Source organism: Muscardinus avellanarius (genome assembly GCF_963383645.1).
Source record: "Muscardinus avellanarius genome assembly, chromosome: 2".
NCBI classification, from domain to species: Eukaryota; Metazoa; Chordata; class Mammalia; order Rodentia; family Gliridae; genus Muscardinus; species Muscardinus avellanarius.
The window spans coordinates 202,973,568-203,045,421 of NC_137787.1; the positions used below are offsets into that span (position 1 = coordinate 202,973,568).

General features: G+C 44.1%; 2 protein-coding genes across 2 annotated transcripts; both read left to right on the forward strand.

The window, feature by feature from the left end:
* Window positions 1-7,172: 7,172 nt before the first annotated feature.
* UPF3A (UPF3A regulator of nonsense mediated mRNA decay) lies at window positions 7,173-33,181 on the forward strand (the record flags this gene model as incomplete). Its single annotated transcript, XM_080689510.1, has 9 exons — window positions 7,173-7,358; window positions 7,761-7,867; window positions 16,558-16,664; window positions 19,515-19,613; window positions 19,773-19,883; window positions 26,088-26,143; window positions 26,234-26,389; window positions 31,616-31,770; window positions 32,881-33,181. 9 exons carry the CDS (start codon window positions 7,173-7,175, stop codon window positions 33,179-33,181), a joined length of 1,278 nt encoding a protein of 425 aa, XP_080545636.1.
* A 16,264-nt stretch (window positions 33,182-49,445) lies between these two features.
* CHAMP1 (chromosome alignment maintaining phosphoprotein 1) lies at window positions 49,446-51,878 on the forward strand (the record flags this gene model as incomplete). Its single annotated transcript, XM_080688935.1, has 1 exon — window positions 49,446-51,878. The coding sequence occupies one exon, from the start codon at window positions 49,446-49,448 to the stop codon at window positions 51,876-51,878; it is 2,433 nt and encodes an 810-aa protein (XP_080545061.1).
* Between the last annotated feature and the right edge of the window lie 19,976 nt (window positions 51,879-71,854).

A 71,854-nucleotide genomic window follows, 5' to 3' on the forward strand; every position in this document is an offset into this window, starting at 1 on the left:
TTTTCCCTTTGAGTCAGCCATGTTTTCTAGTTTGTGTGCTTTGTAATTTTGTGTTGAAAAGTATATTTGGGGAATTTTAATGTGGAAAGTCTGGAAATCAGCTTCTTCTCCTGAGGGATTAGTTTTGTCAGGTTATAGTCAACCATTTGTATAGTAGATATTCAAACTGTTTTTGCAAAAGTCTGTATAGCTTGTTGTGTAGTTATTGAATTACTGTTCTGTTGTCTCTGGTCAGCCTGTGATCTGTCAGCAACTTCCTTAATTGTGTGGATATTAAAAAAAAAAAAGTGTCACGTCTCTAAATTTCCTGATACATAATGGCAGGGCATCTGGGTAGGAACAGGCAGCTTCCACATGGGCTCCTCAGGGACCCACCAGATCGACCAAAAGGCACAAAGCCCAAGTCTTCATTGATTTCTACTTCTGGGTGGCTAAAGGATAAAGAGTACTTTCTTAATGACTCATTTGGTGACATCTTGTGTGTGTGTGTGTGTGTGTGTGTGTGTGTGTGTGTGTGTCACTGGGGATTGAACCCAGAGGCATTCTACCTTCGAGCTAAACCCCCAGCCCAGTTTTATTTCTAAGATAGGGATGGCGTTGCTAAGTTGTTGAGGCTGGATTTGAACCTGCAATCATCCTGTCTCAGCCTCCCAAGTACTGGAATTACAAACATGCACCAACACACACAGTTGTGACATCCTTTTAATTGTTGGTAAATGTTACAGGCTCTCGGCCTTTTCATATTTAGTCATTTTTAGGATCTTCAGCACTTTTCTCACTTAAGACTGAAAATGGGATCTATGTGAAATAAGCAGGTGATTATTGGTCACAGTAAGCCATTTTTAATGCGTCATACCTAGACTCCTGTTTTATAGGTGTATCTGAAATCAGCTATGGCAGAACCTATTGAAATGCCCATTGACTGGGGTCATATGAGAAAAGTTCTCACACATTTGGCTAGTGATTTATTCTATAAAAACGTATGTTAGGATTTTTTTTTCTTGTCAAAAACTTTATTTTAAAAAAGTGGTATGAGACAACTTCAAACATTTTTCTACCTCTGCACTGAAATGAGTAAAGAAGTCTTGCTGTGATTCCCAGGTGGTTACCGCACCAGCAACACAGCCCATCTTGTGATCACTTTGACCAGGATGGCTAAATGCTTCACTTGTTGACATCCTTTCTCTCCAGTTCGTTTAGTCCCAACTCAGAGGACATACTGCCCTAATTTTTCTTAATTATAAGAGATTCACACTATAATTAACAAAGTATTGTCTAGAGATGAATTTTCCTATCCAATGAAATGCTTTCTTAAACACCTAAACTTTTTATCTTAACCTATCTAAAATGTATTTTGTGTATTTTTGCCTTCTCAAGCAGAACAATGATAGCTATCATGGTTTGAGGGCCCCATGTGCTAACTCTATAAAACTTTATTACCCACTAGTGTCAGCTCCTGCGCTGGCTTCCTGGGGCAAGCACTCCAAACCACGAGTTTCCCTTGGCTGTTCAGACTATTGTTTCTGAATCATGTTTCTTTTGTAATGGCTTCTGTCTCTTCTCTCAAGCATATGCGTTTATTTTTAAGCCTTTGCTCTCCTTAGCTGGGGCCAGAAAATCAAATATCTGAATTTAAATAATTATTTTAAGCCGGGTGTGGTGGTGCATGCTCCTAATTCTAGTACTTGGGAGGTGGAGACAGGAGTATCACAGATTTGAAAGTAGTTTCAGCAATTTATTTATTTATTTATTGGTATTGGGGGTGGAACCCAGGGGCTTTTCTAGCTCCAGGCTATACTCCCAGCCCTATTTTGTACTTTATTTGGAAACAGGGTTTCACTAAATTGCTTAGAGCCTCACTAAGTAGCTGAGGCTGGCTTTGAACCTGTGCAATCCTCCTATCTTGGCCTCCCAAGCGCTGGGATTACAAGACTGCGCCACCACGCCCAGCCAAGCTTCAGCAATTTAGTGAGGTTCTCTACAATTTAATGTTATCCTCTTTCAAAATTAAAATAGGGCTGGGGTATAGCTCAGAGGTAGAATGCCCTGGGTTCAATCCCCAGTACCACCAAAAATAAAGTAAAACAAAATAACAATATTATTATTATTATTATTATTATTATTATTATTATTATTATTGGTGGTACTGGGGTTCCTGGAAACCCTTCTACTTCCGGGCTACACTCCCAGAACAATTTTATATTTTTATTTGGAAACAGGGTCTCTTAAGCCAGCGCGGCTGGCTTCGAACCTGTGCGATACTCCTGTCTCCACCTCCCAAGCGCGAGGATTACAAGTGTGTGCCACCACGCCCGGCATTAAAATAATTATTTTAAAGTTAACTGGAAAGGAAGTATTCTACTCATAAATACTGTTTTTTCATATTTATTTTGCATGCCAGACCCAGGCATTTTTCCATTTAGTTTCTTTGTTGATTACCTGTTATGATTTCTTAGGATTCTGAATGAGTTTCTAGAAGTGAGCCAGTACTGAATTGACAGTGTTTTAAGATCTAAAAGAAAAGCTGACTTCTGACCAAGCTGTAATTCAGGGATTGTCAACAGCCTTAGCACCAATGTGCAGCTTTTTAGAGTGTAAGGAAGTGGATGTTTTATTGTGCTTCCAAGTAATCTGCTGCTACCCATTTCTCCAACATCTCATAATGATTCATTTTCCTAAAAAGATATCCTTCTAGCCAACTGTGAAGTTATTCATGGACAGAAGTGTTCAGCTAGGCAAAAGGAAAATTAAGGGATTTATCCTGACATTTGGAGATTTTCACTTCTTTGTTTGAAGACTATTCTGTGTTTATAGGGTTTTTTTTTTTTGTGTGTGTGTGTGTGTGGTACTGGGGTTCCTGGAAGCCCTTCTACCTCCGGGCTACACTCCCAGACCTATTTTATAATTTTTTATTTTTGGAAACAGCGTCTCTTAAGCCAGCACAGCTGGCTTTGAACCTGAATGATCCTCCTGTCTCCACCTCCCAAGCGCAGGGATTACAAGCGTGCGCCACCATGCCCGGCTATAGGTTGAAATGTTTTGAACCTAGGTACTATATAGGAAGCTAGAGCTTCTTAGTGTTAAACTTTTTTTTGTAAACTCATAAGCTGTTTTACAAGTATTTCATTGCCACATTTTGCAGTTTGTGTTGTAAGATTTTATTTAAAGAATTTAATCAGGCATTCCTGTATTCTAGAATTCTGTCGTTTTTGTGAAACCGTTGTTCAGAAACTCTTTTTTTCAGTACCGGGGATCGAACCCAGGGGTATTTTACCCTTGAGCTATATCCACACCCCATTTTATTCTTTATTTTGAAATAGGGTCTTGCTAAATTGCGGAGGGCCTCATTGAATAGCTGAGGCTGGGAATGAACCTGTGATCCTCCTCCCTCAGCCTCCCAAGTACAGGATTATAAACCTGTGCCACCATGTCCGGCTAGAACCTTACTTTTGATAACAGAAGTAAATAATTATGAGGGTCTTAAAAATGAGTATTGGCTATTACTTGAGGGGAAAACATTTGAGCATTTTGATGGTTCAAGTGAGGAAAACACATTCAGCAAACCTGTGAGCCCCTCTTACACACCAAATTCCTAGTTCCTGCTTAAGTGAAGTCTGGTGGGGTTGTAGAGAAAGCCCTTGAGCGTTCAACAACAGTGCCATGCAGAGAAGTGGAGGCATGCCCGGCATTTCCAAGGACCCGATGAAGGATTTCCCACCTTGGCCCAGTGGCCATCCAGGCTTAAAAAGGTGGGCAAGGTGCTAGGCGGGGACACATGACATAGTAGTGGGGTCACCAAAACACAGAGATTGCAAGTGGTGGCTTCATGAGGGCTCGGGACATGTGATGCCCTTGGTGTGATGACATTGGTGTGCTCTGGCTCACCTAAAATGGGATCCCCTTGGTGTAAGAGTGCTTCTGTAAATATCCTTTATAGAAGCCGGGCATGGTGACATAGCGCTTATAATCCTAGTACTTGGGAGGCTGAAACAGAAGCATTGTAAGTTTGCAGCCAGCTCAGCTACTTAGTGAGACCCTCTGCAAGACCGTTTCAAAATAACTTTTTAAAAAATTAGGGCTGGGAGTGTAGCACAGAGGTAGAATACCCCTGGGTTCAATCCCCACTACCGGAAAAAAAAAAAAAAAAAAAAAAGTTCTGAAAAACAGTCAGAAAAATGACAGAATTCTAGAATACAGGCATGTCTAATTTTTCTTTAAGTAAAATCCCCAGTACCACACAAAAAAATTATAGATGAGAGATGTGAAGTTCAGAATCATTTTTATTACTCCAATCTAAAATCATTACTAGACTAAAAACATTAGAGCTAAAATACTGAGATGATTGTTTAAGTAATGTTAGGAGATTGGAGAGGGAAGGCATGCAAATAGACAAAGTGGCTTTTTGAAACATCCAGTTTCTAGGTTTCCATATTTTTTTTCATCCTTTTCTGCCTCTTCCTCCATATATTCAGATATTATTTAGCAACCACATTTTTATACTTTTTTTTTAACCACAGACAATTAACAGCCTGCATAACTTTTGATCAGTATAACTGATCTTTCAGAACTGAGTAGGTTTGAAACAATGAACAATGGGCTGGACTATGCAACCCTATCACAGATGTGTATCCATTAGGCTTCCTTCTTTTTCTTTTTTTTTTTTCTTTTTTTTTTTTTTTTTCTCTGTACTGGGGATTGAACCCAGAGGCATCCTACCTCCGAGCTACACCCTCAGCCCTATTTTGTATACTTTATTTTGAAACAGGGTCTCACTGAGTTACAAAGGGCCTAAGTAGCTGATGTTATGGTTTGAAATGGTGGGGTTCTTTTTCTTATTCAACTAAGGTTGATTGAATAGAAAAATTAACGGGCAGCTCAGTGCAGTTTTAACAAACCTTTATTACAAAATTAGTAGGAAATAGATCAGTAGGAAATAGAGAAGAGAAAAAGCAGCATGCTGACCCGCATGCTGGGGAGCCCGAAAATGGAACTCCGGCCCCTTTTGGGGACTCCAGCCCTTAAATAGATTTTGTATTGGTATCATTCTCATCAGCGTTACCAAGGCAATGGGCTAGTTACTTATTCCTTAGCCAGGTGGTGCCTCTTTGTCTCCAGACAGTGCACTTCCTTAGTGTAAGGGTCAAGAATCTACCTGGCCCTCGGGTCTATTGTATTGGGCAGTATTGGTTGCTCATCAACTAGGGTGCTTTGAAGCCGCACACAAAGTTTACCTTTCCTATGCCCAAGCCGGATCCCAGAGGAGAGGAGGTAAACAGAGGCACCGGCTGCCTCTTTTGTGATTTTAGGGCTAGTGGCTTCAGTTGACTCTAAGGCTTTTACTATAGGTTAGTGATTAGAATGAAGGGCAAAGACAGAGAGGAACTCTGCATCGTAATCGCGGCAGCCCCCTCCCTGCCTAAGTACTTGCACAGCACCTAATCTCTGACTAGATTTTACATTTTGGAAATTACCAAAGCAGTTTTCCAATAAGAGCACATTAATACATTTTGATGCCTCTTCCCAATACTGGTACAGCTGAGGCTGCCCACAAACTGATCCTCTTGTCTAAGCCTCCCAAATGCTGGGATACAAGCGTGCGCCACCAGGCCTGGCTTACTAGGCTTCCTTTATGAAATTCTGAAAACAGCTTGTGGACCATATTGTGGCTTTTCATTTTTTGTGTGGTATTGGGTATTGAATTCTAGGGGTATATTGCCTCCAAGCTATACCCCGTTGCCCTATTTAATTTTTTATTTTTCAGTCTCAGACCCTTGCTAAATTGCTGAAGCTGACTTCAAACCTGGGATCCTCCAGTTTTATCTTCTCAAGTACTGGGATTACAGGCATGCATCACATCATCCAGCTTTAGTAGGGTTTTAGAAAATTCCATTGCTAAGTTTGGAACTGAGGCTTTGGCCCATTTAAGATGTCAAATTTAGGGTGTGAAACGCTGAACTGACGTCTAGTTATCTGCCAGGTCTCTTAATCTCTTAAACCTCCACTATTTCATCCTCTAATTTCTTTTGTTTGTGCTTGGTATTCTTCGGAGAACAGTGCTATATATGAAAAATACAGCCAGCAGGAATAAGGAGGAAGAATAGAAAAATTTGGCATATAAATCAGTCATTGCCAGGCGTGGTGGTGCATGCTTGTAATCCCTGCGCTTGGGAGGCAGAGACAGGAGGATCATGCAGGTTCAAAGCCAGCCGCCTGCGCTGGCTTAGGAAACCGTTTCCAAATAAAAATAGGTCTGGGAGTGTAGCCCGGAGGTAGAAGGGCTTCCAGGAACCCCAGTACCAAAAATAAAAATAATCACTGTCATTAAAAAAAAGTGTTGCTAAAAAAAAAAAAAGCGTTGCTTATATATCAAAAAAAAAAAAAAAAGGCGGATGCGGACCTGGTTTTAACACTGTCATATTAATCCAGGCCCTGCAAGTGCAGTAGGAACTGCAGGGCACCATCATGAGCAGACGCAGCAATTCTCCTGCGCCAAGCCTGGCAGTTTGAAGGTCCTTGTTTCACTCCTGCCTTCCGTGTGTGTGTGTGTGTGTGTGTGTGTGTGTGTGTGTGTGTGTGTGTGTGTGCCTTCCGGTGTGTGTGTGTGTGTGTGTGTGTGTGTGTGTGTGTGAAGTGCCAAGCCTGGCAGTTTGAAGGTCCTTGTTTCACTCCTGCCTTCCGTGTGTGTGTGTGTGTGTGTGTGTGTGTGTGTGTGTGTGTGTGTGTGAAGTGAACCAGGAGCTTCTATCACTGAGCTACATCCCCGGCCCCATTTTATTTTTTATTTTGAAACAGGGTCTCATTAAGTTGAGGAGGACCTCACTAAATTGCTGGGGCTGGCCCAAAGCCTTCGATCCTTTTGCCTTAGCCTCCCAAGTACTGGGATTACAGCCATATGCCACCACACCCGGTGGACAGCCTTCGCAGTTCTTGGACAAAACATTTAGAGTTCCTTGAAGAAGACTGACTGCACTGTATCAGCAGGCAGGTGCTCCTACGTGGGCCGCGGACCCTCAGAACAAGTGCCAACCGGGGACCCGGCCCGCGCAGAACCAAGGGGCCTCGGGGCACGGGGCGGGGCCTCGACGGGCGGGGCCTGCGCCAGGGACCGGGCGCCCGCGGGCCGTGCTCTCGCGAGACTTCCACCTACCTCGCGCGGCGTCGGCTGTTGCGGGATGCGCTCAGAGAAAGAGGGGGTTGGGGGCGCGGGCGCGGCTGTTGCTGCGCGGGGCCCGAGCGGGAGGGAGAAGCTGTCTGCTGCGGAGGCCCAGCTCCTCCGCGAGTCGCCGCCTGCCTCGTCCTCTGGCGGCGGGGGCGGGGCGGGCAAGCCTCGCGATGAGAAGAGGACGGCCCTGAGCAAGGTGAGGCGGATGGCAGCGAGAGGAGCACGGCCTGGAGCAAGGGTGGGGCAGCAAGGACGCAGAGGAGGGCCGGTCTGCGAAGTCCCTCCTCCGTGGTGGACGGGGCCGCCCGTGGAGGCTGGGGGAGAGCGCTCCCTCCATGGTGGGCGGGGCCACTGTGTGGGGAGGTGTTTCCTCCATGGTGGGCGGGGTTGTGCATAAAGGTTGGGGCGGGGTCACTGTGGAAGCGGGGGTGGGGTGGGTGTGCTCTCCATGTGGGCCGGACTGCATGTGGAGGCGCTGGAGGGGTTGGTTGGTCCCTCTGTGGTGTGTGGGGATGGACACCGCTGCTTGCCAGCTGGCCCTAGCTGTCAGGTTTTCTTGGTGCAGAGGTTGACCCTTCAGGTGGTTCTCACCCTTCAGGTGGTCCTCCGGCGGCTGCCTCCTTGCCTCACAAAGGAACAGCTGGAGGAACAATTGCGCCCGCTGCCCGCACACGACTACTTCGAGGTGGTGGCTGCAGACCTCAGGTAGGGCTCAGGTATTCTAGGAGAAGGGACATTGTTTGAGAGCTGTGAATGACCGTAGCCAGTCCTTTTTCATCTCCCTAAATGCACCCAGGAGATGGAAGAAAAGAAGACATTAGGTGTAGGCCAGGGCCTCTCTGAAAATGTAGGGAAGTTTTTAAATCCTTGGGGAAATTGAGTCCAGGTGAAGAGAGCTTCGTGGTGTGCTGCAAAAGTATGGTGAGAATGAAAGAATATATATATATATATATTTGAGGCTTTCTACCTCCGGGCTATACTCCCAGACCTATTTTTATATTTTATTTGGAAACAGGGTCTCACTAAGTAGCCGAGGCTGGCTTCGAACCTGTGCGATCCTCCTGTCTCAGCCTCCCAAGCGCAGGGATTACAAGCATGTGCCACCATGCCCGGCTTTGAAAGAATTTTTTAATTCCAATGTGGGGGGCTGCCAGCCCACTATCTCTGCTGGCCAACCCCTGCTCCTGGGTCAATATCTTTACTGGTCAACGACTACTCCTGGGTCAGTATCTCTACTGGTTGATGACTACTCCTGGGTCAATATTCTCTATTGGGCCAACTATGGGTTTATTTCACTAGAGGTATTTATACAGTTATAGGTCATTCGATAACCTCGTGCTATCACCACCAGAATACAATAAAGACCAATCCATAGCCGGGCATGGTGGCGCACGCTTGTAATCCCAGCATTCGGGAGGCTGAGACCTGGAGGATCATGGTTCGAGGACAGCCTCAGCTACTTAGTGAGGCCCTCTGCAACTCAGTGAGACCCGGTTTCAAAATAAAGAATAAAAAATAGGGCAGGGGGTGTAGCTCAGAGGTCAAATGCCCCTGGGTTCCATCCCCAGACCCGCCAAAAAAAAAAAAAAAAAAAAAAAAAACCAATCCAAAGCACATATATTACAGGTAGGTTAATCAGTACCCTCATGCCATCACCACCTGATCTTCTTCCAGACCTTTTACTTTGAACTTTCCATGACCCCAAACCTTGTTGACTCTGGGCGATGGACAGTCAGCTGAATCAGAAATATTCTTTTAGGGGAAAACCTTAATGGCTTCCCACAATTCCCCCTTTCTTATTATATTCAAAGAAGACTGCTGGGCGTGGTGGGCACACTTGTAATTCCAGCATTCGGGAGGCTGAGACTAGAGGATTGCGGTTCGCAGACAGCCTCAGCTACTTAGTGAGGCCCTCCACAACACAGTGAGACCCGGTTTCAAAATAAAGAATAAAAAATAGGGCAGGGGGTGTAGCTCAGAGGTCAAATGCCTCTGGGTTCCATCCCCAGACCCGCAAAAAAAAAAAAAAAAAAAGAAGAAGACTGTGCTTGTCTTAGGTTGTTTCCTTCAGGTATCAAGGATTACCCGTCTTTTGATGAACTGTATATCCTGTTTGAGGTTTCCTTGTCCCAAGGATATCTTACCCGTCATTGGCTACCAGCCTCTTAAATGGGGGTACTTTTCAAACGTAAATTGTGCATTTCTGCTAAATAAAAATGTTTTCACTTTGTCCTAAGACCATACTTTGCCCCAAGTCTCTAACAAGCAAGGTATTGGGAATACTATGTAAAATAGGCATTTAAGTAAGACATTTCCTCCAATTAACACTCTGATTTTTACATGTTAAATCAGTTTAACAGAGTAAACAAGTTATTAGTAGGCTAATATTTTTATCTCCTTTCCCTGTGTAACCAGGGCCCCACAAGACCAAACCTTTAATAGCACAGTTACTACTTGTCTGTAATACCATGGGTGTCAACTGCAGACATCCCGTCTTCTTGACATTTTTAGAAAAATATAAGAGTGTACCAGTTCTTTGTCCAAAATAACCAAAAGTACCAATTCTTTGTCCAAAATACAGTTACTATCAGTCTTTGTACTTGTCTGCAATACCACGGGCGTCAACTGCAGACATTTCATCTTTTTGACATTTTTTTTTTTTTTAAACAAGGGTGTACTGGTTACCAGTTTTTTGTCCAGAATAACCAAAAGTTTCGGCAATGGGTGTAAAATTTAAAGCAAGACGTCCCAGCAATCATGAGTTGTTACTGAAGACAGTGATGCCCCGTTGTTCCCAAACAGCTGGATGAAGTATGGGATGATCTGGATGTTTCAGTCATCAGCATTAATCCGAGAGTCTTCTATTTTTCTTTGATCCATATGTCATAACAGCTGCTCAGGTATCCACCGTGCATTATCTTCATCCTGTGAAAAAACACAAACATGCCCTCTTCCCCATATAAGTACAGGGTCAGGACCTTTCCAAATTACTGTGCAAGGATCTTTCCATTTTATTAGAGCAAAATTGTTTTTGGAGGATGGATGCCAATATCTATCTGCTGCTGTGCGACCAGTTTTTTCAGCATTCAAGAAATTAATAACACCTCCTTGACCCAGTTTTGTCGGCATTTAAGAAATCTAATAACACTTCCTTGACCATTAGGGTCTTCAGTAACCAGGAAAATTCTGAATCCCCTAGTATCTTCTCCGTTTTCTGCAGCCCGATTTATAGCCGCCTGAAGCAGTGATATTAAAGATAACTCTATGGTACTGAGCAGCAGTTTCCTCAAGCTGCTCCTCTTCTTCAGTATCTAAAGTATCCTCATCTTCCTTAGCAAGCTTAACACAAAGCATATCTTTTAACATATGTGCAAAAAACAAAAAACTAATTTTTTGACCCATTGTATATCACAACATTTTTTAACCCATTGTATATTACAACTCTTTTTTTTTTTTTTTTTTTTTTTTTTGTGGTACTGGGTTTCCTGGAAGCCCTTCTACCTCCGGGCTACATTCCCAGACCTATTTTTACATTTTTTTAAAAATTTGGAAACAGGGTCTCCTAAGCCAGAGGGCGTGGCTGGCTTCGAACCTGCGCGATCCTCCTGTCTCTGCCTCCCAAGCGCGGGGATTACAAGCGTGCGCCACCACGTCCGGCTTATATTACAACTCTTAACGTTAAGCGCCTTCATGTTCTGTCTAGTTTCTCATATTACAATTCCCACGTTTTTCACTGCCACCACAAATCTTCGAGTGCGCTGCTTTCTATTCAGCGGTGTCCTTCACTGGATCCTCAGTTTCAGAATCTCGCCGTATGAGCCACCACATGCCGGAGCCAGCCGGCAAAAGTATGGGTTCCGAAGAGAGGCATGAGGATGAAAGAATTTTTAATTCTAACATGGGGGGACTGCCAGCCTACTATCTCTACTGGCTGACCTCTGCTCCTGGTTCAGTATCTCTACTGGTCGATGACTACTCCTGGGTCAGTATTCTCTATTGGACTGACGACTGCTTCTGGGTCAGTATTTTCTATTGGGCCGACAACTGCTCCTGGGTCAATATTCTCTATTAGGCCGACTGTGGTTTTATTTCACTAGAGGTATTTATACAGTTATAGGTCATTCGATATCCTCGTGCTCTCACCACCAGAATACAATAAAGACCAATACAAAGCACATATATTACAGGTAGGTTAATCAGCACCCTCGTACCATCACCACCTGATCTTCTCCCAGACCTTTTACTTTGAACTTTCCATGACCCCAAACCTTCTTGACTCTGGGCTAAGGACAGTCAGCTGAATCAGAAATATTCTTTTAGGGGAAAACCTTAATGGCTTCCCACAGTGGTGTGGTTTCAGTTTTGCCATGTCTCTGGGATCATTTGGGTCCCACTGGGATTCTGTTGATGGTAGGGTTCCTGAGCATTGACCAGAGGCTTAGGGATTTTGCTGGGGCATTTTTGGTTTTTTGGTTTTTGGTTCCAGTTTTGGGTTTTTCTATTCAAAGGCTTGGCTTACAAGAGCTGAATGGATACTGAAGGAAAACATCTCTTAGGTCAAGGCATGTAAACCAGGTCGCAGTGGACAGGAGCAAACTTAGGGGTGTGTACAGGTTAGACACTGTAGGATGTGGGGTGATGGTGGCTTGGTTGATGACCCACAAGTCCAGCACGGGTTGGTAGTCCTGGGTTCCTGGCTCTTTGATTGGCAAAAGACCAGTGTTCCACTGGGATTGACATGGTCTAATAAATTGTTTTGAAGTGGGGCTGGATTCCTCCAGGGCCAGCCAGGGGGTTGGAAATGGGCAAAGTTTAATATTTACTGGTGCCTGGTCTTTGGCCATTCTAGGTGGATTGTCCTTAGCCATTCAGTGGGCCATGAGGCTGCAACCTCTAGGCTGGTGGAACCCCTTTCTGCCCCTCAGGTAGTCTCTACTTTTCTTCTTGGGACATTTGAAAGAAGCAAATTAGCTAAGAATTTTCAATGAAAACTTCATTTTACCCTCATCTGAAAAGGTGATGGTAGCTCTGAGTTTGCTAAGGAGGTTTTGACCCAGCAGCAGAACTGGTCAGTCTGATATATATGGGAATTGGCAGATGACTCCTTTTTCCCTAGGGTGTATTTGTTGGGGGGAAAAACCTGCTGGGAGGCTTTTCCTGGTGCTTCAATTCATTATGTCGACTTGTTGGTTAGTAAGGGGGGCTATTAAACTGGTAATCACTGAATGTTTTGCTCTGATGCTAACAAGGAACTGGAGATTGTGTCTCCCCCATTGTGGACCATGGGCCATGGGCCCCTTGGGGGCTTTGAGGTCACATGGAGTAAAATGTGATTTGTTTTGAGGGGTGCTTGTAAAAGACACTGGGGCTTTCTCTAGGTGTTGGAAAGACCTCTCCAACCTTGACAGTGTTGGTGTTTGGTGGCCTAGGAGTTCCTCTTTTGAAGGCCCTGGAAGAGAGCTTCGTGGTGTGGTTTCAGTTTTGCCATGTCTCTGGGATCATTTGGGTCCCACTGGGGGTCTATTACCAGCAGGGTTCCTGAGCATTGACCAGAGGCTTAGGGATTTTGCTGGGGCATTTTCTTGGCCCAGCAAGTAGACACTAACCCTAACCCTAACCTAGCAATGAGACACCGTGGTGGTATGCCTGGTTCCTCTGGGGACTTTCAGAAATGGGCAGGGGTTCACCTGGTTGCTGCCTTTGATTTCCTGAATGACTACCAGAGTCCAGCCTTTTGAGCCAAATCTCAGTATAAGAAACCTGGTCTGGATGTCCTGGGCTCCCTGGGATCTGACCCTGAGTACACAGGAGTGTGAAATGAGGCAGCTTATTTATTTAGTTTTTGGGGGGTGGTACTGGGGATGGAACCCAGGGGGCTTCTACCTCCCGGCTACACTCCCAGACCAATTTTTAAATATTTTATTTGGAAAAAGGGTCTCTTAAACCAGCTGAGGCTGACTTAGAACCTGCGCGATCCTCCTGTCTCAGCCTCCCAAGCGCGGAGATTACATGTGTGCACTACCACGCCTGGCTAAATAGGCAGTTTATGTATATTAGTGGTTTGCAATCTTGGCGATAAATTAGGACCATTTGGTGTGCTTTGTATTTTAGAAGATAACTTTTAGGAAACAAACATAACTTAACTTACAAAGGAGCCAGTAATAACATTACAGTTACGTAGAAGTTAACATATATTAATCTAATCTTTACTATTGGAAAGAAGTTTAGAATTCATGGCTCAGTAAGACAATTATAATTGCCAGTATATGGAGGTTAACAGTATTGACAGAATCAAATAATAGCTCTAGACCATTTAGAAATTTAGAGAACAGTGTTACTGATCAGAAATAGGCTTATTATCTGATGGACAATTATGTTTTTTATACGATTATAAAACAGTCAAACCAGACAGAGGTAAACCAGGTCCTAAATGACAGGGACTTTTGAATGATACTAAACATCAGATATAATGTACATTGCATAAAGAGATCACTTCTTGTTTACCTCACATGTATATAAAATACATATATTTAACTTTAGAAGCTTTTATGAAACATTTAGATAAACCTCAAATGCGCAACATGTTTAGCCTTTAGATGTATACATTTTTATAGTCACAGATCTATAGAGTGTCATATAATTTCTTTTTTAATCCAAAGTAATGGCTGTTTATTTGTCTTTGTTAAGGAGCTAGCAGAGGGGTTGGCTGGACTAGACTAGAAGTTTTCTTGCAGATTTTGCTCATTTTGATCCTCTGTAGAAAATGGGATGGAGAAGCTGGGCGTGATGCGCACATCTGTAATCTCACCACTCAGGAGGCTGAGACAGGAGGGTGGTGGTTCATGCCAGCCTCGGCAACTTGTGAGGCCCTCTGCAAATTAGTGAGACCCTGTTTCAAAATAAAGAATAAAAAATCAGGCAGGGTATGGAGCTGAGACATAGAATGCCCTCAAGTTCAATTCCCATTACCAAAAAGAAAGAAAAAGAAAGAAAAGGAAGGAAGGGAGGGAGGGAGGGAAGGGCAGTCAGTCACCCAAATGCAATGTTTATAAAGAAAGTCCATAGGGACTGTAAGACTTAACATTTGGATTACTTTGTGCTTTTTGTGTGTGTGTGTGTGTGTGTGTGTGTGTGTGTGTGTGTGTGTGTGGTACTGGGGTAGAACCTAGGGGCTTTCTAGGGGCTTTTCTCTGACCTATACTCCCAGACCTATTCTATATTTTACTTGGAAACAGGGTCTCACTAAGTTGCTGAGAGCCTCACTAAGTAGCTGAAGCTGGCTTCAAATTTGTGTGATCCTCCTGCCTCATCTCATCCTCCCAAGTGCTGGGATTACAAGTGTGCGCACCAAGCCCAGCTTCCTTTATTTGTTTATTTATTTTTCCTAGAAAGAGTTTGTACCAGAACCTGTCTCTGGAGTGTAACCTTATTGTCCTAGGTTGCTTTTCTATTGCTGAAAATGGCCTATTTTAGATATGTTTTTTTCCTGGAATGTGACCCCTCCTTAAAGCCTTTTTTATATTGCCTTTATTCATTTGTTTGCTTTTTTTTTTTTTTTTTTTTTTTGCAGTACTGGGGATGGAACCCCAGTTCAATCATTCTACCTCCAAGCTACACCCAAGCCTTATTTTTTTTATCCTTTTTGAAACAGGATCTCACTGAGTTGCAAAGGGCCTCACTAAGTAGCTGAGGCTGTCCATGAACTGCAATCCTCCTGTCTCAGTCTCCCAAATGCTGGGATTACAAGCTTGCGCCACCACACCGAGCATTTACTTACTTTTTTATATAAATCTCTTTTTAGATAAAGAATAAAAAAAATCAGGCTGGGGCTGTAACTCAGAGGTAGAATGCCCCTGGGTTCAATTCAAAGGCACTACAATGATACTAAAGTGCCTGAAAATGCTTCTTTAGTCACTAAATAACCTTTATTGAGCTGGGCATGATGGTACATGTCTGTAATCTCAGTACTTGAAATGTTGAGACAGGAGGATCACAGGTTCCAGGACAGCCTCAGCAACCTAGCAAGATCCTGTTGAAAATAAAATCAGTCTGGGGTGTAGAATTGGAAGTAGAATGTCTTTGGATTCAATTAAAAAAAAAAAAAAGAAATGTTATGGTGTTTCTGAGAATGAGTCTAGACTAGGCTTGCATTCCTGATGCTTTAGGAGTGATTTTGAATGACTGCCTATGGTTTCCAACTTCTGAGGGCTGGTTTTTTAACCTAGCTCTGTACTGTAGAGAAGCTGGCCTAAATTGTCTCTCTCAAGTAATTAAAAAGACCTCAGTTAATGATGTGTTTGTGTTTTTTTTATGGTTTTTTATTTGTTCTTGCAAAAGAACATCCACATTATTATTGTTAACTGAGAGGTGGTTCTTTACATAAAAGTTTTGTCTGATGTAGTTTGTTGTATCTAGAGAACAAAAAGACAAAATTGAAGAAGTTTTCTAAGCTGGATTTGGTGGCACATGCTTGTATTCCCAGTACTTGGGAGGCTGAAACAGGAGGATTAAAAATTCACAGGCAGTCTCAGCAACTTGTGAGACCCTCTGCAACTTAGTGAGACCCTGTTTCAAAATAAAGAAAAAATCAGGCTGGGGGTGTAACTCAGAGTTAGAATGCCCCTGGGTTCAATTCCCAGTAACTAACACACACACACAGGAATTTTCAACTGGGTGTGGTATTGTACACTTATAATTGGGTGGTTGAGGCAGGAAGATCATAGGTACAAAGACTGCCTTTACAATCTAAATTCTAAGCAATCCAGTGAAACTCTGTTTCAAAACAAGAAATGAAAAGGCCTGGGTAGTTGCCGGAGCCAGCTGGCAAAAGTATGGGTTCTGAAGAGAGACTTGAGGATGAAGAATTTTTAATTCTAACGTGGGGAAGCCGCCAACCTGCTATCTCTACTGGCTGACCCCTGATTCTGGGTCAGTATTTCCTACCGGTTGACAACTACGCCTGGGTCAGTATTCTCTATTGCGCCAAAGCTCCTGGCTGATGCCTACTTTTGGGTCAATCTCATCTTTATTGCGCCGACGCCGACAACGGGTTTGTTTTTCCAGAGGTATTTATATACAGCTACAGGTCAATCAACATTCTCGTGCTACCACCACCAGAATACAATAAAGACCAATACAAAACACATATATTATAGATAGGTTAATCGGTACCCTCGTGTCATTGCCATGTGATCATCTCTCCAAACCTTGTTGACTCTGTGCGAAGGACAGTCAGCTGAGTCAGAGACACTAATCTAGGGGAAAGCCTTAATGGCTCCCCACAGGTAGTGTAGCTCAGAGGTAGAATGCCCCTGATTCAATCCCTAGTAACACCCCCCAAAAAGGAGTTTTGTTATATTTTTGCTAACCATTTTTACTGTTATCTCTTATTTCAGTCTTTATCCTCATCTTTACTCAAGAGCATACATCAATTTTAGGAATCCTGATGACATCTTTCTCTTCAGAGATCGTTTTGATGGATATATTTTCATTGGCAACAAAGGTTGGGTCATGGTTGCTAAACTGTTTATCTTACTCTTAGTATATGAATGAACTTTTGATGAAATATTTATAAGATTTAGTTACGAAATTCTCAGAGACATCTAAAGACCATAAATTTAAGCACTAAAGTTATAAACCAAAGAATTTCAGAAATTCTGTGTGATAATGAAAAAGTTGTTACTTTACTAGAGAGTAAGTTTTTCATGTAAATGGGTTTCTTTGTCTTCCTAAATAGAATATTTTTCTTGATGGTACATGTCTTGATAGTACCCTGAGGGAGGGTTTAAAGCCAGGCCTGTCAGTCACTGCCAGCCTTAGGTGGTGTTGCTGCAGGGCTGCACATCCCTGTCCTTTTGGGTCCTCCGGCACCCTTCCTTCTCTTTTGCTCTCAGACTGTCCTGTGCACCTTTCACAGCAAGCTTCCCAGCCTCTTCTCACTCACCCTGACACTGGTCACTGCTCCTCTCTCGAAGGGACAAACTGGAAAAGATGGTTAGAGTGGCTGAGCTGGGGGCCAAAGTACTCTTTCTGTGCAGAGCAGCAGGTTTAATATTTGAACTACAGAACATTTGTGTTACTTGTGCAGTACTTTATGTAGCTGCCTTTTTTCTTTACTTTTAAAAACTTCAGCAAAATAGACATAACAAAATTTACTACATTTTTCTTTTTAAAGTATACAAAGTGAAGCCGGGCATGGTGGCACACGCTTGTCATCCCAGCATTCGGGAGGCTGAAACAGGAGGATTGTGGTTTGTAGACAGCCTCAGCTACTTAGTGAGGCCCTTTGCAACTCAGTGAGACCCTGTTTCAAAATAAAGAATCAAAAATAGGACTGGGGGTATAGCTCGGAGGTAGAATGCCAAATCCCAAGTTGCACACACACAAAAAAAGTATACAAAGTGAAATTTGGTAGATCACATGGTGATTCTCTTAGTTTGTTTTTTTTTCTCTCTCAGTACTGGGGATAGAACCCAGGAGCTTTCTACCTCCAAGCTACACCAGCCCTATTTTTTATTCTTTACTTTTGAAACAGGGCCTCACTAAGTTGCAGAGGGTCTTACTAAGTAGTTGAGGCTGTCTGCGAACCATGATCCTCTGGTCTTAGCCTCCCGAATGCTGGGATTACAAGTGTGCACCACCATGCCTCGCTCTCTTAGTTGTTTGATGATTTGCCACACCGTTTTTCTCTTTTTTTTTTTTTTTTTCTTTTTTTTTTTTTTGGTGGTGGTGTTTGTTTTTTAATGTGTGTGTGGTCCTGGGGATGGAACCCAGGGACCTCTACCTCTGGGCTATGCCCCCGACCTATTTTATATTTTATTTTGAAACAGGGTCTCACTAAGTTGCTGAGAGCCTCACTAAGTAGCTGAGGCTGGCTTCGAACTTGTGCGATCTTCCTGTCTCAGCCTCCCAAGCTCTGGGATTACAAGTGTGCACCACCACACCTGGCTCGCCACACTGTTTTTGTAGCAGTTGGGCATTCTGCATTTCCACTAGCAGTATACACGGTTGCCCCAAATCCTTACCAACACTCTTATTTTCTGTCTTATTTTTTAATAGTAATCAACCTTGTGGGTTTGAGGTCATATCTCATTGAGCTTTACATTTGTGCTTCTCTAATGATTATTGATGTTGAGCATCTCTTTTTTGGTTTGTTTTTGTTTTTCTGGTACTAAGGATGGCACTCTGAGCTACACACTAGCCCTGTTTATTTTTTTATTTTAAAACAGGGTCTCACTGAGCTGTGGAGGGCCTTGCCAAACAACAGAGGCTGGTGGTGAGTCTAAGACCTGTGTCTCACCCCAGTACTGGGATTACAGGGGTGCACCACCATGCCCATATGTGCTCATTGGGCATTGGTAGATCATCTCTGGAGAAAGTATCTTTTCAAGCCCTTCGTTCTTTTTTACTTTTGGTGGTGGTACTGGGGATTAAACACAGGGGCATTATACCACTGAACCACAACTTTAGCCCTTTTTATTTTGAAACAGAGTCTCAAAGTTGTTGAAGCTGACCTCAAGCCTGCAGCCCTCCCTCTTTTCTTAGCCTCTCAAGTACTGTGTTTACAGGGTTACACTACGTGTGTGTGCGTGCGCTGAGAATAGAATCCAGGGGCATTCTACGTCCCAGCCCTTATCCCTATTTTATTTTTCATTTGAAAACAGTCTTGCTAAGTTGCTGACCTGTGATCCTTCTGTCTTAGTCTCCCAAGTACTGGGATTACAGGCATGGCGCCACCATGCCCGGCTCCTTTGTTCATTTCTTAACTGGGTTCTTTTTTGTTGTTATCGGTGTTCTATGTGCATTCTGGATACTGACCTCTTAGCAGACATAGAATTTTAAACTGTTGTCTCCCATTTAGTTGCCTTCCCACTGTGTGTCTTTGGGTGCATGGGAGTTTTTCATTTTGATATCTAGTTTCTCTATCTTTAATTGCCTGTGCTTTTGGCGTCATGTTTGAGAACTCACTGCAAGGCCAATGCTACAAAGCTTCCCACTAGTTTTCTTTCCCAAGAGTTTCAGAGTTTTGGGCCTTATGATTAGGCTTGAGCTATTTTAGTTTTTGTGTATGATGTTGAGTAGGGTCCACCTTCATTCTTTTGCATGTGGACATCGAGTTTCCCCAACACAATTTGTTAAAGGGTGCCTCCCTTCCCCATTGAGTGGTTTTGGCACTCTTGTCAAAAGTCATTTGGCCATATATCCAAGAATTTTTCTGAGCTGTCTGTTGTATCCGTTTGTCTATCTATATGTCTGTCTTTATGCCAGTACTGTGATGTTTTAAATACTATAGCATTTCCCGAAGTGGATGTAATAGAGGTCAGAATGGTTTTTGGAATATGTCTGGTTACAGGCCTGGAGTATCCTGCGGTGGTGGAGTTTGCCCCATTCCAGAAGATAGCCAAAAAGAAGCTGAAGAAAAGAGATGCCAAGACGGCAAGCATCGAAGATGGTGAGCCTTCAAATGCCAGATGAGGACTCCAGCTAGATTCACCAACCAAGCATAGATTAGGGACTTCAACTAGATTCACCAGCCAAGCATTACTCCTCTTCTCTAGTTAGGAGGAAATATATTTATCTCCTTTTGTTTTTTTCTTTTTTAAAATTACAGATCCAGAATATAAGCAGTTTTTAGAAACTTACAATGTGGAGGAAGAGAAAATCAGCACCAATCCTGAAGCCCTTCTGGGAGAGATTGAGGCAAAGACAAGAGAACTTGTTGGTCTGTTGTGCTCAGTTCTCTCCCCTTTTTTATGGTGATACTTATTTATAAAGTGCGATGGACCAGCTCGGCCAGAGCAATGGGACCGTTGGGACAGGGGTCTTGGAAGGTGGGCAGGGATTCGGCTCTTTCTGCGGCGGACTCCTCCCTCTTTTGTATGGGGCTAAATGTGGAGATTCATCTCCGGGACTTGGGAGGGAGAGACCTGAGTGGGGAAACCGAACATCTGCCTGATGAGCAGATTCCCTGAAATGAATGCACGGACAATCGCCTGATGAGCAACTGACAAAGTTTATTCTCTAAAACCAAGATCTTTATACCCTTCTCCAATTAGGTTAATCATCAGATCCTAGTAGAAAAGTGTAAACACCAAAGAACAATAGTGGGGTATTAAGTGAAGGACATGTAAATCACCAATCATAAGCAAGACAAAAGGAAGACCTGTGACATTACTGGTCTTGTGATTAAGATCAGCCCCCAGACCTTGTGATTAAGGTCAGCCCCCTAGCCTTGCAGGTGGGCCTCAGAGGGCAAATTCCGGAAAGGACAGGAGTCACACCCAGAGTTTTGGAGAATTTGACCTTTCATAGAATCTCCTTTTACTCTTTTGGAACCTGGAACCTTTCGTTACTCAGGCTTTGTCCATGTCCTCTGTCATTCCCCCTCTTTTGTTAAGCTGAATGGCTTGAGGTTAGAGGACTTGGATCTGGATAAGGCTCTCCGGACCCACCCGAGTCCTGAAATTGCAAGCATAAGGCATACCCCACTAAGTATCAATTGGAATATTTTAGCTGGTGTTTTTACTAAATTTGACAAAGGGTTATTAGTCATAATATTATTTAAGGCATTGAAAAATCTATCATCATATTCTTAAGAGAGTACATGAGTGAATGTTTCTTTGATTCCTCTTTTCAAGGCAGTAATATCCAAGGAATTGTTACCAGAAATTCTGGCCAAATGCTGATGAACAGAGTCCCATTTATACTTTGTCTGATTGTATTCTAAATTAGTAACACAAAATTGACTGTTTCAATGACATCTCAGAGATAATTGATACTGTGTTTTTACCAATTGATTTCCTATCCATGGAAGAGCTTCTCTGAATTCATTTACCTCATCTATCCCCTATCTCCAGTAAATGGCACCGATTAGCTTTTTTCTCCCTAGGGGTTGCCACAGCCTATTCCCAATAATGTCCTTAAGCAGTTCTTTTAACTGCTTAAGCTTTTTGTATGACTAAGTTCTCAATTGGGCTTTCCTGAAGTATATCTTGTTGTTGTAATATATCCACCAGTGTGCTGAAATCACCTTTTTTCTTCTCTAGCCAATTTTATTATAGCTTAGAGCAAGGCAGGGGGAGTCTGAGGGCTCAGACATATTACCAGAAAATGTATCTTCCACGGAATCAGTTTTACCCGTTCCCACAGTCCAGATTCCGGGACCTCGTTCTGCATCACTGGAGCCATGTGTGTGAAAAGTTAATAGAATCATTACCAAAAGACAATGGCTACAAAAGAACATCCAAGAACAGGGAGCACTCCTGCGAATGAACCCATTCTTCCTCAGGGCTGCTTTCCTTGAAGCATGTGCCACGTCATGCGTGCAGGGTCACGCAGACTCCAAGGGAGGCAGGGTCGTGGCAATAAAGTATTTATTTTCCATGATTATGGTATGGTTTCAGTTTGTTACAGGCTCAGCAGATATGTAGAGATGTTTTCAAGTTTTGACAAAAGAATGACAGAGTGAGAAGTATCTCTTAGCTTTGTTGACGGAGAACACCTAAGTCAGACACTTGTTCAAAGCAGCAGAGTTTCCAAAGGAACAGTGGCCTGCTGCATTTGTCCTGCCTGGCCATCTGGGAAAGGAGCAGCGCTGTGTCAGGTTTTGCAAATAGCAGTCAGGGATGTGCCTTGGGAGCCCAGAGAGATGGAACACTTTGCTGAATATGAGAATGTCCTCCTGCTGTTCAAAAAAATACCAAGCCTGCTGAGAAAGCCAGCCAAACCAGTGGATAAACTCAGCCAGAGTATAAAATCTGGTTTGAATTTATTTCAACCCACTCACCAAAAGTGGGGTATTTTAGAGGTGCCTGTCTCCTCATAAATAGCCATGAAATACTTTTAAGAATTGCCGAGCAGACTGCCTTAGTGCCAAACACACCTGGTGGTGTCTCCCTTCCCTGTTGGTCTTGCTCAGGCCAGGCCCTGGTAGACCTGATGCCCTGCACTGCTCGCCCATCAAAGACCTGCAGGACATAACAGTCATTGCAATTTATGTTCTTGTCTGTTGGTCTCCCTCCATATAAACACTTCCTCTTTTATCTCTTTGTTTCTTCAAATGAGCCATGTTTTTATCTTTGTAGTTATGGGACAGAGAAGTTTAGGGATTGGGAGGCTTGGAGGGCTGCTGTCTGCTTTCTTGCTGGCCGAGGCACTAGGTTCACTCCAGGGAGTGACACAGGCCAGGCTGTTTGTCCCTGTTCCTGTTCAGTCCATGATGGATGGTGGATGCTAGGAGAAGAGGCATGGGCTCTCACTGGCTGAGCGTTCCTGCAGTCCCCAGGGAAGCTGTTCGTCCTAGGGTGACAGGTGCAGCATGTTTTGGAGGTGGAATAGACAGAGTGGCAGATGGATTGGTTAGGGAATAGGGGACATAAAGAAATGAAAGACTGCAGATATTTACCATGAACCGTCTGGTTCACTGTGGCACTGATAGTGATGTTGGAAAGGTAGGAAGAGATAGTTCGGAGCAGAATTGAGAGCTCACTTCAGAACATGGTGAATTTAAGAAGGTCTAGAGAGAAAAGGCAAGTAAGACATAATTATAAAACTCAACTCCCCTTTTTTGGTACTGGAGGTTGAAGGTTGAACTACCTCTGAGCTATGCCCCCAGCCTCCCCCCACCTACTATTTTTTTTTTTTTTTTTTTTTTTTTTTTAGAAAGAGGGTATCAAGCTGCTGAGGCTAACCTGAAGCTGCTAGGCTGGCCTTGAACCCTCAGTTCTCCTGTCTTAGTCGCACAAGTGCTGCAGTCACAGGTGTGTAACTACGCCTGGCTCCTGAGTGGCTTGAAGCATCCCCTTTGTGGAGCAGACTCCAGAGGCACCTGTGGGAATGTCTGTCCTCACATCTCAGCTTGCAGTGCTTCACTCAGTGCCTGCTGTATAGTTGGGACCACATGAACACAAGTTGAAGGAATAAATGGGCTTTGGCCTCCACTGGCCCCAGTATGGACAGTTTATTTATTCTGGGACTAGGCTCTGGAGCCCTACATCTGTGGTTCTTGCTTCACCTCCTTTAAATTTGAGTCTTCTTCAGACAATTCATGGCAATGGTCATTTTCTTTCCTTAGCTTTTGACTTTCAGTGGAATTTTAGGAGCAAGTCTAAGAAGTGAGGATTAGCTAAATTTGGTGGTATATACCAGTATTTGGGGGCTGAGACAAGAGGATCACGGGTTTGAGACTAACGTGCAGTAACTTAGCAAGATCCTATTGCAAGATAAAATAGGGCCCGGGGTTTAGCTCAGAAGTAGACTACACCTGACCCAATCCCCAGTACCATTCGTACCCAAAAAAGAATGAGGTTTTAGAGCAGACAAATGTGGGATCAGTTCTGAGGCCTGCCAGCCACACAGCTTCAACAAGCTCTGTTGCCTTCTTTAGTGAGATAGTAAGTGTAGAGCACGTAGATAGTATAGTGCTCACATGCAGCAAGGGTGATGTTACGTGTGTTATATCGTTGTGCCTATTCCACCGCATGAATAACATACTCTTATGGTGGTTTTTTGTTTGTTTGTGGTTCTGGGGATTGAACCTGGGCCATTCTACCTCTGAGCTACACCCCCAGACCTTTTTTTTTTTTTTTTTTTTGTATTTTTATTTGGAAACAGGGTCGCTTAAGCCAGCAAGGCTGGCTTCGAACCTGCGCGATCCTCCTGTCTCTGCCTCCCAAGTGTGGGGATTACAAGTGTGCATCACTACACCCAGCCCCCAGCCCTTTTTTTATTCTTTTTTTTTTTGAAACAGGTTCTCACTAAGTTGCAGAGAGCCTCACTAAGTCACTGAGGCTGGCCTAGAACCTGCAATCCTCCTGTCTCAGTCTCCCAAGTACTGGGATTACAAGTGTGCACCATCACACCCGGCTACTTAGGGTACTTAAAACACTTTCTTATGTAGAACCTCATTTACTTTTCATGTGAATCCTTAGTATAGCCTGGCAGCTTTCTTGTAGGAGAGGAGGGAACACAAACTGATTTTGCTCTGCTCCTGCCCAGAAAGTTCTGGCTTTCCATAGGTCAGAACCCTAGATAATCTGAGATGATCTGCCTGTTTCAAAGATATACCCTTTGCTTTTGTCAGTTGTCTGACTTAGCTAGAATTCGTGGTCAACACAGGCCACTCCATAGGCAGAGTGAGTTCTTCATGGCCACTGCACCTACCACACCACATGGGTATCTGACCTGCACCCATTCTTCCCATCCTGGGGGCCATTTGCTGTGTAATGGCAGATGCTGGGGGTCCCCAATTCCAAGGTAAGTAGCCCTGGCCAGGAGCTGTCCTACAATTTCTAATTAGTTCTTGTCCTCACAATGCCAGAAAGGTGCTTGTTTTCATGTACACTCAGGGATTCCTCCCATCCTTACCAGTCTGAGATCATAAAGACCTGTAGAGTAGAGCCAGATCACCCCCCACCTTCCCACCTGCATTCTCCTATTTGGGAGCTATGGGCCCTTTCCTTCTGGAGCTGGTCCTCTGAACAGCAGTGCCTGTAGGCTTGCAGTGTGCTTGGGCACCTGATGTCCAGATCAGATCTGAGAGGTCAGGGGCACAGAAGGTGAGGATTGAGTAGAGTTTGTGGAATGTTCTACAGTATGTTATTTAATGATGGGTACATTTTCTGACCAATAGTGTAATAGGGAGTCATCTTCTCAACTGCTATCAATAGAAATTTCTGTCATAAGTCGGATTTTGTAGAGTATATACAGGTTGAGTATTCCTTATCTGAAATGCTTTGGACTAAGACTTTTTTGGATTCAGAAAATTTTTGGTTGGGGGGGGCTTTGGAAAGTTTACATGTATGTAATGCGATGTCTTGGGGATGGGACCCAAGTCTACACCTGAGATTCATTTGTGCTTAAAATATACCTTAGACACAGCCTGAAGACAGATTTGTACAATATATTTAGTGCACCTATATTTTGACTTTGACACATCACAGGAAGTCAGGCATGGAATTTTCCATGCATGGTGTCATGTCAGTACTCAAAAGTTTTGAATGTTGAAGCATTTCAGATATTAATTAGATTTTGAGATGAAAGATGCTCAACCTGAATAAGATGTAAGAATCTATATTGTTTAAAACCACCGGGTTGCCGGGCGTGGTGGTGCACGCTTGTAATCCCCGCACTTGGGAGGCTGAGACAGGAGGATCGCGCAGGTTCGAAGCCAGCCTCAGCTACTTAGTGAGGCTCTCAGCAACTTAGTGAGACCCTGTTTCCAAATAAAATAAAAAGTAGGTCTGGGAGTATAGCCTGGAGGTAGAAAGCCTCTGGGTTCCACCCCCAGTACCACCAAAAATAAAACCACTGGGTAGAAGGCCGGGTGTGGTGGTACACGCTTGTAATCCCAGCACTTGGAAGGCTGAGACAGGAGGATCGCACAGGTTCAGAGCCAGCCAGCCTCAGCTACTTAGTGAGGCTCTCAGCAACTTAGTGAGACTGTTTCCAAATAAAATATTCGAAGGTAGAAATATTCTACCTAGAGGTAGATATTCTACCTAGAGGTAGAAAGCCTCTGGGTTCCATCCCAGTACCACACACAAAAAATAAATAAAAATACCATTGGGTAGAAAGTAGAGAAGTGTTGAATCAAAGTGAATATGTGAATGTGATTTCTGCAGAAGTATAAAGAGATATAACATCTGGGAAGCTTAACACATACTCATCTTTTGATATTTTATGAGTCACATAAGAATAAAGAATTACATTTCTACTATGTGCAAAATTGTTGGTACTTACACATAACTTGCGTATTATAGTAATAGAATTAGAACTCCCTTGAATACAGATAATTCTCATGAAAAATTTAAAAATAGTGTTTGCCCCTAACTATTTTAAAGGCTAACTTGAAAACAAGTACTTAAAGAAATTTAATTTTGTGAGTTACATATGCTATATATGCTATATTATAATTTCTGTTTTTTAGCTAGAAGAACTACACCTCTTTTGGAATATATTAAAAATAGAAAATTAGAAAAACAGGTAGGTCTGGTGCTTTATCTGGTAAATAGCTTTCCTGTGTTTGTAGTTCCCATCCAGAAAATTTGAACACATGCTTGTCCATACCTTTAGAGAATTCGAGAAGAGAAGCGAGAAGAACGAAGGAGGAGAGAGTTAGAAAAGAAACGTTTGAGGGAAGAAGAAAAGAGGAAGAGAAGAGAAGAAGAAAAATGTAAAAGAAAAGAGGCAGATAAGCAAAAGAAACCTGAGAAAGAAGTAAGGATTAAGGTAATTTTGAAGAACCACTTCATTTTTTTCTGAAAATTTACTTAGTTATGCTATGCTCATCATGACTTTTAAGTGTTTAATCTCCAGGATTTTAAAAAGATATTTTAATTAGTCTGATTTCTTATTATTACAGTTTACTTTTTCCATTATACAGCCATAGTTTCACACATTTCCCTAGATCCCCAGGGGTTACTGGGACAAGCTGTTTGGAGGCTCCAGGTGGGTGGAAGCCAGAGGGGCCCCAGCCTCTTGATGTGAAGCAGAGCTCACCACCCCAGAAGCCCTACAATGAACATCTGCTTATGTATTTCTTTAAAGAAAGGTTTTGTTGATTGAAAAACACATTTAAAAACCATTATCTTTCTATGTGTTTCCTCAGACCTGGGCTCAACATTCTTTTTTTTTTGCAGCCGTGGTGTTCTTTGCTCTTTCAAGCCCAATTTTTCCTGCAGTTTACACATTCATTCAAATGTATTGAGAGTTAGTGAGGCCTTCTGTAACTTAGACCATCTAAAAAAAAAAGATAAAATAGAGCTGGGGGCATAGCTGAGAGGTAGAATGCCCCTGGGTTCCATCCCCAGTACCACCAAAAAAATGTGTCAAGAAAATTTTTTTCTGTGTAACATGTTATCCAGAATTGGAGGCAACCTTTTTCCTATGATCTTATTAAAACCAAATTTCATCCCAGTGTGAGCTTACCTTAGTCCACTAAAAATCTAAGGTACCTTATAGGGCTCAATAGAATTGTACAATATACAAAAAGCATCAGGACTTAGGGAAAGAGTACAAAGAGGTAATTGTGCCACAGATGAGTGTCTGATACTCTCTGCAGTCAAAACAGAAAGCTGATCAGAAACATACTTCTCTATCCCCTTGAGGAGAGAACGCCAGCTATTCCATGAAGCAGAGCCTTCTTTGGTACTTAGCTCTAAAGCCTAGATTCCCAAAGTAGGTGATACCACCCTCAGGGAGCAATGGAACAAAATGTAGATACATAAAAGAATGCACATTTGTCACTGCATCATTCTGCTTATTTGCTTAAAGAAGTTAGATCTCTAGTGTGTGTCAGGGGCAGGTACTGAATAATTAAATAAGTGTTTTAGACAGAATTCTCACTGCTATGACCCAGTAAGCCTGACCACACAACTTGGAAGAAGGAAGATTCCTTTGTTCTGCAGATCTCAGAGGTTCAGTCCATGTTAGACTAGTTCTGTAGAGCTCAGGGAAAGGCAGCAGGAAGCAGTGAAAGAGAGGTTGAAAGGCTTTTTCCTCACATTGTGGAGGCCAGAATTGAGCAAGTGATGGGGAGGGAAAGAGAAAAGAGAAGAGAGAAATGACCAAGGGGAAAAGAGACCATATCTCCACAGCCACACCCCAGGGACCCCTCCTCCACTTCCAACATGTTGTCTTATTTCCACGAGGTCAGAGGGGGACATTCTAATTCAACCACAACAATAAGCCAGATAAGTTTGGGTACCTCTGCTCTAAAATAATTTCTCCCATGGGTTCACTTGCATTGAAGAGGTCAGTTTCTTAATGATATCACACAGAAGCCTTCAATGTATCAGTTAGGACTGACTAGCCTGTGCTGTGATAACAGTTAGTTCCAAAATCTCATTGGTTCAGTATGACCAAAATACATATTTTGTTCATGTTGTGCTTTCATGTCCACTGGCACATTGATGAAATTGAGGGACCCAGCTGTGTTTGCTTTTCATCTCTGTGACCAAAACACCTAACAAGAAAAACTTAGAGAAAGAGAGGCTTATTTGGACTCGAGGCTTCAAGCAAAAACATGATGGTAGCAGGGCCTGGCAGAGGGCAGCTGGAAAGCGGGGCGAGAAGGAGGGATTGACCAAGAGCACACAGCCCAAGGCTCGCCCTCAGTGTGGTTACCACCTGGTAGACTTATCCAGATTATTAGTCCAGCAATGGATAATCCACTGACAAGGTGCAAGCCCTCATAATTCAGGTTTTTCTACTCTGAGCACTGCTGCATTACTGATAGTGGATCTTTTCTGTGGGACCTTCCATGGCCATGCTAAGGCTGTAAGAACAGGTGCCTAATGGTAGAGAGGGCTGCCGGAGCCAGCCGGCAAGAGTATGGGTTCTGAAGTGACACGTGAGGATGGAGAATTTTAAATTCTAACGCGGGGGAGCCGCCAGCCTACTATCTCTACTGGTCGACCCCTGTATGTGGGTCAATATTTCCTACGGATCGACGACTATGCCTGGGTCAGTATTCTCTATCATGCCGACACTCCTGGCCAATGCAACTTCTGGGTCAATCTCATCTTTATTGTGCTGACGCTGACTTTGTTTTTCCAGAGGTATTTATACACAGCTACAAGTCAATCAACATTCTCTTGCTACCACCACCGGAATACAATAGAGACCAATACAAAACACATATTACAGATAGGCCTATCAGTACCCTCGTGTCATCACCACCAGATCCTCTCTCGGACCTCTTTGAACTTTCCATAACCCCAAACCTTATTGACTCTGGGCGAAGGACAGTCAGCTGAGTCAGAGACACCAATCTAGGGGAAGGCCTTAATGGCTCCCAACAGAGGGCTGCCTCAAGAGACAATGCAGAAGGGGGCGTGTGTGTGCAACACCATTCTCCTTGACACAGTCCCTGAGAAGAAAGCTGATGAAATGAAACCTTAATATTACAGGGAAGGTGCTTGGCGTGGTGGTGCATGTAATCCCAGTTCTTGGAAGTCTGAGACAGGAAGATCGAAAGTTCCCAGCCAGCCTCAGCTACTTAGTGAGGCCATTAGTTCCACAACTTAGTGAAATCCTATTTCAAAATAAAGAATTAAGAATAGGGCTGGGAGTAGAGTGTAACTTGGAGGTAGAATGCTCCTGGGTTCAATCCTCAATACTGAAAAAAAAAAAAAAAAATACAGGGAAGGTCTTTGTTACCACAGAAATTCAATTCTGTCATGTCATGACCAGGAACAAATAATAAGTTTTGTGAGTTTTGTGGTCACACGTGCAGATGTGTTGTTCCTTTCCTCTCTTCTCTTTTCCTTCCTCTCACCCCCTTCCCTTTCTTGAACTCAAAGCCATTCCACCACTGAACTGCACCCCCAACTTTTTTTTTTAATTTTGAAAGAGGGTCTTGCTAAATTGCTGAGGCTGGCTTTGAACTTCTGATCCTTCTGTCTTTGCCTCTCAAGTAGGTGCAGATGTTTTCTGACCTTCTCATTTACCTTTCTAGAGAAAGAATACCTGCTAACACAATGCCTGCTTTACATTCTCTAAAGCACTGTTTATTTCATGTGTTTTGAAAAGAACCACTGAAACTTGTAGACTATACTTTTATTTGTGGACTATAAAGTAGGAGTGTGAGGTATTTGGATTAGAGCATTTTATTTTTGCATTTTTGAGTGCTCAGTTGCAATCCAAAATAAGGCAAAGAAAACAAATTTAAGTCAATAACACTAAGTCCAGAACCTTTAGTAGGAAAAAAAAATTGGAATTTAAGTCCAGAACCCTTGAGAAATCAAGAAATCAAGCTGGGCATGGTGCACACGCTTGTAATCCTAGCATTTGGGAGGCAGAAACAAGAGGATCGCAGTTCACAGACACAGAAGTGCCCATAGAAATTTTACTAACAGTGTATGGGTGGAGAGGCAGAGTGTTATTATAAACAGCAGTGAAACACAACACGTGGGCAGCAGCCATCTTCCTGCACTTCTCTAGGGCTCTGAAACTGCTTGAGTAGGTCAGGTTGCCAAATCACAAATGAAATCCCTGGGTATCCGTGGTAGGCTGTAGACAGCATTATCTGGGAAAACAAAGTGGTCCTTAGGAAGCTCTTTAAAAGGTGTTTGTGTACACATAATTGGGCTGCGCAAAGTCGTTTAAGCACAGACCTGCATGTGTGAGCTGACCACGGTAAGCACTGGCAGCTGCCCTGGTCTCCAGAGGCCTGAGCCTGCAACACTGTCTCCACTGTCTCTTGTCCCCTCCCCTGCTCCCCTCCATTGCTCCTGCCTGCGTTCTCTGACCTGCTTCCCCTCTGCTCCCCAGCTTCTACCATGGCTGCTGTTCCTTGTCTGGCTCAGTTTCCATTTTATCTCTGTAGAGTCTCCCAATTCCTGTTCTCCTTGTTCTCTGTCCTTTATTCTGGTTTATTATGTGTTTACTGTGTGAGTTACTTCCACATATGGGAGGTATCTGTCTCACAGCCATGTTCCTATTAGCCAACATGGGGTCTTAGTCCTCAATTCCTGGCACACAGCAAAGACTCTTGGAGTCTGTGGAGGGATCAGTGTCTTATGTGCAGTGCAGGGGCTGGGACAGAGGTCCCTAGATAGCCTCAGGCTGGGACCTGCTGCCAGAAAGGCCAGGCTGGGGCTTGAGGGTTGGGGCTTCAGCCCCCCCAGCGTAGCAGAAGGGCTGAAGACTGAGTCATCAGTGGCTAGTTACTTTTTCATGCAGTATGATGAACCTCCAGAAAAATAAGACAGGGCTTCTGAGTTGGTGAACACGAGGTTCCATGCATATTGTGGTTAGCGTTAGCGTTAAGGCAAGGAAACTGAACCTTGTCCCTCCCATCCCTGTCCCTCATACCTCACCCTGGGCTTCTCTTTCTTTTCTTTTTTCTTTGCAGTACTGGAGATGAACCCCGGGGCATTCTACCTCTGAGCAACACCCCCAGCCCTATTTTTTATTCTGTATTTTGAAACGGTCTCACTAAGTTGGGGAGGGCCTCACTAAGTAGCTGAGGCTGTCCGCAAACCGCAGTCCTCTGGTCTCAGCCTCCCGAATGCTGGGATTACAAGTGTGAGCCACCACGCCTGGCTTGCATTAGAGATTTTCCCTCTTCCTCTCTCCCATCCCCTCAGGTTGCCTTATTTGCTCATCTATAGAATCTCCTTCTTCATCTACAGTCAAAAACCTGTTCTTGATTAAAAAATTCCATTACTATTCAAATTTGTGTATGGGAGGGTACTGAGGATTGAATTCATGAGCATTTTACTTCTGAGCTATATCTCCAATCCTATTTTATTTTTTAGTTTGAAACGGGCTCACTGAGTTGCAGAGCACCTTGCTAAGTTGCTGAGGCTAGCTATGAACCATCTCAGCCTCCGAAGTACAGGGATTTATTCATACACTCTAGCTTACTACTAGTTCATAATTTTAATTATTTCACAACTCCTTTTATAATATGTTTGGGAGTAACATTTTACTAACATTAGACTTTCTCAGCTTCTTAAGAAACCAGAAAAGGGAGAGGAACCAACCACTGAGAAACTAAAAGAAGGCGATGACGTTGGTATTGGAGATGGAAGATGGCAAGCCAGTGGTCCCTGTGCAGCTCTGAGAGCCAGGCCCTTGAAGAGCCCACCAGAGGTCCGGGAGAAGTGAGTGTGTCCTCTTTCTCCTAGGTGTGTAGCTCACGTCTTCTTGGATCTGATAGTCATGCCAGGACTTGCTGCTGCACGTGGTGTATTTGTTCCCCGTCAGCCACGCAGGAGCCTAGTGTATGTTGCGCCTGTAGTCAGGTCTGTCCTCAGATCAGCACACTATTAATTCCTCAGCTGCTGCTTCTCTCCACTCCCTCTCGCCCTCGGCAGCCCTCTCCAGCTGTTGTCTGCTGTACTCAGCCTCAGGGCCTGCCTTCCTTGCTTTTCTTCCTCCACAATCGACCACATCCATTTGTTGTTTTCCTGTGTCTTGAGATTCAGCCCATTTGTTCTTCTAGCCCACTTAGAACTTATCTACAGAGTTATAAAATTTGAGAGCCCAGTGTTTTAGGGCTGGCCAGGTCAGCCAGACAAGAACTGCAGTGCTGTGACTCTTTTCTTCTGTCCTGCTTTCTGTTGGACTTGCCTCTTTCCATCCCCTCATATGCTCATAGTAGGGCTCTGGGAGGGAGCTCACCTGTGAAAGGAGTGGCTCAGTTATCCCTGTTGTGGACCAGTGGTCTCCCAGTCTCCCTAAAATGATTATAAGTGATCACTCTATCAGATAACAGCGGACGGTCTTTCTTGGTCTTTTGTTATTTTTCCTTTTTGTTGTTTTTTGCTTTGATGTTTTTCTTGTTTGTTTCTTTTTTTGTGTGATACTGGATATTGAACCCAGGGATATTCTACTACTGGGCTATACACCTCTACTTTTTTATTTTGAGATAAGGTCTTGCCAAGTTGCTGAGGCTGGCACTGAACTTGTGATCCTCCTGTTTCAATCTCCCAGTTTCTGGGATTTTAGGTGTGTGCCACCACACCCAGTGGTGGCAGACATTTTGTTCATGTTTTCATCTTTATTCATCTCTTTATTCACCTTTTCAATGTTTTTTGTTTGTTTGTTTGTCTGTTTTATTAAGTGCCTGTTCTAGATCTGTTGTAAAACTCAGCAGCGCAGTGGTGGGCTGGGCACCTGTGTTCCCTGCTGTTTGGTGCTTACAGTCTAAAGGAAGATAGGCAATCCACAAGTGCTCACATGTGGCTATTGATCTTTGTATTGACTCACAGGTCACAGGACAACAGTGATAAAGAGCAGAGGGACATGGAGAACAGATTTCAAGATAAAAAGCCTGAAACACCAAGATGCTGCACAGATAGTGGCAGAAAGCATGGCATTCACTCTGACAGGTTTTCCAGGAGGGCTGAAGATGAGCTGAAATGGGGAAAAGGGTTCATCCCAGACAGAGGGAAGAAGGGGGACCAGGAGGGGGATGTCCATTTGGAGACAGCAGAGAAACTGGCCAGGGAACAGAAGGGGGTTGCTGGCATGGCACCCAGACAAGGGCTCCTGGGAAGCAAGGTCCTCTGAGCTGCTGGGTGTAGAGCCTCACAGACTGCTGTGCACCAAGAGTGTAACTGTACTTTTACAGTCTCACTGCTGCTTTTTCCAAACAAATTATTTTATTAAACCAAACAAGAAAAATCTGCTTAGGCATATAGAGTCAGGACTGGGCTCTGACCATGTGAGCCTCCCATTCTCCCCCTCGCTCCCCTCCATGCTACTCTGGTCTCAGGGATTGCTTTGAGGGTGTTTCCTGGAGCAATCTCTCTTGCTCACTCAGTGTACACTGGGCCAAGAGTAAACACAGATTGAATCCCTACCACCTCAGAGGTACAATTTGTTTCTCACTAGGAAAAAGGTCTTAATGGCTTGAGAGTAAGATAGTAAAGTTGCCCCTTTGTCTCCCCCGTTGCCCTTCTGTGAAGGGGTCAAGCTGGCTGGCCTGTCCCAGAGAGGAGTGGTTCCCTTGTGATCATGATGCAGCCTTTGGCACCACGGTGCCGCTCTCCTGTACTGTTGCTGTCCTTGTACTGGACATGCTTGCTCTTCGTGTCCTGACTCAGTCATCCTGCTTATTCCTCCATCTCCAGGAGTTTAGTGAAATGATAGGTTAGTACTGTCTCTGAAGGGAGCAGCTCACTTTCCCTCTGTCTGATTTGGAAGAAGAACACAATTGTTTCTTGGTTCCAGAAACCAAAATATGTGGATACTCAAGTCCCTTAGATACAGTGGTGCAATATTGGCATAGAACCTTAAATCATCTCTAGATTACTCATATGGTGTAAATGCTATATATGTAGTTGTTACACTGTCTCATTTAGGGAAGAATAAAGTCTATACATCTTCATTGCAGATGCAGTTTATTTTCCAGATATTTTTTATCTATAACTGGTCAAATCTGCAGATTAGATGTGGAAGCTGAAGATATAGAATGCCAACTCTAATGGAATTGTAATAACTGTGATGTTTAATCTGGATTGTCAATTTAGGTCAGCTTCCTAGAATGGTAGACTTTGGGGTCTGTTGATAAGATTTTTGGCACATGAAATAGCAGTGAGGGGACAGCCATCCTGGATATGGGTAGCACTGTCCAATAGGCTGGGGGTCCAGATGGAATAAAGGCAGAAGGAAGGGGAAGCAGGGTAAAGGGGCCCGTTCTTCCTGAGCCGAGCGTCTGCTGCTACTTCTCTCCCTGAGGGGCTCAGGTCCAGCTCCACTCTTCCGACCTGGACTGGCCCCACACTTCTCCAGGGATCACTGGGCCTTCCCATCCTGCACTGGGACGGCACTGCGTCTTTGGCCCTCGTGTTCTGAGCCTCCATCTTCTCAGACGGGGTAGCTGCTGTTTCTTCTGGCTCTCCAGAACGCAGTAGATGGTATAGGCCAGAATGATAACTCTTCCTTCATAATTGGCATATTCCGTGGTTTCTGTTCTTTAGAGAATCTAGCACACTACCGTTAGTAAGCATTTCAGTCCTTAGATCTGAGGCGTGTCTGGGTGTCTGTGCACCCTTTTGTTCCCACCCTCATGTTCCCCCAAGCGTGAGGTGGCACCGGCACTTGATAGCATGCAACGGCCTTGCCCCTCCACGGGGTTGTTGGTTTGAGCAGGGACACTTTCTCAGATACTTTTACTTTCAAGTTACTTTACATATCAAAAGTCTTCCTTCTCATGGCTTTTTCTCTTGCCTCAGAACGCTTGGCTTCTGAAAGAATGAAGAGGGCTGATTCTTAGCAGCAGGATTGCTTTTCCTTAGATAGATTACATCATCATGTCTTAGAAGTATCACCAGACTCAACACTCCACATCTTGGTGGGAACTGAGAACAGAACACCAAGGACAGTTGTGACCAGGCAAGATTTGTTGGCAGCAAATGAGGAGACCCTGGGATTGACTCCCCAGAGCCAGGGCAGGCTGTGGTTATTTGGGCAGGGAATGTGTATTCAGAGGGGAGCCACCCTCACTCTCTGGTAAGGGGCAGTCTTGACAGCAGGCTCCTACATATTTCCCACATCGTGGAAATGAGGCTTTCCTGGGCAGAGATTTTGGTGGTGTAAAGAAGTACAGTTTGCCTATCACTGGCACAAGTTCCTTAAGGCAGCTTTTGGGATGTGTGGGGGGGTGGGTACTGGGGATGGAATCCAGGGGCCTTCTACCTCTGGGCTACACTCCCAGACCTATTTTTTATATTTTATTTGGAAACAGGGTCTCTTTAACCAGCTAAGGCTGGCTTCAAACCTGCGCGATCCTCCTGTCTCAGCCTCCCAAGCGCGGGGATTACAAGCGTGCGCCACCATGCCTGGCTTCTGGGATGTTATTTTTGAAAACAACTTTATTTGGGGGCTTTGGGCACCCGAGAGGGAGATAATCTGCAGCCTCCTTTTCTAGGGTGCTCCTCTGCTAATAGAAGGAGAGGTTTGTTGGCCCTTGGAGGAATGACCTGCTCTCTGTCCTGCAGGACCAGCTGGCTTGCAGCTCTACCAGCTAGGAGCCTGCCCCTGAGCTGGCAGAGTAGCAGAAGACCCTCTGAACGGGGCTGCAGCAGGAGCAACAGTGAGGGAGAAGAACCACCAGGAGTTGGTCCTGAGAAGAGAGAAGAGGTGGAGTGAGGCCCTGAGCCCTTGTGCCCCCTCGCTCGAATGGGCATTGCAGGGGGAGTGGCTTCCTTGGAACATCACCTGCAAGGTGAATCTATTCTCTGTAGAGAATCAGGTGCTAGACACATGGACTTGGCAACTGAGGAAAGAAGCAATCTTCCTTTAATTTGAAGAGAATTTTTAATAAATTTTATCCTTTCTAGTAGTTATCATTTAGCTAAAACAGAAAGTGATACCTATCAGAAAGCACAGAATCAAGAACAAGACCAGAAAAGATGAGGTTTGTGCTAAAGATAACACGCACTTTGGTTTTCTGTATTCACAAATAAATGCTCCGTCAGACTCTTGTCTCCCTTGCTCCCTTTGGCCTTCTCTGGGCCTGGGCCAGTGTGCTTAAGCTGTGTGTTCAGGCCCTCCATGGATAACTTCAGTCTGTGTAAACACAGCTTTAGTGGTGGCCCCAGTGGCAGTTTGGCCCCTGCCTGGATGGAGATGGTTCTACATCTTTCCAGGGATTTGCTAATGGCTTATGAGCATTTGGTGATGTCTCTGGGGACACACCTGAGTTACAGCATCTAGTGCCTGGTGTTGAGTCTCAGGAGTTTCACATATCACTCAGAAACTGCATTGTACAGTTCTATGTTCTACTGCACTTACAGTAGTAACCTTTTGGTAAGATTTGTTTTGTTGTGGTACAAAAAATTGAACCCAGAGGTATTCTACCTCTGAGCTACACAACCAGCCCTATTTTATTTTTTAGTTTGAAAATAGGGTCTCGCTAAATTGCTGAGGCTGGCCTTGAACCTGCAATCCTCCTGTCTCAGTCTCCCAAGTATTGGGATTACAGGTGTGTGCCACCATGCCCAGCTTGAACCTTTTATTAAATAAAAAATTTTGTTGCTATGGGTTTTATGTCCTAAAGTTATATTTTTCCTACATAGAACTTTCTATAATAAAATATATTTTTTAAAAATATTAACTTCATTTATCCAAATATTTGGCTGATTGTATCTATTTTATTACTGATTATGAAATTGTATATTTTTCAAAAACCTCAGAATTCATCATTTATCATTAAAAAATCCTGTGGAGGAGGAAGGAAGGAAGGAAGGAGAGAAATGAAAGAAAAAAAGAGGAAGCAAATCTGGGACTTTTGGACATGAGTTAGTTTTGGGCAGAGCCATGCCCCACCTCTTAATTCCTGGGCTCAAGAATTTGCAGAGGGACCCTGGCTGAAAAGGGCTATATAGTAAACTTTTTTTTTTTTTTTTTAACTTTGTAGGCTGAATTATCTCTGAACAACCACTAGGCTTGCTGTGTAAGGAGAGCATTTGTTCTGTGATCCATTCATTGTCCCAAGGTGTAGTTCAACAGACACGTTTATGTAGGGTGTGTGTGTGTGTGTGTGTGTGTGTGTGTGTGTGTGTGTGTGTGTGTTTTGCTGGGGATTGAATCCAGGGGCATCCTACTTCTGAAGTACACCCCCAGTCCTATTTAATTTTTTATTTTGAAACATGGTTCACTAAATTGCTGAGGCAGGTCTTGAACCTGTAATCCTTCTGTCTTGGTCTCCCAAGTACTGGGATTACAGTCACGTGCTACCACACCCAGTTTAAAAAATGAAAATAAAAATCACCAGGCGTGGTGGTGCACGCTTGTGATCTTCGCGCTTGGGAGGCGGAGACAGGAGGATCACTCAGGTTTGAAGCCAGCCTCACTGGCTTAAGAAAGCCTGCCCCCCCCCCAAAAAAAAAAAAATATATATATATATATTAGGTCTGGGAGTGTAGCCCAGAGGTAGAAGGGTTTCCAGGAACCTCAGTACCACCAAAATAAGGAAAAAAAATTTTTTTCAGGTACTGGGGATCGAAACCAGGGGCATTCTACCTCCCAACTATACCTCCAGCCCTACTTTTTTATTCTTTATTTTGAAACAGGGTCTCACTGAGTTGCAAAGGGCCTCACTAAGTAGCTGAGACTGTCTGTGAACCTGGATCCTCCTGTCTCAGCCTACCAAGTGCTGGGATTACAAAGTGTGTTCCACCACGTCCAGCTAAAAAAGGAAAAGAAAAAAGAATTTGATAAAGGATTATGCACCATGACCAAGTTATACTCATTTCTGGAATGATTCATATAAAATTGAGCTTATTAGTAGAATGAAGGAAATAAAATATTTGATTATCTCAATGCAGAAAAATCATTTTAACAGAATTCAACACCCTTTCATGATGAACACACTCAACAAACTACAAAACTTCAATAAAACCACAAAATGAAAACCCCATGGCAACGTCACACTCAGTTGTGAAAGAGTGAGAGCTCTCATCTGGGCAAGGGGCGATGCAGGAATTCTCACCACTTTAGCAAGATTTTAGCCTCAGCAACTAAGCTAAAAAAGATATACAAGAGGCTCAAACTGGAAAGTTATCTTTGTTTATAGATTGATTGATTGGTTTACTTGTGGTACTGGGGTTAAACCCAGGGGAATTCTGCCTCCGAGCTACACCCCCAGCCCTATTTTATCTTTTATTTTGAAATAAGACCTCACTAAGTTGCTGAGGCTGGCTTCAAACCTGCAGTCCTCCTGTCTCAGCTTTCCAAGTACTAGGATGACAGATATGTACCACCACACCTGGCTTACACAATTCATTTTGGGTGGGGGTCTCATGTTGCCAAAATCTGGCCTCAAACTCATGATCCTCAGCCTCTTCAATCTGCAGGTGTGCGCGTGCGCATACACGAAGACAAATAAATGGAAGCGTATCCCATACTCATGAGCTGTTTGAAAGACGTTTTGTTTTTTGTACTGGGGATTGAATCCAGGTGTACTTTACCACTGAGCTACATCTCCAATCCTTTATTTTTCCATTTGTGTGGTTCTGGGAATTAAACTCAGGTTCTACCACAGAGGTACATCCCCCACCCCTTTTTACTTTGAAATAGAGTCTTACTAAGTTGCCCAAGTTGGCCTTGAATTTCCAGTCCTTCAGCCTCTTGCCCCCTCAGTAGTTAGGATTGTAGGCATGTGCCACCATGCCCAGCTGCTTTTTTTTTTTTTTTTTCTTTGCGATACTGGGGATAGAACCCAGGGGCATTGTACCTATAAGCTATACCTCCAGCCCTACTTTTTTAGTATTTACTTATTTATGCCGTACTGGGACAGCCTTTTTTTTTTTTTTTTTTTTTTGCAGTACCAAGGTTGGGACCCAGATGCACTATACCTTCCAGCTACACCCCCAGCCCTAGATTTTCGTCTTTTTATTTTTTGTTTTATTTATTTTTGAAGATTTTTATTCTTATTTAATTTTGAAGATATTTTGCGGTACTAAAGTAGCATATTACCTCTGAGCTATATCCTCAACCTGATTTTATTTTGAAACAGTTTCACTAAGCTGTGAAGGGCCTCACTAAGTAGCTGAGACTGCCTGCAAACCACAATCCTCTGGCCTCTGCCTTCCAAATGCCGGGATTACAAGCATGCACCACCAAAATGGCACACCCAGCCATTTTAATGTGGCAGTGTTACCCAAAACAATCAGCAAATTCAACGCAATGTTATCAGTGACCTTTTTTGAGAAATAGAAATTTTTATCCTAAAAATCAAATGGCATCTCAAGGGAACCCAAATAGCCAAAACAATCTAAAAGAACAGAGCGTGAGGATGTGTTCTGATTACAAACTTACACAATAGTAATAACCTATATGATACTGGCATATAGCCAGACATAGACAGTGAAATGGAACAGAGCCCGCAGTTGAAGGCTTGCATATATGATCAAACACATTTTCACAAGGGCGCACAGTTTATTCAATGGGGGAAAGGATGGTATTTTCAACAAATAGTGCTGGGAAAACTGGATGTCCAGCTGCAAAAGAATGAAAGTGGGCCCTTACCTAACCGATACGCAAACGTTGATTCAAGGTGGATCAGAGACTTAAATGTAATACCTAAAGATAATAGAAGAAAACACAGTGTAAATGCTTTAGGACATCAGATTTGGCAATGCACTTTTGGACAGGACACCAAAGGCACACACAAGTAAAGAAAAAGCAGACAAATAGCACTTTACAAACACTTAAAATCTTGTTACTCAGCCGCTGGTCGTGTTGGCACAGGCTCATAATCTCAATACTTGGGATGCTAAGACAGGAGGGTCACAGGTTCAAAGCCAGCCTCAGCAATTTAGGCCCTATGCAACCTAGAACTTAGTGAAATCCTGTTTCGAAATAAAGAATAAAAAATAGGGCTAGGAGTATAGCTCGGAGATAGAATACCGTGGGTTCAATCCCCAGTATCCTCCCCTGAAAAAAACTGTTCAAGAGACACTTACAGCCTAATGTGGTGGCACACTGCCTATACTTGGGAGGGAGAGGAAGGAGGATCACAGGCTGGATAACAGCCTAGGCAACTTAGCGAGGCCCGCCACAATTTAGACCTTATTTCAAAATAAAATAGACTGGTGGTGCAGCTCACAGGTAGGACGCTTCTGGGTTCCATCCTCTGTACGATAGATATAAGTAAACAAGAGCCGGGCGTGGTGGCGCACGCTTGTAATCCCAGCATTCGGGAGGCTGAGACCAGAGGATCACGGTTCGAGGTCAGCCTCAGCTACTCAGTGAGGCCCTCTGCAACTCCGTGAGACCCGGTTTCAAAATAATAAAATAGGGCAGGGCTGTAGCTTGGAGGTAGACTGCCCCTGGGTTCCATCCCCAGACCTGCAAAAATAAATAAGTAAACAAACAAACCCATTCACCCAACAACTGAAGGTATGGAAGTGCAGGGAACCCGGAGCCGCCCACCCCACGGAACCTTAGGCGCCGGCGCAGCGCGCGGGGGCGGAGGCGGCGGGCGCGCGGAACTTCCGGGGCGCGCGGACACTTCCGGGCGGCCCTGCGTCCCGCCGCCATTCGGGAGCCCGCGCCGCAGGCCTCTCCGGAGCCCGCGCGCACGGTGAGCGGCGGCGGCTCCTGTGCCCCGGGCGCCGCGCGGGTGCCTGACGGGGCGAGCCGAGGGGCTTCGAGCCCGAAGACTTCGGCCCGCGGGTGCAGGGAGGTCGGGGCTGGCCGGCCTGGTGAGCCCCCAAACTCGAACTCAGGGGCCCCCGCGGCCCAGCGGCCCGCCGGTGTGTAAGGGGCTGTGCTTGCGGGGAGCGCGCAGTCTGAGGGCAGCGGTGGACCTGACGCTGTGCGCGTGTCAGAGCCGCAGAGCTGCCAGTGACCGCTCTCCAGTGCCCACGCGACTGATGCACGGGGTCAGTAATGGGGGAAATGGAGGGCTGCAGAGGAGGTACAAGGGAATTCTTTGTACTTTATGTTCAATTTTTTAGCATAAAACTACCCCCCAAAATAAAATAAATTTTAAGGTTTTAAAAATTAGCCTGTGTGATGAACAGTGCTACATTATTTATAGAGAAATCGGTCCCAATTAGCTTTACATATGCTCTACATGTTGAATGATAACGTAAAAAGGTATGCATCAAACAGTATTTTCAAAGTCAATCGATGTTAGACTTGAAGAAGTTGGATGAGAGGAGTGTGAGAGTATGTGGTATAGACTACATTGAAGAATATTGAGTGATTGGCTGGCAGAGCACCAATCTTTAGAACTTACATGGTGTTGGGTTGTTGTTGTTTAAGAGACAGATCTGTAGTGGAAAAAGTAGAATGAGAAAATTTGCCATTGATCTGGCTTTTTTTTTTTTTTTTTTCCCAGAAGCATTCCACCTCTGAGCTATACCCCAGCCCTTTTTATTTTTTATTTTGAAGTAGGGTCTCACTAAGTTGCTGAAGCTGACCTGGAAACTGTGATCCTCCTGTCCTAGTGTCCCAAGTAATGAGATCACAGGTGTTCATCACCACACCCAGCTCTGATCTGGACAATTTTAGCTAATTTGTGTAGTTAGTGTTAGGAACTTTGAAATTTTGGGGAAAAGGGTTTATTTATTTATATTTTGGGGTAGAATTTTAATGCTGGAAGGAACATGAGGTGGCTAGCCTCTGTCTTGAAGCTGGATCCTGGATACAATTCTGTAATGTACCTGTGGCCAAGTGGAAAGACAACACTGTTACCACGGAGACCCACAATTAGGGATCCCTGATGTTCTGTTGCTTCCTCTGACCTAATTGTTGTGATCTTTGACAAGTTACTTTCTCCCTCCACATACCTTTTTTCTGTTGTAAATGAAGAAGTTGGACTCAACCCTTTGCTCCTCTGCCATTACTGGCTTCTAGTTTTGGTCTTGCCGACAAGCACCTTGTTCTGGTTAAGAGGTAGTTTATAAAGCTGTTGAGCTGGAAGCTGTTTTGCCGGCTTCTGTTTTTTCCTTCTAGAACAGGTTCTATATTTCCACATTTTCCCCCTTGCGAGGTTGAATGACTTGTTTCTCAGTACTGCCTGCCATCCTTCCTGCCTAGAGCCGAAGCTAGAGTATCTAGAATGTGGGATACTCTGCCCAGTACAGAATATTGGACACAGTTCTCTAGAATCCTAAATTTATGTAATTGATAGGTGGATTCTAATGTCTGATAAGGTTCGTCATCATGGTATGCTAGAAAGAATCTCAGAAGAGGGCAGAACTTTATTCTGTCCTTGGTTGGATGCTGGTCATTTGCCTGATACTGGGCAAGCCAATTAATGTCATGTTTGAGTTTCCTCAGGTATAAGTTGGAATTTTTAAGTAGATGATCAATGAGATGGATGCTAAGATTGCTTCTAGTTTTAAAGTCTTTAAGTCTAAGATTGGATCCCCAGCCTTCATGAGACAATTTTAGGAGTTATTTTGAGTACATACCTTGTACCAGTATGTACAAGGGTTGCAGAGGTGAGTAAACGGGTAGTTCCTACTCTATGGCCTTGTGCGAGTCAGGCTGGAATGCCAGAGGGTGACCACTACACAGGAATGGTGAGAAGGGAGTGGGAAATTGGCCTGCTTAAAAAGATGACTTGTCTGAAGAATGGAAGGATTTGCCTGATGACTGGATTGCAAGGAGAAGAAATGTCTGTGGAAAGGCCCAGAACCTTGAATCGAGAATTGCTTGTGATCAGTGCTTTGAGAACGCAGTCTGAAAGCCAGACTGAAGAACTTTCTGTTGCCTGTTCAGATTTTACACTACAGGTGTCTGGAAGGCAGAGGGATTGTGAGCAGGACTTGTAGGTTTGGGAGACAACTTTGGTAGCAGTATGATGAATGATTGGGAGGGAAGGCGGTCAGGTGTTAGAATTCAAGAGCGCCAAGGTTTAGGAATACAGAAAGGAGTAGATAAAGTGTATTGGTAGCAGTTGTCTGTGCATATGTTCATCCCATTCTGTTCTTGTTATCAAATTCGCTTTATGGTGTTTTCTCTGAAATGCATGCAGGGAGCCTTTTCTAGGGCACATTGATGCTCTGAGTCAGAACACCACCATCCAGCCTCTTGCCACTGGAGACATTCAGAGGTGGCATACAGGCTCCTTGGTCCTGATGATTATATTGTTCCTTCTACCACTGTCAGTAGCACCAGCAGTCCTAGTGCTTGTGAGAGCAGTGAAATTGTGGGTCACTATCCCTGAGACTGTGTAAGCTGAAGTGAGATAGTGAGTTTGATAAGGGTCTGTTTATATGCATGAGCATAATTCCATAGTGGATTCTAAAGTAAATTAGACAAGGACAGTGTCATGAATGGGGTCTGTTGCTGGCTTTGGTGCCATGTTAGTGAAGTGGTGTCCAGGCTTATTAGAACTTTTACTGTTGGAGGGGTCCCCATGGTGAGAGAGACACAAGACAATCACACAGGTACAGTTTTGATTACATTTCTTTTATTCTTTTTAGGTTCAGCTTAATGTAGGTTAGTCAAAAAACCATGTAAACTGACTGCTCTGTGTGGACCACTTTCAAGCGTCTCCTAAAACATCTGGTGAGTGTGGCATCAAAGAGCACCTGACGCTTTTTTCTTCCCTCACTAAGCATTTATCTAGGACAAAAGATTGCTTCACTAGCATTTCTTTTTATATGCCATTTGTTTGCTTTTGTTACTTCTGACTTTTGACAAGTTCTTAGAGTTTAAAAGGTAAAATCCGATATATGCATCTGTGTAGCAGTATGTGAGGATGTGCTGTATATACATGTCTATGGTAGAATTTGAAATAAAAAGCGAATTCTCTAGCATTTTTGAAGAACTTTTTTTTTTTTTTTTTTTTTTTTTTGGTGGTACTGGGGATGGAACCCAGGGGCTTTCTACCTCCGGGATATACTCCCAGACCTATTTTATACTTTATTTGGAAACAGGGTCTCACTAAGTTGCTTAGAGCCAAAAAAGCGAATTCTCTAGCATTTTTGAAGAACTTTTTAAAAGTACATTGATGAGTCTTGGTGGTGGGACTTTGTGATTGGCCAGAAGAGTTGGAGGTAGAGAGAGGAAGGAAGGGGCCCAGGTGAGCCCTTATGTCTGTGGTGTGATGCTCTTATGATAAGGAATAGGATGCTGCTTTACTACGAGCAGCCTTTGACTCTTCACTTTTGCCACTTACAGCCAGATGGGATCACTGAGACACATCTTCCATTTTCCTCTGAAGTCTTCCAGTTTTATTGAACATTGGGCTCTAGGTGGTTAACCAGTTATTTCCACATGCTTTCTTCATCATATTTGTAAAATAAAGATTATTTTTAGAGCTTTTTATTTTATTTTTTGGCCCAGAAATAGCTAGTCATGGTTACACACCCGTAATCCCAGTACTTAGGAGACTGAAATAGGAGGATTGCAAGTTTGAGGCCAGCCTCAGCAACTTAGCAAAACCCTGATTCAAACTAAAAAGGACAGCCAGGAATAGTGGTGCATTCCTGTAATCCAATTACTTGGGAGGCTGTGACGGGAGGATCATAGATTTGAGGCCAGCCTCAACAATTTAGCAAGGCTCTTAGCAACTTAGTGAAACCCTGTTTCCAAATAAAAGATAAAATAGGGCTGGAGTGTAACTCAGTGGTAGAATGTCCCTAGGTTTACTTCCTAGCAACACACACACACACACACACACACACACACACACACACACGCCTGGGGTATAGCTCTACCCCTGTGTTCAGTCCCCATTCCAAAATCTTTAATATGTCCTACAAAGCATTTGTTTTCTGAACTGTGTATCTCCTTTTTAGCTTTAGATGCCTTCCTCCCCCCAAAAGCAAATGAGATACCACTGATTCAAGTTACAGAAAACAACACTGCCGGTAATAATATCTCTAAAGCAGAACTTATCAGAATTAGAAATGCTGTTAAATTTTTCTCATCAAGCCAGGTGTGGTGATGCACACTTGTAATCCCACATTTGGGAGGCTGAGATAGGAGGATCCAGGTTTGCGGTTGGCCTTAGCTACTTGGTGAGGTTCTCCACGACTTAGTGAGACCCTGTTTCCAAATAAAGAATAAAAAATAGGGCTGGGGGTGTTGCTCGAAGGTAGAATGCCCCTGGGCCCCACCCCCAGTACTGCAGTATTGTCAGCCGTGTTCCCGAGGTTCTCTGAGGAGTAGCTGATGCACTGTCGCCATCATCCTTAGCACGGAGCACGTTGCATGGTCTCAGCAGTGGCTGGCAATTTTGGTAGATTATTGAGCATCATTTGGTGAAAAAGGATATATGCATCTTTTGTTTTTAGAGACAGGTCTTGTTGTGTTGCCCAGGCTGACTTTTAACTCCTGAGCTCAAGTGATCCTCCTGCTAGCCTCCAAGTAGCTGAGACCACAAGTATGCACCACTGTGTCTTGCTGTTCATGAGAATAATATTTTGCCATCTACTTGGTGGATGAGCACACCGAGTCTGTTAGTTACAGCGTCTGTTTTATCATCTATTGGCACTTAGGCTAGAAAAAGCATACCAGAACAAAAGTAAAATAGAAGTGATGGGAGATGGAGAAGGAAATGGTGAGGAACAGAGGAATCTGGATAACTGATTTAGGGTAAAAAATTAGGCTGGATTCTTAACCTCTATTCTGGATAGGTTAAAGACACAAATATATCAGGGATAGGGCACATGCTGGTGGCATGCATAAAACTCTGGGTTCCATTTCCAGTACCAAAAAACAAAAGCATAGAAATAGAATGAAATGATCAATATTAGGAGAAACATTAAATGGCTAAAAAAAAGTAAGAGTCATAAAGTTCAGAGTCATAAGGAAAACAGTCTTAGGCTTTAATCTTTATGTAAACCAATTGTGTGGTTTAAAAAAAAAACTATATGAAGTTTAGAGACAAACAGCAAATAGGAAAATATTTTCAATAAAAGGGCTAATAATCTTATATAAACAGTTTATAAATGACTTAGAAACATGGACCAAAAAAATGAACCAGTACATGCCGGGCGTGGTGGGCACACTTGTAATCCCAGCATTCAGGAGGCTGAGACCGGAGGATCGTGGTTCGTGGACAGCCTCAGCTACTTAGTAAGGCCCTCTGCAACTCAGTGAGACCCGGTTTCAAAATAAAGAATAAAAAATAGGGCAGGGGGTGTAGCTCAGAAGTCGAATGCCCCTGGGTTTCATCCCCAGACCTGCAAAAAAAAAAAAAAAAAACCAGTACTTCATAAGAGAAGAAACGAAGGGATAATAAGGGAAATTTTTTTCTTTTTTTGAGATCCTGGAGATTAAACCCAGAGCCACTCTACCTTTACACTACACCCCCAGCCCATCTTATTTGTTATTTTGAGTCAGGGTCTTGCTAAATTGCCAGGGCTGCCCTTGAACTTTTGGTCCTCCTGCCTCAGTTTCCTCAGCTGGGATTGCAGTGTGTCTCCAGCTTGTTTGGTCTTTCTCATGGAAGAGAAGCACGTTACACATTATTAGTAAGACATCACTATTCACCTAGCTATACAAGGGTTTGGAGTTTAATTGTAGTCAGTTTTGATTAAGGAGTTGTCTCTCATACATGCACTGTTGTTGTATAGTACTCCTATAGCTTTTTGGGAGTTTGGTAAAATGTAATAATTTCACATGCCTTTGAACCAGGTAGTCCACTTGTAGAAATTTTCCGTACAGAAATACCCTCACATACAAAGACAGGTACAAGGAATTCTGTGTTTATATGTAAAAATGTCCTAGATAATTCTTCAACGAAAGCAAGTTGCCAAATAATATGTTTAATGTGCTCTTATTTGTCAAAGTGTGTGCGTGGATTGCCATGTGCCTGGAACATCTCCTCGTCGACAACAAGTGTGGTGGCTGTCCTGTAGAGTGATGCTCTTGAGGTGTGTGTGTGTGTGTGTGTGTGTGTGTGTGTGTGTGTGTGAGAGAGAGAGAGAGAGAGAGAGAGAGAGAGAGAGAGAGAGAGAGAGAGCGCGAGCGAGCACGCGCATGTGCGCGCGCGAGCCTGGGAATGGAACCCAGGGTCAGTCTAATTCTGAGCTATACCTCCAGCCCTATTTTATTTTTTTATTTTGAAACGGTCTCACTAAATTGTAGAGGGTCTAAATGTCTGAGGCTGGCTATGAATCTGCGATCCTTTTGTCTCTGCCTCACAAGTACTGAGATTATAAGCATGTACCACCACACCTGGCTATGCACTCCGTTTTGAACTCTCAGCTTCTATTACTTTGACCACTTATTAAGACTGGCTTAAAATTTTAAAGTCATCTTTTATGGCTGCTATGTTCTAGCTTTAAGGATGCCTGCTCTCTGAATAACCCTTGCTTTGCACACTCCACCCTTTATTCAAGAACTCTGTAAGGTGTCCAGCTCAGAGAAGGCCTTCTGCTAGTCTCTCTGTATTGATCCCTACACAGTTGGCTCTTAGCTAATATACATTCATACCACAGAGCATCCCAGCAGACCTACGTGCCTGAATTGGCACAGGTTACAAAAATATTTATTTGTTAAGTAGTGAATTAAATGCCTATTTGAGTAGATAAGACAAAACATTACAAGTTATTTTGACTTTAAGTCAGGCTGGTTATAAGATTTAAAAAGTCTGTTTCAGTGAAGCATGGTGGTGCCCACCAGTAGTCCCAATACTTGGGAGGCCGAGACAGGAGGATTGCAGTTTCCAAGCTAATGTGCAGTAGTGAGACCCTGTTTCAAAATAAAAAGTGGCTGGGCCTGGTGGTGCACACTTGTAATTCCAGCATTCAGGAGGCTGAGAAAGGAGGATCACGGTTCACAGCCAGCCTCAGCTACTTAGACCCTTTGCAACTCAGTGAGACTGTTTCAAAATAAAGAATAAAAAAATAGGGCTGGGGGTGTAGAGCGAAAGTAGAATGTCCCTGGGTTCCATCCCCAGTGCCGCAATAAAATAAAATAAAAAATAAATAAAAAGATCTGGGGATGTAGTTCAGAGGTAGAATGTTCTCCCTGAGTTCAATCCCAGTACCACACAGTAAAAAAAAAAAATGCAATGCTTTCTGGCTAGAAAGGATATTAACTTTCTTGCCCCACCTTATGTAGCTTGGGTTTGGGAGTCAAAGTGAAGCATAGTAGGTAACCCTGTGGTTAGGCTTGGGTTACTGATAGTCCTAAAACCTGGACCAAAGAAGTTGTCGGTTTTTTTCTCAGAACCTGGTTTCTTCATCTGCAAATGAAGATAACTTGAGAGATATTTCTAATGAGATGATATATGTGAAACTCCTAAGACTCATTTAAAAATTAGTTCCATATCTCCCTTCTTGAAATCTTTTATTAATATTTTTAAATTTTATTTTGTATGTGGTACTGGGGATTGAATCTAGGGACATTCTACTTCTGTTTTATTTTAACCAGGTATGGTGACACATACTTGTAATCCCAGTACCTGGGAGGCTGAGAGAGGAGGATCACAGGTTCAAGGCCAGCCTCAGCTACTTAGGTGAAGCCCTCTGCAACTTAGACCCTGTTTCAAAATAAAAATAAAAATATGGCTGGGGGTGTAGCTTGGAGGTAGAATGCTCCTGGGTCCAATCCCCAGTACCACAAAAAAAAAATATGTATGTATATTTATTCTTCTAGTCTATTTTATTCTTTATTCTGAAACAGAGTCTCACTAAGTTGCAGAGGGCCTCACTAAGTTGCTGAGGCTGGCTGCAATCCTGCAATCATTCTGTTTCAGCTTCCCCCCAAATTCTGGGATTACAAGTGTGAGCCACCATGCCCAGCTTCTTGAAATCTTTTAGAGATTATATGCCATTCTAGTCTTAAAATGATGTAGTTACATAGTGCCGGGTATGGTGGCGCACGCTTGTAATCCCTGCACTTCGGAGGCTGAGACAGAAGGATCGCGCAGGTTCTAAGCCAGCCTCGCTGGCTTAAGAGACCTTGTTTCAAAATAAAAATAAGCCGGGCATGGTAGCGCACGCTTGTAATCCCTGCGCTTGGGGGCTGAGACAGGAGGATCGCACAGGTTCGAAGCCAGCCTTAGCTACATAGTGAGGCTTTCAGCAACTTAGTGAGACCCTGTGTGCAAATAAAATATAAAAAAGGTCTGGGAGTATAGCCCGGAGGTAGAAAGCCTCTGAGTTCCACCCCTAGTACCACCAATAAATAAATAAAAATAAAGAAATAGGTGTCTGGGAGTGTAGCCTGGAGGTAGAAGGGTTTCCAGGAATCCCAGTACCACCAAAAAAAAAAAAAAAACTATGCAGTTATATAGTGGACTAGGACAGTATTTTATTCAAAATTATGTCCCATGAAAATAATTTGTTTCTACTTTGTTACAGTGTTTAAAGTTTTTAAAGAACACAGTTGTGTGTGTGACAGAAAGAAAATGGAAGTTTTTCAGGAACTTCGCAAGCCATCTGTACGTTTGGAGTGTGATCACTGCAATTTCAGAGGCACTGATTATGAAAATGTACAAATCCACATGGGCACCATCCATCCAGAGTTTTGCGATGAGATGGATGCTGGGGGTTTAGGTAAGATGATATTTTACCAGAAAAGTGCAAAGCTCTTTCACTGCCATAAATGCTTCTTCACCAGCAAAATGTACTCCAATGTGTACTATCACATCACATCCAAACACGCAGCCCCAGAGAAGTGGAATGATAAACCAAAAAGTCAGTTGAACAAGGAAACAGATACTGTGAGAGGCCCTTCTCTTCCTGAAAATCAGAAAATACCCTCTAATTCAGGAGAACTCCTGAAGCCAGGGCCTGCCCTCTCCATAGAAACACAAAAACTTGGTCCAGTTTTGTCTCCAGAGTCCCCCAAGCCATCTCCACTTGCTCCCCTGGAGCTTCAGAAACCTGGCCCCATTGTTTCTCCTAATGAACCACAGTCACCTTCTCCTTCTGAGCCCTTGAAAGCTGCTCCTGTTTCTTCCCCTGAGCTTCTAAAACCAGCCCCTCTTGTTTCCGACTCACAGAAGCCTGTCTCTGCCCCTTCTCCAGAGCCACAGAAACCTGCCCCTGTGTCTCCTGAATCAGCAAAGGCTGTTCTTGCTAACCCCAAACCCCAGAAGCTCTCTCATTTCACAGACACAGGGGTACCACCTTCAGCCCCATCTCCAGAGTCACCAGTTTTGGCCACCTCCCCTGAGCCTTGGGGCCCATCCCCAACTGGGTCTCCAGAATCTCGGAAGTCAACCCGGACTGCCTCCCCTGAGCCGAGGAAGCCATCCCCCTCGGAGTCTCCTGAGCCATGGAAACCTTTTCCTGCTGCCTCCCCAGAGCCCCGGAGACCAGCCCCAGCGGTGTCTCCAGGATCCTGGAAGCCAGGACCACCTGGCTCCCCAAGGTCTTGGAAATCTAGTCCTTCAGCCTCAGGACCATGGAAACCAACAAAACCTGCTCCCTCTGTGTCGCCTGGACCTTGGAAGCCGATTCCTTCTGTATCACCTGGACCTTGGACGCCATCTCCGTCTGCATCCTGGAAGTCATCTTCAGTCTCACCTGGTTCCTGGAAAACTCCCCCAACATCTCCAGAGTCCTGGAAGTCTGGCCCACCTGAGCTTCGAAAGACAGCCCCTACTTTGTCTCCTGAGCATTGGAAAGCAGTTCCCCCAGCGTGTCCTGAGCTTCGCAGACCAGGCCCACCGCTCTCCCCAGAAACCCGTGGCCCAGCAGTCTCTTCAGAGCTCAGGAAGCCCTCAGGGGCACCAGACCTTTGGAAAATTTCTCCTGACCAACGGAAAACTTCCCTTGCTTCGCTTGATTTTTCTGAGTCCCAGAAAAGTTCCCGTGGTAGTTCTGATCTCTGGAAGTCATCCTTTATCATGGAACCTCAAAAACCCCCTGTCTTCCCTGACACCCGGAAACCAGGTCCTTCTGGGCCATCTGAGTCCCCCAAAGCAGCCTCGGATATCTGGAAGCCTGTCCTCTCTGTTGATGCTGAGCCTAGAAAGTCCACACTATTTCCAGAGCCCACCAGAACTGCGCCTCCTGCTTCTCCTGAGCCACGGAAACGTGCGCTTTTCCCAGAGCCCCGGAAGAATGCCCTTTTCCCTGAGCTGCCCAAATCTGCTGTGTTCTCAGAGGCTCAGAAGGCAGCAGAGCTTGATGATGAGCTCCAGATAGATGCCATAGAAGACCAGAAGTGTGATCTTGTGGTTCAAGAAGAGCTTCTGGCCACACCTAAGAAACTCTTAGAAGATGCTTTGTTTCCTTCTTCTAAGAAGCTCAAGAAGGACAGCCAAGAGAGCTCAGATGCTGAGCTGAGCAGCAGTGAGTACCTGAGAACAGACTTGGATGCCATAGACATCAAAGGCCAGGAGTCCAGCAGTGACCAAGAGCAGGTAGACGTGGAATCTATTGATTTTGGCAAAGAGAACAAAATGGACACAGCAAGTTCAGAGCAGTCCAGAAATGTGCTGCAATTCACTGAAGAAAAAGAAGCATTCATCTCAGAAGAGGAAATTGCAAAATACATGAAGCGTGGAAAAGGGAAATATTATTGCAAAATTTGTTGCTGTCGTGCAATGAAGAAAGGTGCAGTTTTGCACCATTTGGTTAATAAGCATAATGTCCATAGCCCATACAAGTGCACAATCTGTGGAAAGGCATTTCTTCTGGAATCTCTCCTTAAAAATCATGTCGCTGCCCATGGGCAAAGTTTACTTAGATGTCCACGCTGCAATTTTGAATCAAATTTCCCAAGAGGCTTTAAGAAGCACTTAACTCATTGCCAAAGTCGGCATAATGAAGAGGCAAATAAAAAGTTGATGGAAGCTCTTGAGTCGCCACTGGAGGAGCAGCAGATCTGATTTTTAAACACAGCATGAATACTAGCCCCGAAGTGTTGTTTGCCAACATCCTGGCTTGTTAAGTAGCTGGACTAGTCGGTAGATGTGATGTGTTTGGTGTTTAATTGTCTCACTGATGTTGCAAAGGATGAGCACTTAGTTATATTTTCATGGTTTCTGTTTTGTGGCTGTCTTGTAAATCAGTAATTTTCCACTCTGTATTTCAGATAGATAAAACTTCTCATTTTCTTTAAGTACATTTGAATAGTAATACAAAGATGTAGGTACCCATTAGTAAACAAGGGCAAATTCTAAACATCTAGTTAAAAACCTAATTTGAATGTATCTGTGTGAGCCGGGCATGGTGGTGCGCACCTATAATCTCAGTACTTGGGAGGCTGAGACAGGAGGATGGCAGGTTTGAGGTTAGCCTCAGCAATTTAGCAAGACCCATTTTCAAAAACAAAAACAAAAAAACAATTTAAAAAACCCCTTAAATTTGTGTGTGTGGGGGAAGCTGATTTCAGAGAGTAGAATTATTAGGTGGGAGCTCAGGGTGTCACTCAGTAGTAGAGCCCTTGCCTAGTGTTTGCAAAGCCCTGGGTTCCAACTCTAGCACTGTCCCCCTTCCCTCCAAAAAAGGAAAGTTTTAAGAATTGGGCATGAAAAGTAAATTTGACAAAAATTTTCTTAAGTGTGTTTCCAAATCATGAGCTATTTTCTCTTCAATCCTATAAAATTAGTTTATAAATCTTGAGTTGTTTTTAGATGTCTTACCTTATGTATCATAGAAAGTCAGAGTCACAGGGTTGCTTGCTGATTTTCTGATAACAGGGAAAATTGAGTTAGTTTTTAAAGTAAGTTTGCTGTTTTCTGTAGGAGGAATGTTGACTGGATTCTTCTTATCCTTAGTTACTTCCAGTGGATCTTCCTTCTGGTATCTTGCCCTTTACTACTCTGCCAGCTCACAGTAACAGACCTCCATCCATGCCACACCACCCTTTGCTTTTGCAGAGTTGGGAATGAAACTCAGCACACGAGATGAGTGCTCTACTGCTGAGCCACAGCTAATCTTTAATTGCCAAATGTGTTAAGAGTTTGTACCTGGTACTCCTGGGCCTTACATGTCCCCTGTTGGGGCTTAAGACTAGGGTAGTGGGTAGCAGCTAAAAGTCTTCCAGATTCATAGTAAGAAATTTTATAAATAAACATTTCTGTTTGAGAAAGATATCTGTTTTGTTTTTCATAGTCCTGTTACTATAAAACCTGATATCTGCTTATGGATTATTTTATCTTAAGATATTTTGTCAAATGTGTATCAACCAAATTAAAAAGGCTTTCATGTCAGCAGTGTCTTCATGTGTATTTTCTTTTGTGTATTTTCACTGTATAATATCCAAATTCCATTTTTTTCTATGTCCACTTGTTTTCAGCATTCTAGTTTTGGTATATCAAGCAGCTTGCTTGCTTGCTTTCCTCCCCCCCCACCAACCCCCCGGGGATTGAACCCCAACAGAGCTATACTCCCAGCCCTTTCTGTTTGTTTTTATTTTTGAAACATGGTCTCACAAAGTTTCTAAAGCTAGCCTTAAACCTGAGATCCCCCTGTCTCAGCCTCTCAGGTACCTGGATTGTAAGTATGAACCACTATGCCCAGTTTACCTTGTGCTGTCAAAAAGACATAGCTGGGTGTGGTGGCACATGCTTGTAATCCCCGCACTTAGGAGGCTGAGACAGGAGGATCGCACAGGTTAGAAGCCAGCCTCAGCTACTTAGTGAGACCCTGTTTCCAAACAAAATAGAAAATATGTATCCAATACCACCAAAAAAAAAAAAAGAAAGAAAAAGAAAACCTCAAAAGACGTAGTGTAATTTAAGTTGATGACTTTGCCTCCTGGAGTCTAACATCTCTTTCAATATCACCAACTCAGCTCATTCTCATTTTCTTCCTTGTGATTAGAACTGTTGTAATTGAACTCTCAATCTACTGTTTTCACATAATATAAAAGAGAATGAAAGCCGGATGTGCTGGCACATGCTTGTAATCCCAGCATTTTGGAGGCTGAGACAGGAGGATCGCTGTTTGAGGACAGGCTCAGCTACTACTTAGGCCCTTTGCAAGTCAGTGAGACCCTATTTCAAAAATAAAGACTAGAAAATAGGCTGGGGATGTAGCTCGGAGGTGGAATGCCCCTGGGTTCCATCCCCAGTAATGCAAAAAAAAAAAAAGGATAACTATACCTTTTTTTAATCCATATTTACAGACAATGCTATTTTATGTTAGGTAGCCAGTTTAATTGTTGGTACTTTTATTATATATCTCCATAGCAGATGGTGTGTGTGTGTGTGTGTGTGTGTGTGTGTGTGTGTGTGTGTGTGTTACTGGGGATGGAACTTGGGCCTTCTACCACAGAGCTATACCTCTAGCCCTTTTTATGTTTCATTTTGAAATGGTCTCAGTAAGTTGCAGAGGCTGGCTTGTGATCCTTGTTTCAGCCTTCCAGGTACTGGGATTTCAGGTGTGAAAACCATACCCATCTGCTTTTCCTTTTAATATTGCTGTTATTCTGTGAGTTTGTCTTATATGAAGACCTAGAGGAACTTGCCAAATCTGTAAACATCACAAATGGAGTTCCTTTTTAAGTTGAATTATAGCCCTAGATCTAAAAAGCCCTGAAATTGTACTTTTCTCAACCCAATGATTTCTGTTCATGTGTAATTTTGATCACATAGTGTATTAGTGCCCTGTTCTGTCACAAATTACCTGAGATTCAGTGTCTTAGACCCATATAGGTGTTCTCTAACAGTTGTGTTCCCTGGGCTGGAATTGGTGTTGGTGTCACTGAATTCCTTCCAGGAGAGAACCCACTCTATTGCCATCTCCAGCTTCTAGAGGCCCCTGCACTGGCTCACAGTTCTCATCCTCCATTTCCAAAGCCAGCAGCATGGCCTGTGACCCCACTTCTGCTGGGTTTTTTTGACTCTGCTGCCTCCTTCCCTGAAGGACACACGTGGTCACTTTGGCCTACCCAGGTCACCTGGGACCAGTGTCTTGGGTCAGTGATCTGATCAACAACCTTAATCCACTTTTCCTGGTCAGTTAAAATAGTTGATCGGGAATCTGTGTTTTGGAGGGGGCCTTAGGCTTATCATACTGGGCTTGAAAGTTGGGAGTTCTGACGCATTGGCCTGGAGTCACATAGTAGTCAAGCCAGGTCGGGAGAGTGGGAATTGTGTCTTCCCACTCCTTGCTGCATGGAAGTGCTATGACTGCTCACATTCTGGTGTCCAGAGTTAACCCAGCCCACCAGCCTGTGGTGACCAAACAAGGGTTCCAGGACACGCATAAGTGGCATCTTAAGATCTGGCAACCTCCTGCCTTGTGCACCCAGGCCAGCATGTTTGTATCAGGTAACCTGTGACTACTGGGAACACTGTATAGTGGTGTCCAGGCCTGTCCCATGCTGCTTCAACAGCCCCTGTGCTGGTCAGTCAACATATAGTGATGTCCAAGTTTACTCCATGGGGCTTATTCCAAAGCCCTCTTGTTGGAAGCACAGTAGAGAATGGTGTGCAGGGTCTACTCCATGTAGTCTCAGAAGCCTCTCTTTTGGAACACAGCAGACAGTGGTGTCCTGAGTCTCCTATGTGGCATCAGAAGCCCTACGCTCACCTAGCAGTTGATGGGGTGGGGTGGTTTTTGTCAGCAAGCACTAGTGTTATTCTGTGTACCTCTAAGGTGCAACAAACTCTGACCAGGTTGGTCTATAGAATTACAAAGCAACTAAGTGCTGCTTAAAAGTGCACACACTAGAGCCGGGCGTGGTGTTGTACATTTGTAATTCCAGCATTCAGGAGGCTTAGACAGGAGGAGCCAGGTTCGCAGCCAGCCTCAACTACTTAGGTTCTCTGCAACTCAGTGAGACCCAGTTTCAAAATAAAGAATAAAAAATAGGGCTGGGGGTAGCTCAGAGGTAGAATGCCCCTGGGTTCCATCCCCAATACAAAAAAAAAAAAAAAACCGCACAAACTAAATATAAGAACAGTTGGGGATGGTGATGCATGCCTGTAATCTAGTACTTTGGACACTGAAACAGGATTGCAAATTCAAGCATAGCCTCAGCAACTTAGCAAGACCTATTTCAAAGTAAAAATTAGGACTGGGGATGTGGTTGGCAGGTAGAATACTCCTGGTTCAAAATCCTACTACCAAAAATAAATTGAAAAGTCAAAAGATAGAAAAAATTATCACATTCAAATACCAGAAGTATAGTCTATTTTGACATCCAAAAAGTCAAGTTTAGGGAAGTAAGTACACTATACAATCAAGTATATTTAATAATTAAGGAAGGTATTCAATGGCAAATCAAACAATCCTAACTATATAGACATCTAGTTCTTCAAAATACACAAAGTAAAAGTTGAAAGATCAAGGAAAAATTCACCAATACATAAACAGTTGGAACTGCATGCAAATATCAGTGATATAGATAATTTGAACTACCTAATTAGGTAACTATATGTTTTCACCTCTATAAAGCTCTAATTCAGAAAATTGCAGGATCAGTAGTCATTCTGGATACACATGAGACATTAAAAACGACCTATTCTCAGCCTTAAATTCAGACCTCCAAGGACTGAAATAATGTATATAAATCCTCACTGTGGAATCAGAAGTCACTAGTAGGATAAAATATTCAAATGTTAGCCGGGCGTGGTGGTGCACGCTTGTAATCCCAGCATTTGGGAGGTTGAGACCGGAGGATTGCGGTTCGCGGACAGCCTCAGCTACTTAGGCCCTTTGCAACTCAGTGAGACCCGGTTTCAAAATAAAGAATAAAAATAGGGCTGGGGGTGTAGCTCACAGGTCGAATGGACCTGGTTTCCATCCCCAGACCCACAAAATAAATACTCAAGTGTTTATGGCAATTAAGTGATACCCTTCTAAAAACAAATGAATCAAAGTATAAGTTAGAAGTCACCACTGGAACCCCTGCCCCAGACCCCAGCTGGTGAGGTGTTTTCTCTGTCCTGGGCTTGCACCCAAACCTGGGGCTTACAGTTTTTATGTAGAAATGTGTGTTGTCAAAGTCCTGTAGTTCTGTAAAGTCTTCCAACATGCCAGAACACAGGTCCCCCTGCCGGGCGTGGTGGCACACACTTGTAATGCACGCTTGTAATCCCAGCGCTTGGGAGGCTGAGACAGGAGGATCAGGCAGGTTCGAAGCCAACCTCAGCTTCTTAGGCCCTCAGTAACTTAGTTAGACCCTGTTTCAAAAATAAAATATAAAATAGGTCTGAGAGTATAGCCTGGAGGTAGAAAGCCTTTGGGTTCCACCCCCAGTACCACCAAAAAAAACCCAACAACAACAACAAAAACCCACAGGTCCCCTTCTAGGATCCCATAACACTAAGGACTTCCTTTTCCTCCTCAAGTTTTCACCAACTACCTATAAAATCTATTAACAGTGGAGACATTTTTTTTCTGTTCATCTATCATATGTGTTTAGATGTAAACTCATGTGAGTCTAGGGTTAGCTCAGTTGTGTTCACCTAGCATGCATGATGCTTTGGGTTCAATCCCCAGTTCCATGAAGAAGAAAAGAAAAGAAGGAAGCTGGGCACGGTGGTACACACTTATAATCCCAGCATTCAGGAGGCAGAGACTAGAGTTATTGCTGGGGCAGCCTCAGCTACTTAGCGAGGTCCTTTACAACTCAGTGAGACCCTTTTTCAAAAAATATAAAGACAGCTGGGCGTGGTGGCGCACGCTTGTAATCCCAGCATTTGAGATTGTCCCAGCCTGTCTCAGCCCTCCACAATTTAGTGAGACCCTGTTTCAAAATAAAGAATAAAAAATAGGGCAGGGGGTGTAGCTCGGATGTCGAATGCCCCTGGGTTCCATCCCCAAACCCGAAAAAAAAAAAAAAAATTGGGCTGGGGTGTAGCTCAGAAGCAGAATGTCCCTGGGCTCAATCCTCAGTACTGAAAAAAAAAAATGGAAGTGTTATTTACCAAGAAACTTCCTTGCATTTTCCAATTTAATCCTTTTAGAAATGGGTTCTGTAGGACTTTATCACTATGGCTGTTTTCATACTGAACACCAGGTCTTAGTAGGAAACCCTGTGTGTCCCACATCTCAGGCCCGGCCGTGCCTGGCTGCGTGGGATCTCCGAGGGACAGAGCTTGCAGCGTGGGTGGTGCCCTAGGTTACAATGCTGGGCCCACTGCTCTTCTTCTGCCGGTTTCTTTTTCATTCTTTAACCAAATTTAAGTATTGTGGACTCTGGGTAACTGTCACATAGTCCTCGGTGTTGTGTCCTGCCAAAATTTGCATGTTTCTTATTCAGATAATGTATAATTAATTGTAATTACCTGTTTATGAGTTTCTTCCTATCAAATCAAACATTGTGTCTGATCGCTAATTATGGAATTTAGAATTAAGTTCAATAAAGATGGAGGCAGAGGGACTGGGGAAGTAGTTCAGTGGTAGGGTGCTTGCCTATTATGTGTGAACCCTAGGTTCAATCTGTAACATCATTTAAAAAAAAAGTAGGAAAAGAAAAAAAAGCTTGAGCCTTGGTGGGCAGTGCTCTCTGTGTGGCTGTTAAGGGTGAGATGAAATATCCACTGGTATGTGATGGTCTTGGGGTCCCTCTATGTTGCCGTTTTCACAGGCCTTCAGATTCTTTCCCTGTCAGTGCAGATGGTAGATCCCAAGGTGTCTTTAACTCCCATGTAATCCAAGCACAGCCATGTTAATTTTATTATTTTGGAGAAGATAACCTGTGTCCCCCCATTGCAGGCCTCCATGAACAGGGTGCAAATAACTGGTGATGGCCACAAAAGTTGTGGTCTTGCTCCAGGTGAACATGGTGTTCTGGGAAGTACTTCCTTGCTTTCCACTCACAGCTCCTTATTTCTCACCAGATGCAGACATCATTTTGTCTAAACCAGCTGTGGCCAGCTCCTTCTCTCCAAGCATATACATCAAATGATGGGAGATTTGGGACTGTCACATACCCTGGAAGTCTCAGGTGCCAGGCTGAGACCACCACTGAGGCCAGAGGTGTCCTGTGTCCTCACTCTGCAGCATCTACATGCCGAGCTGCCTTTCGGGCAGTCTTAGTCCACCCAGGAGTGGGAACAGACAACACTCAGAGGCAGGGTGTCCAGCAAAGTGTGCTCCTCCTGCCTCCTCTGCGGGTCCTTCTGTCTAGCAGTCACCACCACTTCCCCAATCCAATAAGTGCCTTCTGGGAAAACAGCATCTGTTACCAGTATGAGGTCCCTGAGTCTGGAATGTCTGCAATTCCACTACTTCCTGGGTGTCCTGTTAATGACCCTCATGGTCTTGGCCAGCATGTACATGGTGTCTCCTGCGCAGAAACCAGAGTCTGACTTGTCCACAATCTCAGCCTCGCCTACAGGGCTCCCACTGAGAAGAGACCACCCATAGCACTCAGCTCCATCACCCTTTATTTCTCTATTTTATCTACATCTGTTTCTTCCTCCCTCCCTCCTTCCCTCCTTGTTTTCTTTTCTTTCTTTCTTTCTTTTTTTTTTTTTTTTTTTTTTTTTTGGCGGGTCTGGGGATGGAACCCAGGGGCATTTGACCTCCTAGCTACACCCCCTGCCCTATTTTTTATTATTTATTTTGAAACCAGGTCTCACTGAGTTGCAGAGGGCCTCACTAAGTAGCTGAGGCTGTCCGTGAACTGCGATCCTCCAGGTCTCAGCCTCCCGAATGCTGGGATTACAAGTGTGCGCCACCACGCCCGGCTGTTTTCTTTTCTTCCTGGTACTGGGAATTGAATTCAAAGGAATTCTACCACTGAGCCACACCCCCCAGCCCTATTTTATATTATTTTTATTTTGAAACAGGATCTCACTAAGTTGCTCAGGGCTTTGCTATTATTGCTGAGGCTGGCCTTGAACCTGCAATCCTCCTGTCTTAGTCTCCTAAATACTGGTCTTACAGGTATATAACCCAGCTCTACATGCTTTATGACACAAAGTCTTAGCACCTACTTGTGGCTGCGTGACACTGACATTTCTTGGTACGCTCCTTCAGCCCCTTGGTTCTGGTTCTCCAGAACTCCAGAACCCTAGGGTTCTACATTTGGGCCCTGGTGATGTCCAGCCTGATCACTGATCCTCAGCTGGTGGGACTCTGCTCCCTCATGTATATCTCCCTCCCACCCTTCCTCTTCAGACTTAATTTTGGGGAAGTTCTGGGGATTGAACCCATGGCATTCTATCTCTGAGCTACACTCCCAGCCCTTCTAATTATTTTGAAGCTGGGTTTTGCTAAATTGCTGAGGGCATCCCCTAAGTTTCTGAGGTTGGCCTCATACCTGCAGTTATCCTCTCTGTCTCCTAAGTTCTGTGATTACAGGTATGTGCCATCATAGCTGGCTCTATAGACATAAATATCTCCTGCAGCCGGGCATGGTGGTGCACATTTGTAATCCCAGCATTTGGGAGGTTGAGACAGGAGGATCATGGTTCGAGGACAGCCTCAGCTACTACATAGTGAGGCCCGTTGCAACTCAGTGAGACCCTGTTTCAAAATAAAGAATAAAAGTAGAAATACTCTCAGACTAATACACAAAGCAGGACACAAAGGGTTTTTAACTTATGATCTTTGAGAAAACAATAATTTATCATAGTTTTTTATGGTACTGGGGCTGAACCAGGTACAGTCTATCACTGAGGTATATCCACAGACCTTTTTAAAAAATTTTATTTTGAGACGGGGTCTCACCAAGTTCCGTAGGTTGGCCTCAAACTTGAAATCCTCCTGCTTCAGCCTATGGTACACTGGTATTGTAGGTGTGTGACACCACACCCTGCATCGTCATGCTTTTTTGTTTTTGTTTTTGCAGGTCTGGGGATGGAACCCAGTGGCATTTGACCTCTGAGCTCCACCCTCTGCCCTATTTTTAATTCTTTATTTTGAAACAGGGTATCATCACTAAGTTGAGGAGGGCCTCCCTGAGTGGCTGAGGCGAGGCTGGCCATGACCTGTGATCCTCTGGTCTCAGCCTCCCGAATGCTGGGATTACAGGCTCCATCATGTTTTAATACTGATGGATTTCCCTTTTTCTATGTATAACAGGGATAAAGGCAGAGCTAGTCTGAAAGAATGATTTGGGGATTTTGTGTTAGTCATCTTTCTATCCAGCACTGTAAGAAGTTCCCGGGCAGCCAACTTGTACAGAGACAAGGGTTATCCTGGCTTATCCAGGCCCTGGTCACTTGGCCGTGTTGCTTTTGGGTCTGAGGCAAGGCCAATAGTGTATGCCAGAACAAAATTGCTCACCTCATGACCACATGGCAAAAGAAAAAACAGCAGAGAGGGTGGGGCCAGGGTCCTGCGGTCCCTTTTGACATGCCTCCAGTGACCTGAAGGTCTCCCACCAGGCCTGCGTCTTAAGTCTATAGTTAAGTGTGTATCTAGTTAATATTATTAGCAAATATCACCAACAGTAAGAATTAGCAATAGATATAAGACTATTCAGGAAGATTCAAGAATGTTTTAACTGAATTTTATATTGTGGCACTAATTCTACTACTTTAACACACTGCATCAGCTGTGTTTCATTGAATATATAGCCTGAGGTTCTGTAGACAGTGTGTTATGATTTGGATTTAGAATGTCCCCTAAGCTGGGGGTGGTGGTGCACATGTTTAATCCCAACACTTGGGAGGCTGAGAGGGGAGGGTTGCAGGTTCAAAGCCAGCTGTGGCAACTTAGTGAGACTCTCAGCAACCTGGTGAGACCTGTTTCCAAATAAGATAAAACTGAAGCCGGGCATGGGGGCGCACGCTTATAATCCCAGCATCTGGAAGGCTGACACAGGAGCGTTGCAGTTCACGGCCAACCTCAGCTACTTAGTGAGGCCCTCAGCAACTCAGTGAGACCCTGTTTCAAAATAAAGAATAAAAAATAGGGCTAGGAGTGTCTCTTGAGATAGAATGCTCCTGGGTTCTGACCCCAATACAGCAAACAAACAAACAAACAAACAAAAAAACAAAAAACAAAAACAAAACCCCACAAAGATTAGGGGTAAGGGGTGTAGCTTGGATGTAGAATGCCTCTGGGTTTAATTCCCAGTAACAACAACAACAACAACAACAACAACAAAAAATTCCCTAGACCTCATGGAGACAAGGCAGCCATGTTGGAGGTGAGGCTTGGCTGTTAAGGAGGGCCCCGAGGTAGAGCCTTGAGGTTAGTTATATACAGTCCCTCTTCCCCATGTTCTCTCTCTCACCACTTCCTGCCACCATGCTCTGAGCTCCTGAGCTAACCTGGCCTGACATGGACTGAAATTTCAGAACTGTGAGCAAATAAGTCTTCCTTCCTCTTAGGTTGTAGTGGTCAGGTGTTTTGGGTACAGCAGGAGAAATGCTAGCTGAAATGGAATTTTTGTCATTAGCACAAATCTTTGGCACAGATGATATAATTATTGCCTTGTTTATTTCAGTATTTCCTAGATTTTTTATATGAATCCAGTATCAGTCTCTGACTAATCCAAAGTCACATAGCTAGTAAGTGAAGGAAAAGATTTTTAAACACTGGCTATTTTGAAAATCTTGAATTCTTATAATATTAAATATTGCATGAACAGAAATTTAATGAAGATCAGTAAGATGTGAGTTGTCAAGAAAAGTCAGCTCTAGAGGAGTAACTCTTTGAATGAGTTTCTAGGGGCTAGGAAGATGAGTTTCCCTGTTCTTCCAGCCCCCAGTCAAGGATCTGGAATCTTCCTAGGAATCTGGCTGCCAGCACTTCTCTCTAGCAGTGTGCTACAGCCTGGCCTGGTGGCACACACGTGTAATCCCAGTACTCGAGAGGCTGAGACAGGAGGATCGCAGGTTCACAGCCAGCCTCAGTTACTTAGGCCTGTGGCAACTTAGTGAGATCATGTTCCTAATATAAAGAATAAAAAATAGGGCTGGAGATGTAGCTCGGAGGTAGAATACCCCTGGGTTTAATCCCCAATATCACATACACACACAAAAATTATCCAACACACAATATTGAACTAATTTTTGAGGTAAGTGTTGCTCTCAGTGAAACAGGAAATCAGCAGACCACATCAAAATATACACAATATAAAAATAAATAGCATTCCCCTTTCCAGTACTGGCCAGGAAAGCTCACATGGTTTTCAAAGGAGGAACAAAGACTGCCTGATGCTGTGCCTGCCTCTGGCTGGTGGAATCTGGCTGGGACTCCCAGGCAGATGAGTGAGGTACCCCAAGGCCTTGCTGGGGAAAGGAAGGGCCACACAGTCTACTGAACGGGGATCTGTGTTTTAATAACTTACTTAAAATCCACACCCCTGTTCCCACTCCACCCAAATCTTTCAAAAACACATGTAGGACATTAGACTTTTCTACCTAAGAGCTCAGTGAGAACAAGAGTCCTGGTAAAAAAAAATTCCAACCCCAGCCCAGAGCCTGTCCCTGTACATGTGCCTAGTACAGCGAGATTACACCTACCCTGGAGAAAAAGCTGGTGCCATGGTTAACTGAGAGGTGGGATGTGACAGAACTCACCCCAACTCTGCCTTTCAAAAGGTAAGAAGGTAAGGCTGAGTTCTAAAGCTGCAGGGTAGGGTCCAAGACGGCCATTTTGGAAGAGGTGAGAAAAATATGGGAAGTTTGTGGCCCAGAGCTGGAGAGGGAGGTGCGCATGTTTTAATGGTTCGTGGGTTTTATATTTTATTCATTTGTGTGTGTGTGTTTGGTATTGGGGATTGGCTTAAGGGACATTCTACCTCCAAGGTACATCCTATCCTTTTTTTTTTTTTTTTTTTTTTGGCGGTACTGGTGATGGAACCAGGGGCATTCTACCTCTGTGCTACACTCCCAGCTCTATTTTTTTTTTTATTATTTATTTTGGAACAGAGTCTCACAAAGTTGCAGAGGGCCTCATTAAGTAGTAGCTGAGCCTGACAGTGAACCCGGATCCTCCTGTCTCAGCCTCCCGAATGCTGGGATTACACGTGTGCCCCACCATGCCCGCCTTTTTTTTTTTTCCCCCTTTATACACCAGGTCTGGATCTGTGGCCAAGGCTATCTTTACACCTTAGCCTTCAAGGACTGGCCTATTTTTGTAACCATTCTTCTGCCACTAGTGTTTCTCTATTTTCTAAAGGAAATTGACTTTCAATATCCCTTTAGAATATTCCTGTTTACAAAGCATCAGTATGAAAACTTGAGTCATTTTGTTGTGAAACCGAAGTAACTCCATTTTATGTAACTAAGTTTCCTTAGGCTTCCTTCTACCCTCCCCATATAGAGTTGATTGTACAAGGTTTAAAACATGTGGTTCAGCTGGGCGTGGCGGCGTATGCCTGTAATCCCAGTTCTTGGGAGGCTGAGATGGGAGGATCGCTCACTTTCGAAGCCAGCCTCAGATACTTAGTGAGGCTCTCAGAAACTTAGTGAGACCCTGTTTATTTTCCAAATAAAATATAAAATAGGTCTGGGAGTATAGCCTGGAGGTAGAAAGCCCCTGGTACCACAAAACAGAACAAAAAACAAATTAAGACAAAACAAAAAAAAAAGTGGTTTTTGTCAAACAGGGTCTAGTTAACTGCAATATTCTGTTTGGCCTTAGTAATCACCATATATGGTCACAGCTGTGTGTACCCATCCTACCCCCGTGGTAACGGCTTATGATTTTTGTATTTGGCTTATTTACAATAGCTTGTGTGGTGATCGGGTTAATATGAAATGTGTAAGAATCTGATTGGTCCCTTGTTATTATAAAAAGGTTACTGTTGCCTGGGCATGGCCTGCCCCTACAGCCAAACTTCTGTGCTGAGGTACTGAGAATGCATCCCAGTGGCATTCTACCTCTGCACTATACCCCTAGCCCTATTTTTTTACTCTTTATTTTGAAACAGGGTCTCACTAAGTTGCAAAGGGCTTCACTAACTAACTTAGGCTATCTACGAACCCTGATCCTCCTATCTTAGCTTCCCAAATGCTGGGATTACAAATGTGTGCCACACACCCAGCAGTGCTTTATATTTGCTAACATGATTGTCAGACTTATGTCTTTCCGATTAGAGGTGATTAAATTATAAATGATGTGCAAGAAAGAGCCACAGATGACAGCCCCAGATGATTCTCTCAGCCCCCTTGAACTTCTGAGCCCTGACAGCCTGGCTACTGAACCCTAGCTGTCCTTCCCCCGTCAGCCCTTCTCAGAAGGAAGCAGCTGGAGCAGCCATTGCTCTTGTTCTCTACGGGCAGTTAGGAATACCAGTACAATTTGGGTGGTGCTGATAAAAGATGAGGGGTGGTGGGAGCAGGAGTCAGGCTGGAGCCGCAGCTCCCCTGACCTCTAGGACAAGACTAAGGATTCCAAAAAGAGGTTGAAAATGGACCGATCCAGGCCCAGCTCTATGGACCAATCAGAGCCCAGCTCTAAGTACCAATCAGAACTCAGAACTAAAGACCAATCAGAGTCCAGATCTAAGGACCAATCAGGAGAGTTGTCAGGCTACATAAGACAGCCTTCTGCCCTCCAAGTAGAAGCAGTGGAGCAGCTGACCAGCGGACCAGCTGACCTGCCGACCAGCTGAGCAAACTACCTATGGGCAGGAGAGGAAAGGCAGTAGTGACTGAAGATGCTGACGCATGCAGAGCTATGGTCCTGAAAAGCAGAGCTTGCAACAGATTCAACAGTGCTGCCCTCTGAGTAGTTGTTGGCCAGGCCCACAAGGTGCACCTGGCCACAGCAACCCTCTCACACCTTCTCGGGCTCTTCCACCTGCATGGGATCTCTGGTGGAGCAGAGATTATGGTTCACCACCAGGCTCGGCTTCTGCTTGTCCTTTTGAATTGTCCATCTTTCCCCACACAAGTCTCATATTCCCCCAAGTCCCATGAGGCCAGAGAAACCAGGACTCCACAGTGTATCTAACTTCTGGGAGGTGCTCCATACTCAGCAGTCTTAGAAAATAAATACTTCAAAGAGCACCGCTTCTCCCCACCCAGAAACTCAGGGGGGACTCCCTTGTCCTAGAGCTTTGGTGGTCCCGCACCTCTGCCCACTGTGGCTCTCAAGGGGGCAGAGCAGGAGGCCCTAGCCCAGGGCACCCTGCTTTGGCAAGTGAGGAGTCTGCTCTGCAGACACAGAGGCCATGATGCATGGCCACTGGCAATGTCGCTGAGAGAGGGGTGGCTACAGGCTACAGGGGCAGCGAAGCCCGAACTGTGATGAGGTGCAGAATGGATTGCCAGCAGGTAGAGAGGGTGGAGAACCTTCTCAAAGGACAAATTATGCTAAACGTGTTAGCGCATGCTTTTAATCCCAGGCTTAAGAGGCTGAGACAGGAGGATTGCACAGGTTCGAAGCCAGCCTCAGCTATTTAGTGAGGCTCTCAGCAACTTAGACTCTGTTTCCAAATAAAATATGAAATAGGTCTGGGAGTATAGCCTGGAGGTAGAAAAGCACCTGAGTTCCACCCCAAGTACCACATACAAAAAAGGGGCAAAGTATGGGATGCCATTCAGCCAACAGCTCTCAGGGTGGTGGGAGCAGGAGTCAGGCTAGAGCCGCAGCTCCCCTGACCTCTAGGATAAGACTAAACAAGGATTTCAAAAAGATATTGAAATGGACCAATCAGGGTCCAGCTCTATGGACCAATTTGGGCCCAGCTCTAAGGGCCAATCAGAGGCCAGAAATAAAGACCAATCAGCTTCCAGATATAAGGACCAATCAGGAGAGTTCCAGGGTATATAATACTGCCTCCTGCCTACCTAGTCCATACTGGAGAGAAGTAGAGCAGTAGTGCAGAGGAGCATTGAAGCACACCCTTGACTAGCTACTGGCAGGAGAGGAAAGGCAGTGGTGGCCGAAGACACTGATGCTTGCAGAGCCATGGTACTGGAAAGCAGAGTTAGCACCAGATTCGACAGGGTTTTCACTGCAGTAGTGGCCACCCAGGCCCTCCTTCAGCACCACAGCACAATGACCCTCTCAGGCTCTTCCATGTGCACGGGATCCCTGTGCCATGGGGAATCATGGTGTGTCACCAGGATTGGCTTCTGCATGTCCTTTTGAATTGTCCATCTTACTCCACTCACGGCTTGCTTTCTCCCTCCTCTTTGGACTCCCCTTCCCCAGTCCAGTGAGGCCAGAGAAACCAGGATTTAACATGGCACCTAGTTTGGGAGGCTCTCCGGATTCAGCAGTCAGAGTCAGCAGTTGTATGAAAACAATAAATATGTGTGGTGGCGCACGCCTTTAATCCTGGTACTTGGGAAGCTGAGACAGGAGGGTCACACAAGTTCGATATCAGCCTCAGCTAATTAGGCTCTCGGCAACATAGTGAAACCCTGTTTCCAAATTAAAATATAAAATAGGTTTGGGAGTATAGTCCAGAGGTAGAAAAGGCCCCTGGGTTCCACCACAAGTAACACAAAAATAACAAAATTTAAAAAACCCCAATCCTAATTATTTATTTATTTATTTTTGCGCTACTGGCAATGAAACCCAGGGGAGTTCTGCCTTGTGCTACACCCTCAGCCCTATTTTTCATTCTTTATTTTGAAACAGGGTCTCACTGACTTGCAAAGGGCCTCACTAACTAGGAGAGCCTGGCCATGACATGCAGTTCTAGGCCCTCCTCAAACAAAAGTAGTGGTGGCACATGCCTGCAATTCCATCTAGTAGAGGGGCTGAGACAGGAAGTTTTCAAGTTCAAGACAAGCCTGGAAAACTTAGTCTCAAAATAAAAAATAAGTATGTCTAGGGAAGCCAGACATGGTGGCACACACTTGTAATGCCAGTACTTGGGAGGCTGAGGCAGGAGGATCTTATTAACTGTGTGGCCAGCCTCAGCTACTACTAAGTGAGGCCCACTGCAACTTAGTGAGACTCTGTTTCAAAATAAAGAACAAAAAATAGGGCTTTAGGTGTATCTTGGATGGAGAATGAATGCCCCTTGGTTCCAATGCCAGTACTTAAAAAAAAAAAGTACCAAGGACACTGAGCCCAAGGTGTTATGGGCTCATAACACATAAAGATGGGGGACACAAGCCCCATTTTTTATTTTGCAACAGGGTCTTAGTAAGTTGCAGAGGGCCTCACAAGTAACTGAGACTGGCCATAAACTTGTAATCCTTCTGTCTAAGCCTCCCAAGTACTGGGATTACAAGCTTGTGCCACCATGCCCTGCTGGACTGACATTTTAAATGCTAACTACAGGGAGCCCTGCATGGTGGTACAGGTCTGTCATCTCAGTGCTTGGGAGGCTGAGACAGAGGATCACACAGGTTCGAAGCCAGCCTTAGCTACTTAGTGAGGCTTATTTTAAATTAGGAAAAGATGGGGGGGGGGTTATCCTAGAAAGTGACCTCTTGGGAAGTGGGCTTTTAAGCCTTCCTGAGATTTCTATTTGTTCTGAAGGGTCCGAGAATCGCCCACCAACCCAAATAATGAAGGACTCACAAGAGATGTAAAATGCAAGCAAGGTTTATTGTGCTGCAGCTCTGTCCCAGCAAGCTAGGGGTCGAGACCCAGACACTATGGTTGAGTTTTTGACCCAGAGCTCACTCCACAGTCTGACTTTATAGCCCCAAGAGGGAGTGGTTACACACGGCAGGGCCCCGCCAAAAGTCCAAGTCCCAGCCCGCCAACCTTAGAATACAACCATTCAGATACAAGGACAAACAAGTGCAACCAATAATTTTAAAGCATGCATCTACACACGTCAGAGCCTGCTAAGGACTACTTATCTCCCTTATGGTATGTGTTCGTTCCCTAGGGCTGCCTTTCCCACCCACCTGGGCTGGGCCAGGCTTATCTCTGCGCTGAGGAATCTGCCTTGGAGAGCAGATTAGCATGGCCTTGTTCCCCAGGCCAGAGGGGGAGTGCTGATCTGGCTCGGAGATATGGGGATCAGGGGGATCAGGCCCCATGTACAAAGACCTTGGCCAGCAAGCTGGAGATTAGAGGCTTTGACCTGGTGGGTCCCCTACCCTGGTCCTTGAATCCTGCAACCTGGGCAGCTGGGCTTAGTTAACTTCTCATGCTAGGGGGGGAAAGCGCTTCTTCCAGCCTGCTTTCCAGCACCCCTACAGTTCCTTTATGATTGGTCAGAATTGGGTTTTGAGGACCCAATGGCTTTTGTACAATTTTTATTCTTAACTGGAATTGCTATCTTGTAGGCTGGTTAGGGCCTTGATTTTCTGGGACTCAACAATTTTTCACTTTTCTGCTTATCTTACCCAATCTCACAGAAAGGGCATGCTAATGGTCTTTTATTTCCCATTCCCACATCTTCTGCCTTGCCTCAATAAGTTTTTATCTATATAATTAATTTATTTCTGTATTTATTTTGCAGGTCTCAGAATGGAACCCAGGGCAATTCGACCTCCGAGCTAGACCCTTGCCATATTTTTTATTCTTTATTTTGAAACAGGGTCTCACTAAGTTAGGGAGGGCATCAGTAAGTAACTGGGGCTGTCTGTGAACCATGATCCTCTGGTGTCAGCCTTAGGAATGCTGGGATTACAAGCATGCACCACCATGCCCAGATAATAAGTTTTAAAATATTTTAATTTTCTTTTTTAAATTTAGAAGTCAACACCTGGGATTTACCCCCGGCACCCTCCCCGTTTTTGCTTTTACTTTAAAACATTTTTTTTTCTTGCGTGTCTAGGGATGGAACCCAGGGCATTCAACCTGCAAGCTACACCCCCTGCCTATTTTTTATTCTTTAACTTGAAACAGGGTCTCACTAAGTTGCAGAGGGCCTCACTAAAGAGCTGACGCGGTCTGCAATCCCTGATTCTCTGGTCTCAGCCTCCCCAATGCTGGGATTACAAGCGTGCACCACCATGCCTGGCTTTAAATCAATTTTTTTTTTAGTACTAAGGTTTGAACCCAGGGGCACTTGACCTCTGAGCTATACCTCCAACACTGTTTTTTGGGAATCCAGGGGCATTCTACCTCTGAGCTACACCCCCAGGCCTATTTTTTTTCTTTATTTTGAAACAAGGTCTCACTGAGTTGCAAAGGACCTCACTATGTAGCTGAGGCTGGCTGCAAACCTGAATCCTCCTCTCTCAGCTTCTTAAGTACTGGGATTACAAGCATGTGCCACCACACCCAGCTCAAAAGAGAGATTATTGTGAGGAGCCTGAAATGCTCTTGCAGGTTGTTACAGATTAAATGATGCAGAGGGCTCTTTTTCTTATTCAACTAAAGTTTGTTGAATAGAAAAATTAAAACTAATATGCAGCTCAGTGCAGCTTTGACAATTTTTTTTGTTTTTTGTTTTTTTTTTTACAAAATCAGTAGAAAATAGACAAAAGAAGGAAAAAGCAGCATGCTGACCCACATGCTGGAGAGCCCAAAAATGGATCTCTGGCCCCTACTGCTACCTTCTTATCAGTGTTACCAAGGCAACAGGCTAGTGTCTTATTCCTTAGGCAGGTGGTGCCTCTTTGTCTCTGGACAGTGCACTTACTAAGTGCAGGGGTCAAGAATCTCCCTGGCCTTTGCCTCTATTGTACTGGGCAGCATTGGTTGGTCATTAACTATGGGTGCTTTGAAGCAGCTCACAGACTTTACCTTTGCTATACCCAGGCCAGGTCACAGAGGAGAGGAGGCAAACAGGCACTGATGGCCTCTATACATTTTGGGGGGCTAAAGGCTTTAATTGTCTCTAATTCTTTTACTATAGGTTAATAATTAGAAGGACAAAGGGAGAGGGGGTCTCTGCATTGTAACAGCTGCTGCCCCCTCCCTGCCTGAGTGCCTGCACAGCCTCCAGGCCCTGACTACTTTTTACAGTTTAGAAATTAATACCAAAGCAATTTTCCAATACTGGCACAAGGTGAGGAAGCAGCAGCTGGGACCCTTTGTCAGTCCAGGTTTTATAGGGTCTTTGAGGTATGGACTGAAAGGTGGGGATTTTGTAAGGGGTTGGCTTGATACTTTTAAAAATTGGTTTTTGCTAGGTAGGCATGGTGGCTCATGTTTGTAATCCCAGTACTTGGGAGACTGAGACAGGAGGATCCAGGTTCATGGCCAGTCTCAGCTACTTAGTGAGACCCTGTTTTCAAATAAATAATAAAAAATAGGGCTGAGATGTATCTTAGAGGTAGAATTCCCTGGGCTCAACCCCCAGCACCACACACACACACTCCACACACACACACACACACAAGCACAAAATGGGTTTTGCTAGAAGAGTGGGTTTGATTTGCCACATTCATTAGTTTTTTGGGAGGGTCACTTTATTATTTTTGGTGGTGGTACTGGGGGTGGAACCCAGAGGCTTTCTACCTTTGGGCTATACTCCCAGACCTATTTTATATTTTATTTGGAAACAGGGTCTCACTAAGTTGCTGAGATCCTCACTAAGTAGCTGAGGCTGGCTTCGAACCTGTGTGATCCTCCTGCCTCAGCTTCCCAAGCGTGGGGATTACAAGCATGTGCCACCACGCCCGGCTTTGGGAGGGTCACTTTTGATGTTTAAGGAAATAAAATAGAGCCAGGCATGGTGGTGCATATTTGTAATCCCAATCCCAGCATTTGTAGGGCTGAGACAGGAGGATCATGGTTCAGAAATGACCTATGAAGATTTGAGAAAGCTCTGATTATTAATATATTTCAAAAATTGGGTGAGGGGCAAATCTGTGAAGGACTTGGTTTCTGCCTAAAAGCAGGCAACTATTCCAATGTAAATTAACCTAGCTAAAAGTAATTAACAAGTCAATAGGAGAGGAAAACTAGGCCTTTCTCTAAAGACAGATCTTAGGAGAGGAGAACTAGGCCTTTCTCTATCTAAAGACAGACCTACAAGATAAGCCAGCTAAGATGGTACTGAGGGGTCGACCTTCATGAAAGGAGACACCTTGCCACACCTTGTGGGGGGAGGTACCTTACAGGGTTAAGGGGAGGTACCTTAAAGTGACGTTCACTATGTCAGAATTGCGCAAACAAGATGGAGGTC